This window comes from Leucopleurus acutus (assembly GCF_964270905.1).
Source record: "Leucopleurus acutus genome assembly, chromosome: 20".
Classification (NCBI taxonomy): domain Eukaryota; kingdom Metazoa; phylum Chordata; class Mammalia; order Artiodactyla; family Delphinidae; genus Leucopleurus; species Leucopleurus acutus.
In genome coordinates this window covers 53,002,284-53,055,846 of record NC_139162.1, presented here as the reverse complement: position 1 = coordinate 53,055,846, position 53,563 = coordinate 53,002,284, and the positions used below count along the sequence as shown (strand labels likewise).

The window sequence follows — 53,563 nt, the reverse complement described above, 5'->3', positions numbered from 1 at the left end:
TCAAAAAACGTAGCACAAATCTAATGTCGAAACTGTGAACTACCTCACACACACTCACACACACACACACACACACACACACACACACACACACGTTACCAGCATGGCAGGCATTCTTTTTGGTGCTCCAGTTGTCCCAACTGCCGCCAATGGGAGCCCCTTCAAGCTGGCTACTGTGTCCTTTTGATCTGACCCCATTAGTATTTTGAACACTTTCTTGCCTTTTTGGCACAAAAGATGTCCCATGCTTACTTTGTAATTGCCCTACCCCCAAACCTGGAAGCAGCCACTTTTCCAAGAAGTCTGGTTCGTCTTAGGGGGAACAATATCTAGAAACCAAGACCAGGGTGGTACCTGGTTTATTTCAGCCAAACTTTCAACCACTGATGGATATAGATGGTTTGAGATTGTCCTGTCTGGTAAAGAACTAGAGTGTCATGCTCTGTGTCACTGACTGGTGCAGTTATCTGTTGCTGTACAGTAAATCACACCCAATACGTAGTGACTTAAAGCAGCAAAATCATTATATTATCTCTTCAGGTCTCTGTGAGTCAGGAATGTGGGGAAGAGTCAGCTGGCAGCTCTGGCTCTAGAGTGGATACAGTGAGACTGTGGCCAGAGCTATAACAGAAGGGGAGCTGACGCAGCCGTGGGCTGGCCAGGAATTCTTCCCTCTTCAGGTAGCGTCAGGGCTTCTCTGTGTGGCCTCTCCCTGTGGGATACTTTGAGCTTCCTCCCAGCATGGTGGCCTCAGGGCCGTCAGTGGGCCTTTTAAGCCACCAAAGGCTCAAGAGCCACTTTCCAGCAAGAAAAGCAGAAGCCGCATCTCTTTTATGACCCAGCCTTGGAAGTCAATGGCATCACTTCTGCCACACTCCATTGGTTGAAAAGGTCACAAAAGCCCTCCCAGTATTTTTTTTTTTTTTTTTTTTTTTTGGCAGTACGTGGGCCTCTCACTGTTGTGGCCTCTCCCGTTGCGGAGCACAGGCTCCGGACGCGCAGGCTCAGCGGCCATGGCTCACGGGCCCAGCCGCTCCACGGCATGTGGGATCTTCCCAGACCGGGGCACGAACCCGTGTCCCCTGCATCGGCAGGCGGACTCCCAACCACTGCGCCACCAGGGAAGCCCCATTTGGTTTTTTGAAATGGTAAACGTACCTTCTGAGTCTCCATTACTATGGGGGGGTAGGGTCCCCAGATCACTGCCATCCCTTCTTAGGTAATAAGGATTCTGGCCCATCATAGGCCAGCATAGGCCCCAATCAGTGTTGAAAATGTGGATGAAAAATGGGGATCAGAGCTTAGGATGCTCAGGACTGCTGCTTGAGTTAAGCTTTAGGGCAAAGTTTAGGGAACAGATGGTCACGTGGGGCTTGGTTTTGTGTTTGCGCTAATCCGGGTGTCTTCCTCCCCCTTTCTACTCTCCCTGTGTCTTGCCGCGCTTCTGCCACACCTGTCTCATTTCCTCTGTCAAACAAGCCAAGCCTGTTGCCTTCCCCGGGCCTCTGCTGTCCATACTCCTTCTGCCTGGGGGCTCTTCCCTGCACACCCAGGCAGCTGCCTCCTTCTCTCATTTAGATCTCCGCTCAAAAGCCACTTGCTGTGGGAGGCCTCCGCACCACCTCCAGCCTGCCTCCCTGCCGCCCCTGTCTGCGTTGTGCTCTTTTGTTTCTCTGAAATAGGTTCAGACCGGACCAGGAAGCCTCAGGAGTTGGTAAGGTGCGGAAATTCTTCTCTGCTTCCCTGCTCTGGCCTCTCCGCAGCAAGCCTCTGGAAACTAAGGGGTTAACGCTGGGCACAGCAGGGGCCCCCAGGATCCTGCTCTGCCTGGGCCCAGCAGTGCTCGAGCCCCTGAAAGTCCAGCTGAGGCTGGTTGTAAGGAATCAGTTCATGAAGCACTGGGCATGGCATCCGAGTCTGATCGAAGCAAGCACGTGTGACATGCTGGCCGCTATTACTATTACCGTTTTACCAGCACTGCCACGGACCTTGGGCCTGCGCTATGCTGTGCTCTGGGGTGCACGTATTCACACCTCCAATCTCCTAAACCAGATTTCTGTAGCGCCAAGGTGGGGACCCAGCGCTCCACAACCCACCTGTTGCTCCCAGGCCTTGGTCGCTCTCTTCTTCCTCAGTTTCCCCTCTCTGTAGTTCTTACGTCTCTGCATGAACCAGCCCCCACCCACAGCTGCTTCTTAGGCACCCAAATGTGACCCACTTTCCCTCCCCGCCTCCCAGCCCCTCTTTCCCCAGACTGGCTTCCACTTCGCCCCATTTCTGCCCGTGGGGATGAAGGGGACACACTTGCCCCTCCCAGGGCTCTCAGAAGAAGGGCAGATTGGCACTTTAGCTTTTCTCTCTCCTCCATAGGCAAAGTTAGTAGCTGGACTTTTTGGGGGAACAAAGAAGAGGTGAGATTCCTGCCTGGGAGGAAATTCAGTGCACTGGAAATGGGCTGCCTCTTTTCAGCCCCCTTCTGAGTTTCTTTGCCCCCTAATTCCCCAAGCCCCCCATTCCTGGTGGCTGAGCCTTTAGCGGTAGCAGACAGGGGGGTTGATGGGGCAGAGGGAGAGCAAGGTGACCTCTCCGAGACCCCTGCACCCAAGGTGCAATGCGGGCTTCACAGCTCTCTAGGTATCCCCAGAACCTGGAGGAGGTGAGAGAACTCCGTGGGGGGAGGCTGTAGACCCCGTCCTCTGCCCTCTCCCACCCGCCTCCACCCGACAGGGCCGGGCCAGGGGCTCCTCGCCAGGGCCCAGCCTCTTCTCTAGCTCCTTCAAGATACCCCGTCCAGAGCCTGGACTCTGCATTTGAATTCTGCTCTGGTTCCCCTGAGAGCTCAGCGTCCTTATCTGGGAAATGGGTGCAAGGATCCTTCTGTCCGGCTGCTGAAAGGCGGGGCGGGGGTGGTGGTGATGAAGTGGGCACACGGTGAGGGTTCAAGACATTCCCTCCGCGCTCTCCCTCAGGCTCCTGCAGCCCACCTGTGCCTCCACAGCTCTAGCTCCCGGGGTCCTTTCTCCCCTGCCCTGGATCTCCCCTCTCCCCCCACCCCCCTCTTGGTCTCCCTCCCTTCAGTCCTCTCATCTCTGTCCAGCTTTGTTTCTCCCCATCAGGCCAGCGCCTCCGCCCTGCTTCCTCCCTCTCCCCACGTTCCCCCAAAGCCTCCCCGCCCTTCCTCCCGCCCTCTCCTACCTCTCCCCTCCCTCCTCCCTTCCCCCACTTCCCCGCTCCTGGGCCTTCTCCAGCCCCCTAAACATCTCTCTCCTTCCAGACCCTCTTTCCTGTCCTCTGCCTACTGCCTCCCTCTCCCCATCTCGGCTTCCCCTCCATCCACCAGCTCTGGCCCTGCCTTCCCCTTCCCTCCGCATTCACCCCGCAAATATTTACCAAAGGTGTACTAGGAGTTTCTCCCCCCCCCCCCCCCCCCCCGGCCTCCCATCCTGTCCGGGACGAGCTCGCCTCCCTCTCCCCTTCTGTCCACCCTTCCCCGCTCCTCCCTCGGTGCCTCCCTCTCCTGCTTCCCGCTCGGCCCTCCCTCCCGCTCTTTCCTTCCCTCTTTTCTCTTTCTCTCACTTTCTTCCCCTTCTTTCTCCCACCGCTTCACCCCTCCCCCACCCTCCCCCTCTCGTCCCTCCCCCTTTCCCTCCCTTCCCCATCCTCTCCCTTTGCCTCCCTCCCCTTCCTCCTCTCCTTCTCTCCTCTCCCCCCTCCGTTCCCTCCCGGGCAGCCTCCCCCCTCCCGGCGCCCTCCCTCCCCTCCCTCCCGCTCCCCCTCCATCATCAGTATTCCGCTCCCGTCTCTGCCGCTCTCGGCGGCTCTCGGTCGCTGCCGCACCGTCCGAGGCGGGGGCCGGGGCCGGGGCCGGGGCCTGGGGGGGTGGGGTGGGGGGAGAGCGGCGCCGGCGGCCCGACGAGGGAGGAAGGAAGGAAGGAAGGCTGGAAGGAAGGAAGCGAGGAAAGAAAGAAGGAAAGAAAGGAAGGCAAGAAGGAAGGCGGGCCGGCGGACGAGGGCGCCGGGCCGGGCGGCAGGCGGGCGGGCGAGCGAGGAGGCAGCGCGGCCCCCGAACCCCACCGCTGCCGCTGCGGAAGCCCCCTCCCCATCCAGGACCGGGGAGGGGGGAGGACGCGAGAGACCCGGGCCCGGACGCAGCCCCGCCCCCCGCGCCTCCCCGCAGCGGGCCTCGCACCCCAAATCCCTGTGCCTCATTGGGGGGGTCCTCCCCCCGCGGGCCGGGCATGCTGCCCCCCGGAAGGAGCCCCTTTCCTCGCTGTGAGTAGCCGCCGAAGGGCCCGGGCGGGGGCGGGAGGAGGAACCGCGGGGGGGGAGCATTCTCTAATTAGGGGACCGTGGTCTTAGGCCTCCTCGGGGCTGGGGGGCCGGCGGCAGAGGACAGTGGGCGGGGCCTGATGGAGAGCAGCAGGCGGTGGGGGAGGTGGTCGGGTGGGGGTCCTCCGGGCCAGGCTAGTTCTGTGTTGGGGGCGGGGGTCGCCGCTGCCTAGGGACGGGGTGGGGGGGCGGAATGTGCGTCCGGCGATCGTTGTGTATCCAGCTGTAGGGCTGAGGATGTAGGCTTGCGGGGCGGGGGGGGAGGGGAGGTGGCTCGCTGGGTGTAGGTCTGGGCCCCTCTTTCTGGGGCGGGAGTTCGGGTTCTTCCCCCCCCATTGCCCCTCCCACCTTCCACACCGCCGCTGCTTGGGGTGGGGGGGCACGCCAGTGATGGGGAGGGGGGGAGAGGCGGGCACGGGGTTTCCTTGGTGACCGCGCCTGGCAGGAGCGGTTGCCCTGGCAACCGGGGAGAACCGGGGAGTTTGGGAAGTGAGAATGGGAAAAACGGAGGGGGTGACTGGGGAACGAGACAACCCTCTCCCCAATCGTCAGCCCCTCTCCCTCTGGGGTCCCCCAACCCCCTACTGATGGGCAACCAAACCCCTTGCCCTCCCTCTTCCCAAGACCCCCTTCCTTGACCCCATTCTGCTTCGGGGCCTTCTATCCTTGGCACGTGTCTCTCTGGGACCACTACCTGCCTCCCACCGTCCTTAGCCCTCTCCTCTTGGGGACCTCCCCTCCCCCATTTGCTGCCCTCCCAAGCCTTCCCACCCTCATACCTACTCTTCTAGGACCTTCTAGCTGCACCTCATCTTCCCCTCAGGATCCCCTCATCCCCCATCTCTCCCCCTCTCCCCCCAGACATCCCCCTTGACCCCCTCTCCAGGCGATCGCAACTTGGGCCTCTTTTTCCTCTAGCCCCCAGTCGCCACCTTGATTCCTCTCAGGACCCCTTATCACTTCCCCTCTCTGCTTAGGACCTTCACCTGGGCAGGGGCCGGTGGAGCTTCTCCCTAGCACCCCTAGCCTCTTTCGCTACATCCTGCTCTGTCCGGGACCCCCTTCTGTGACCTCTCTTCACTTAGAGCCCCCCATCCCTGTCTCCTCACCTCATGGGATCCCCCAGTCCCAGACCCCCCAGTCCTAGGGGCCTCCTGTCTGGAACCTCTCCTTCTCTTTCTCGGCTTTTTCCGACTCCCCATCAGTCCTGGGGAGCCCGTGACCCAGGCTCTGTCCAGGGCCCCGCCCACATTTCCAAGCCCCCACCTCCCTGGGCTCTTCCTTCTCTCCGGCCAGGGGCCCAGCCAGTCTCTCTCCTGGACTCTGGGTCCTGATGCCCATGGTGCCCCCTCACCCACCCGGCCCGTCCTGTCTCTCTGCCACTCCCATCCTCTTCCCCCTCTCTCCCCGCCCCCACCCCTGCCGCTCCTCCGGAGCTCCGGCCCCTTCTCCCCGCCCTGCTCCTCGCAGCCTCAGGCCTTGCTTTCTGGAAGAGACTTTCTCAGGGTGAGGAAATCCCCTGGGGAGAGCCCAGATGGGAAAGGGGAGGGGGGAAGGGAGCCACAGGGCTGCCCCTCAGCCCCCTCCCCACGCCCTCCCCAGCTGGAAGCTGCAGTCGAGCCTCCGCAGCGCACCATTGCTATGCACCTCACATCCCAAGTCCCGGCCGCGCAGCCGCCAGACAGGAACTCGGGCTCCAGCGGCAGCTGGGGATAGCCAGAGTCGCTTCCCTCCCGGTCCAGGCAGCAGGCAGCATCCTCTCCCCGCTAGAACCTCCCCCCACCCCGCAGTGGCCAGGATCAGCCCCTCCCTCTTCCTGTCTCCTTGCTGCTTCTAACGTGCACCTCCTTTCCCTCCCCACCTTCCTCCCGCTCTTCCCTGGGTCTCCTCTCATCCTGGCACTTGAGTGTTCAAACACACACTCAGAAAGGAGGGACAGAGAGCGAAGCAGCCGAGAGGTAAGAGGGAGACATTCAGACAAGGCAGGGGAGGGTGGGAGAGGGGGGACCCCACTCCCAAACAGACACACAGTTAGGGCGCACCACCAGGGAGCCAGACCTGCACGGAGTTCCTCAAGTTCCAAAAGAAAGGAAAGTAGGGGAGGGAGGGGAACACACACCATCCTCACACACAGAGCAAGGGACCAGGCAAGGCAGAGACACAGGGAGCCGCAGACTCTGGAGCGTACGGGGAGAGACCCAGGGCGCAGGTGGGAAGGAGCCCGAGGGCACTCCAGCACCCGAGAGGTGCAGGGGGCGACCAGAGGCACAGCGCCCAACTTGCCAGAGAGAGTCAGCCATCACTGGAGGGCAGGAGGTAGCGTGTGAGAAAGACACAGAGGCATGTGTAGGCAGAGGTGCACACGTGCGTGGGCGCACACGCACAAACACACACACACACAGAGTCATTCACTCGCAGCCAGAGACCCAGATGTGGAATCAGAGAGACCCAGTTACAAACTTGGCTTCCGAACCCAGAGTCAGAGAGAAAGACCTGGACACACAGAGACACACGCAGTCCCTCATACACAGAGACACGGAGGGAGAGACAAAGGCAGCACCTCCTGGAGAGACGCCCTGTCAGGGAGGCCCTCACTCCTGGTCACCCTGTGACCTCACACTCACAGAGACTCAAAGAGGTGTCATGGGGACATCGAGAGGCACGGAGGAGGCCTCAGAGCTCTGGAGATGCAGCCCCGCGTGTTGCTGGTACGTTCTCACATCCCAGCGCGAGGGGTCTCCGTGTGTGCTGGACGGACCCCAGCAGCCGCCCTGCATCCCTCCCCGAGTCAGTTGGGAAAGTGCTCGCCGAGTCAGAGGGCTCCGGCAGAATTAAGACGTCAGGTATCAGAGGGCCTTTGACACGTCTCAGGAAAATGGAGCCAGGGCCCAGCACGCACGCAGGCACCGGCACCGAGGCCAGGTGGAGAGAGGCAGGTCTCCAGGCGAGCTGCTGTGGGGCATGGCCAGAGTGGGGGGGCGGGAGGGGAAGCGCTGAGTCCTCAGCTGCTTCCAGCACCCCGGCTCCTCTCCTCCCCACCCCCAGGGCTCACCTGTCTCCTCTGATAGGACAGTGCGCCCTCTCATTATCACACCCTCCGCATCCTTCTTCCCTTCCCCGACCTCTCCGGCTGGGCATCTGTCCTAAGGTGTCACCTGGACCTCGTGTCTCTATCTCTGCACCTCCATCTCCCACCTCTCTCCCCTCGGCTAACCCTTCACCCCGCCTCCCAGCCCAGTGCCTTCCCGTCTTCCCTCCTCTGTCTTCCCTTGCTTTCTTTTCCACTTCTTCCCAGCCGCACTCGCTCCCTGCACTTTCTTCTCCGTTTCTCCGTTGTCGCTCTCCCTCACCTCCAGCCATCTGTTTCTAGCCGCCCCTCTGTCTTCCTTCCTCTTCCTTTTTCCCTGCACTCGCCCTCCCCACAGCCCTGAGCACTTACACTGGTGTCCTGTGGACGGCGAGCGTTATTTCCCCCTACTGCTTTCAAAGTGTTTAATGTGTTGCCAACTTTTTGAAAAAACTTAGCAATTTCGCATGAAAACTCATTCACATCACAAGAAAAAAATGTGTAACTTCGCGTGGTGATTTGTAAGTAGACTTCTTGTGATCGTTTTGCACACATTGAATTATTGTGTGATACACCTAAAGCTAATATAAGGTTATATTCAATTATATCTCAAAACTCCAGCTTCTCAGCTGCTTTTGCATAATTCTCCCCCTGGGGTAGCAGTGCCCTGTGCTCAGGTGCCCCAAGGGCCAACCCTCCCTACTCTGTTCTTACCTGCTTCGTCCATCTTTCTTACCTGCCCAGCACTATAGTCAGCTGAGTTTTCTACCTCTGCTATTTTCTCTTCTGTTCCTCTCCAAGTGGTTCTTCCCACCTCTCCCACCCCATCCCCCGTCACTCTCTCCACACTCCTACCATTGATTTTCTTCCAGAATCGGAGCCCCTTTGCCAGGGGCTCTCTCTGCCTGCCCTTCCTGCCCCATCATTCTTCGGGGCAGTTTTGCCCCAGCTCTGGGCCTCCCTGGAGCCAGGGCCTGCCTCCCTGCCACACCAAGGGCGGGAAGACTCTTAAGACCGCCAGGCTGCAGAGCACACACAAGTGCTGTTGCAGCCCATCCTTGGTTGGCTGACAGCCAGAGTGGGCCCCAGACCCCACCCTTGTCCCCCGTGGGTCAGATTGCAGCCCACAGGCAGGGGTGGGTTTCCCTGTGTGTTGAAGGGAGGGCAGGTACACAGCTGAAAGTTCACCTGGTCCCAGTGCAGGTCTCAGAGGACAAGAGGCTATGTTCCGGGGGACGAGGGGCTTCACTTGGTCTCATCTCCGGGTCAGGGTGCAGATGACAGGGGTCCCCTTTGTGCCATGACAGTGCTCAACCCCACCATCAGTTCCTCCACCATCACCCTTGTGGGGCTGTAGAGAGAATGTCTGTGTTTCCTCTCTGGCAGAGTGTAGGAAGTCTCATCCCTGAGTTTAGGAACCCTCCATCTTTGCTGGGGAGAAACCCCCTTTCCCTTCCCTTCCCAGTCCCTGAGAGTGGGGTGACTCTGCCGGAGAGGGGGTGGCAGGAGAGTAAAAAGAGTGCCAAGATGCCCCCTTGTTGCCTGGAAACCTACATGCAACAGTTGTCATGGCAGGTGGAGGGGAGGGACTGCTTCTGAGGCCTGGGAGATGGGCTGGTAGGGCCCCTGCAGGCAGAAGTCCATCCCAGGGGGCGGCTGGGTCCTCAAGAGGGCTGCGGAGAGTGAGGACGCTGGGTCCTGGTGGGGGTGTTGAGAAGCCTGTGTATGACCCAGATGGCTAGCAGAGAGGGAGCGAGGTAGGGCTGGGGCAGCGACCCAGGCCACTCCCTTCCTGTCTCAGCTGTGTCCCCCTGAACCCCTCAGCCCACACTCCTGTCAGAGTGTTGAGCTTAGGCCCCAGAGCTCTTGTTCAAGCGCTGTGACAAAGGTCAGAAAACAGCGGCAGCCCCAGCTCTCCCAGAGGGGCAGCCCCGGGCGGTAAACGCGGAGATTTGCTGTCCACTTGCCTGGAACCCTCAAACCCAGGGCCGGAGATAATGATGACAAGAGCTGACATTCATTAGCGCTTACCCTGGGCCAGGCTCTGTGCTGGTGATTCCATGTGGATGTGTTCTGTTCTCTCCTCACAGGAGTCCTGGGAGGGAGGCACAATCATCATCCTTATTTGACAAAAGGGGGAACTGATGCGGGAGAGATGAGGTCCCTTACCCGAGATCACCCAGGTAGAAGTGGCAGAGCTGGGACTGCAAACCTGGGCACTGGCCACTCTGCAGATTGCCTCCCCCAGCTGAGATCACTGCTTTCCAAAGGGGGAAACAGAGAGGGCAACATGCTGGCCCATCAGGCCCTCCGAGTGGAAATTAGGATCATTAATAATAACAATAATCAGATTGTTAAGAATAACAGATTCAGAAGATTAGAGTTTAAAAGAGATATCGGAGTTCTGGTAACTCACAGGCTCCTGGCCTCTCGATCTTGTTTATGCCCAGAGGGGAGAGGACATACCCAGGCCCATTCTCACGGCGGACTTTCCTTACCAGGGTGGGGGTGTCCAGTCCAGGTCCAGCTGGGTCTGGGGGGAACAAAGATCTTTCAGGTGATTCTGTGGGTCCCCCCCCAGTGATAAATGGGTGTTTCTGATCCAGCCAGAAACACTGGATTAACATAAGGGGGGGTGGGGGGTGGAGTAAAAAGGAGGAAAATATTTGTTCTTCTGACCCAGTGAGAATAAGAGAGAACTGTTATTAATGATTTATTACTGACAACACTGTCATTGAGGTGCCCAGCACTGGACAGGTAATGACACCAAGCTAGGTGTCGTTACCTTCACAGACAGAGCCTGGGGGGGTCGGAGGGGGACACACTGAGAAAGCGGTGGGTCAGAGTGTAAACCCAGGCCTCCCTGACACCCCTGCTCTTTCCACCTGTCCATCCTTCCTAAAGTGACAGTGTGACACCATCCAGGAGGAGGAGAATAGTCACAGTCTTAGAAGAGCTGTATCGACCTTTCTATGAGCCAGACACTGTGCTCCGCAGCGCCACAGATACGGGGACCACCGACTCCCCACCACCCGAGGAGGTCGATTAGCTCTTTTCCTCATTTTACGGATGAGCAAACTGAGGCCACGAGAGGCGATGTCCCCTTTCCAAGGCCCCATGTCTGATACGAGTGACCATCGAGGTTCTAACCCCGGTCTGCAGCCCCTCCCAACACACCCCTAGACAGGGTGGGGGAGGGGAGGGTTCATTACTCATCTGGAAATGGAACGTGGGAGCGGATTGCACACTCAGGGGACCCTTGACCCCTTGCTCCAGGACCAGCATCCCTGGGAAATGTGGGGTCTTGGCCTGGTCCTGGATCCACCAAATCAGAATCTGCACTTTCAGAAAGCCCCCAGCTCGCCTGGATGTGCGCCGATGTCTGAGGAACACTGATCCCGTCCAAGGAGTTTTCAGCTCTTGGTTACTTTTAGTAGAACCCCCCCCCCCGACCTTTTTTAAAGAGTAGTAGTTCTGCACGCCCTGAGATGGAAAACAGATGGCAGCATTGCCCTTCCAGGGGACAGGGAGGGGAGCAGCAGGGGGGCGGGAGGCCACAGTCAGGCTGGCTCACACTCGGGCCCTCCCCACCTGCAAACTCACCCCCATGCACCCCTGCGAAGCCTTGGCAATAACCGCTGTTTGGAGAACCGCCAGTACCAGGCTAGGTCCTAGCTCTCTCCCTGGGCGGATTCAGTTCAGCGGCGGTGTGAGGCCGCCCCACCTCCCAGAGTCACACAGTAGAGGGGCCCTGGGTGTTCAGCTTCCTTCCGTCTCTTGGTTCCTGCCCGGGTCCGGGCGGTCATGGGTACAACAAGGACTCAGGACCTCACCACGCCTCAGTATGCCCTTCCGTGAAGTGGAACTGCTGTAGTTCCTCCCCTGTGGGCCCCAGGCTGCCTCAGCAGAGGCCTGGCACAGAGCAGGCTTCATACGACAAAGGCAGAGCCAGCCTGGCTTGCGTGCCCTACTCTCAGCTGAGTTTGCTTCTCTCACTTTGATCTCCTTCCAAGTCCTTCCAGAATCCTGGGAGAGCCCTGCGAGGTTGTTGGGCAGAGCCTCCGAGCAGAGGAGCCCAAGCTCTGGGGACTCAGGACTGGTTCCAAGCGGGACGGAGGCTGAACCGGGAGGCACTGGGATGGCCATACCACGCTGTCCGATACAGGAACCACTAGGGCCACAGCCATGTGTGGCCATCGACATTTAGATTAATTTAAAGGGGGACTTCCCTGGCGGTCCAGTGGTTAAGACTCTGAGCTTCCACCGCAGGGGGCGCGGGTTCGATCCCTGGTCGGGGAACTTAAGAATCTGCATGCTGCAGGGCACAGCCAAAAAAAAGAAAATTCTCGATTAATTTAAAGTAAATCAGCAATTCAGCTCCTCACTCACACCACGCGGCAAGTGCTTGATGGCCACATATGCTGGCGGCCACCATACCCAACGGCGCGGATAGCACTTCAGTGGGGGACGGCGACCCACTCAACCACTGAACCGGTTCCACACCGGCTGGCAAACAGCTGCTGTTCTCCCCCCACCCCCTGCCTCCCCAGCCCTGTGTCATATGCTACCTGTTATCAATTCCCATTTCTCAGACGAAGAAATGGGGACGGCGAGCTCTGGTTCCCAGCAGAAAATCGGCAGCTGCCTGGGACCGGAGCGGGTTTGCTCCTGTCCCCGCTCACCAGGCAGACTTCGCGTCCCAGCTCACGTTTGCCAGGCACTTGCTGACCAGACCATCTTCTGGGCCCCCTTTCCCCAGCCCCGGGCAGCGCTGACTGTCACTGATGTCCTGTTTTAAAGGAGGAAATGGGAGCCCAGAGAGGGGGAGGGCCTGGCCCAAGGTAACACAGCCAGCGACCGATGGCAACCAGGCTGCGGGTCCCTCCACCCCCCGTAGCATCTGGGGTGCTGGCATGAGCGGGTTCGCCACCTACAAGCAAAGACTGGACCGCTCCAATCTCCTCTCCCCAACCTTCTTCCCTGCCCTCTCCCCTTTCTTGGCTTTAAGAATGTGACCCCCAAATCTATAAGAAGAACCTGGCCCCTCCCTCTGCCTCATCTCCAAGTTCTGCCACTTTTTGCAAATTGTCAGTATCTTTTCATTCTTTTCCTCCTCGCCACCCCTGTGGCCCCGGCCCCAGACTCATCCTCTCTCCCTGGACCTTTGGCCCAGCTCCTGCCCGGCCTCAGTCTCTCCCAAGAGTCCACTCAGAGGGAACTTTCCAACCCAGAGCTGACCCTGCCCCTCTCCTGTCACAGCCTCCCACCCTCAGCTCCCAGCATCCCCGCCTCTCAGTCCGCTGTGGAGCAGGACGTCTTTGTAACCGAGCTGGACTCTGCAGACCCCCGACCCCCATCTGCCTCTCTGGCCCCCAGGCCTTTACACACAGGGGTCCCTCTGCCTGACGCGCCCTTCTTCACCCGCATGCCTCGCGCTGTTTTGCCATCACTTCCTCCCGCAGACGTTCCAGGGCCTCCACCCTGCGCTCATCCTCTCACTCAGCCTTTGTATGTCTCCCCTCTGGACCACTAACTCCCCAAAGACAAAGGCAGGTCTCCTCTGCCCCTGCGCCCCCGGCGCCGGCAGGGAATCCAGCGGTAGGGGGCGCTCGCTCGCTCCTTCATTCTGCGGGTATCGATGTGGTTCTGTAGGAGCCGGGCGCATCCTAGGCACCTGGGATGCAGCCAGACAGACAAACTCCCTGCCTGGGGAGCTCACCTTCTAGTGGGGAGACAGACGATGTGCAGGACCAGGCGTTATCCATCACATGATGTCGGGCCAGCTGATGAGAGGGTTGTGAAGGAAAGGAAGAGAAGTGTAAGGGACGGGCTGGGGGGCGGGGGGCAAAGAAACCCTCCCGGAGCGGGCACGGAACAGAGTCCAGAATGGAGACAGAGAGAGCAACGCAGACCCAAGGAGGACCGCTCCAGGCAGAGGGAACAGCAAGGGCAAAGGCCCTGAGGTGGGAACGTGCCTGGTGTGTGGGCGGAGACTCGGGGTGGTGGAGTCACCGGTAAATATTTGTTAAATGAACATATGAAAGACCAAATAAATGACCCATCAGTGCTTCTCGGTCGGGAGTTGGGGGAAGACAGGAGAAGACAGCCCCCCTCACCAAGCAAGTCATCTCTCCCCAGCCCACCCCTGCCTCAGGAAGCTTGGGCAGGTCCTGAGCTGAGCCCCCAACTCTGTTTCCTCCGCAGCAGCTATGAGGGGCCTGAGCCACCCTTTTCCCAGGGTGATTCTATCTCAAAAGTTAGCGGACTGTCGATTCTCGGGGCTTGGGGTTGCTTTTATTTTAAAAGCATTCAGGACACGGACCGGCTCAGAGGGACACACGTGTGAAGTTGTTTCATCCATCCCTGAAGCCTGTGCTGCCTGTACCCTGCCCCTCTTCCCCCCACCTTAACAGCTCCCGGCCATGCCCGTATGACAGACATCCAGGGAGAGAAGTGTTCATCTCTCCCTGGCTTTGATGTCTCTCCGCCCTCCTGGCTCCAGGCTCCACTTCCGCCCCAGTCCCTCACAGTTGGGAAGTTCTTCTTTAGATCTAACCTCCATCCCTCTTGCTGCGATGGCAGTCAATTTCCTATCTTTTCTCTCACCTCCTGAACTTCCCCCAGAAAAAACTGAGTACGCCTGACTGGAATGTTCCCTGCCTCTCTTTTCTCCTCACCCCGCCTCTCCTGGGCCCCTGAGTCTCCAATCTGCCATCTGCCTGAATCCTCTCAGGCACGATGCCCGAGCTCTCTCAGGACTTGGGGAGGACGGCGAAGCTGGCGGGGCCTCGGCCCGTCGCCTCGAGTGCCTGGCCCTCCGTGCCTCCGCCTTCCCCTGGATCTGGGCTCGCTTTCTAGGTTCCTCTGTTCCCCCTTAACGCCTCTCTCCCTCTCCCTTGCCACCTCCCAGGGCTCGCGTTGGTCTCTGTCTCTGTTTCTCTCTCGTGCTGTGTCTCTGCCCCTTTCTGCCTTTCACACCTCTTCTCTCTGGGGCCTCTTGCATCTCTGTGTCTGCTTCGGTCCCTTGCACCAGCTGGGGGTGGAGGACCCTCACGTTGAGGCTTCTCCCAGGGCCCTGGGGTGAGAGAGGCAGTGGGGTGACCTGGCCCAGGGCTGGGCCTTGGGTTCCGATCCCAGCTGCCCCGTATCCAGGCTGTGTGACCATCGGCCAGTACCTTCAGCCCTCAGGATCTGCTTCTCCATCTGGAAAATGGACACAGGGACAAAGCCTTCTTCCTAGGGCCGCAGGGAGAAGCCAGCATCTGGAGACGAGGGCACGGCTAAGCATGGCCTTAGGCCCATAGCGAGTGCTCAACAGAGATTCCCATCACTATCGGGGCGGACCGTGGCCAATGAGGGTGGCAGAAGGCAGGTCACAGTTCAACAGGCCCCCAGGAGACCTCCAGGGGACTGTCCCTGCTATCACGACAAGCTAGAGCGTCTCTGGGGCCCCTCGGCTCTGGGGAGGCTGACCAGGGAGGGGCCCCTTCCCAGCTGCGTGTTTAGACTTTGCCTCTCTGCGCCTCAGCTTCCCTGTCTGTGAAGTGGGGGTGAGAGCGGTCCCCTGTCAGAGGGCCAATGGGAGAACTACAGTTCATGCGAGTCAAACTCCCGGGACTCTGCCCTGTTGGTGCCGGGTACACGGTGGACGTTACCATCACTGGCGGTGGGTTATTCAAGGAGTTGGTATGAGTCAGGCATGTGCACAGCCCCTGGCTTTGAGAACATGCTCAGAAGAAGAGGGTTAGCCAGCACCCCTATTAGCCGTGCTGGAGGGCTGTAAGTGGGGCCAGGTGTCCCCTCGGCGCAAAGCCATATCCTGGAATGTAGCCCACACAGGTGGCATCTGAGGTGTGGCTCCCCTCAGGGCCTGCATTTAGTGGGGTGCACGCAGCTGCCCTGGGGACCTACGGTGTAGTACCTGGGACCCTGCCAGCCAGATGGCGGCATGCTGTGGGTGCAGAAATTGAGCTGAAGGCAGTGTGTTTGCAGCGGCGGCGGCGTATGGAGGTGCTGAGTCTGCCAGGCTGGCCTCCTGGGATGGGAGGGGCCTCCTGGGATGGGAGGGGCCTCCTGGGATGGGAGGGGACCCTGGGGTCTGGACGTCTGTGGGATGAGCCCGAGATGTGCAGCTGGGTGAGTGTGTCCTGGGCTGGGTGTGCAGAGAGGGGCATGTGGCCAAGCAGGTGCGTCTCTGTGTGACTATAGGAGAGAAGGCGGGGAAACTGGGGGGGATCTAAATGATGGCGCTGATAACTAATGCCTCCACCCGACGTTCACTGAGCACCTACCCTGTGCCAGGGAACCAAACTGTGCACAAAACAGACGCGGTCCCTGCCCTCGGGGAGCTTACACTCAAGCGTGTGGGCTTCTAAGAGGTCAGAGGGTAACAAATGCGACATAGACAAAGCAGAGATGGTTCTGGTATGGGGTAGGGGTGCTGTGAGATGCAAGGAAGCCTCACTGAAAACACCTGAAGGGCAAAGACCTGAAGGAGGACAGGGACGCCTGAGGATGAGCGGTCCAGGCAGAGGGAAGAGCACGTGCAAAGGCCCTGAGGCAGGACCGTGCGCGCCATTCCAGAAACAGTGAAGAGGCCAGTGTGGCCTGAGGTGGGTGGGTGAGCGGGGCTAGGAGCAGCCCATCCTGGGGAGAGGGGTCTGCTAAACCTCGGTGAAGTCTCTGCCCTTAACACCCCGTGAGACAGGGTGTGAGAGCTGTTTAGTGGAGGAGGGGCAGGATCTGACTTGGATGCTGTCAGGACCCCTCCAGCTGCCTGTGAGAACCGCCTGGGAGGGAGAGCGGAGTCAAAGTGGGGAGACAACTGAGGAGGCAACTGTGATCATCTAGGGGAGATGGTGGCGGGGATGAGAAGTGGTCAGCTCTGCATTTTTTTGTAAAGAGAGAGCCATTTACTGAGCCAGTCCCCGAGTGGCCCCGTGAGATAGATACTATTATTATCCCTGTTGCACAGCATTTTTCTGCAGCTCAGAAAAATGAAGTCACTGGCCTAAGGTCACACAGCAAACCAACAGCAGATCCGGGACTGAAACCCAGGCCCCCTGGCACTCGGTCGATGTGCTCTGTTATCGCTGCTTGTCTTTGGGGGCCTGTGGATGTTGGGTTTGGAGGGTGGGGGTAGCGTTAGTCAGCATGTACACCAGTGTCTGCACACAGTAGGGACGCAGAAAATATTTGTTGGATGGATGGATGGATGGATTAAAACCGATGAACAGAATGAATGGGAGAGGCTGCCCTGCCCATTTTGCAGAAGTGTATCGGGAGGTGGATAGCAGGATACGGCTGAGGTCCAGGGGAGAGGGCTGCATCTGGGGATGGGTTTCTTTGTGGCATGAACAGGGGTTGGCCCTCGGCTGAAGGACTGGGGTGACGGTGACATGGGCCCAGGTTCGCTGGTGTATCAGGGGTGGAGGTTAGAGTGCCTGGTTGTGCGGTGTGGTGGGGGGCTTTGGGGGGGCTCCTAGGGTCCTGGGGGAGTGCCTGCCTGCAGAGGAGCCCGCACTAGGTTGTCTGCACTCGGGCTGGGGGGCAGGTGCACGAGGCAGGGTGGGTCAGCACTGGCCCAGCCTGGTTATGCGGCCGATGAGGTTGTGCCAGGAGGCCAGGCCTGGCACAGCCCAGACACCCACCCCCACCCCCTTCCCTGGGCAGCCCAGCCTTCAACCTTCCTCCCCGACTTCCCCGCCCTTCCCCAGCTGCCCAGAACCAATGGGTTAATTAGATAACAGAGCCTTTGATTAACGGGGGAGGGGGAGGCCTCCAGCACTGAGAAGGGGGGCTGGAGGAGGAGGGAGGAGAGGCGCCCTCCCCGCTCAGGAGGCGAGAAAGGAGGGAGGGGTGGGGAGGGAGGGAGCTGAGGCACAGCTTGGCTCTGCACTGCCGTGTGACTAGAAATTGTAATCGCGGAGAGAGAGAGACAGACAGAGCCCGGCCGAGGGAGACGGAGACAGACAGACGGACAGACAGACAGAGAATCCGAACGAGACGGGCTCCCCGACCTACCTGCGAGAGGGTGATGGGGACGGAGACAGAGTGAGGAGGAGATGGAGAAGGAGTGGGGGGCCTGGTGGTCCCAAGGCTGGCGAGACAGTGAGGGGGGGCCTGAGGGGGGGCGGGGCGCAGAGGCAGAGGGGCAGGGAGAGACCAGGGGGCTGAGGCCGGCGGGGGTGGGGGAGAGTGGAGGTAGAGGGTAAGAGACTGGAGGAGGCGAGCAGGGAGGGCTGGAGACAGTTGCTGCAGTGGCCTAGACGGGCCTGCGGGGGGCGGGGTGGGAAGGGCGACAGGCGAGGAGGGGGGGGCGCGGGGAGACCCCAAAAGCCCCTGCGCCCCCCCCAGCACAACCTCGACGGGAAGCCCTGGAGAACTGGGGAGGCAGAGCCCCCGGCGGCTGGAGGCATGTGGAGGGGGGGACCTGGGGCGCAGGGAGAGGCCCAGCGGAAGCCGAGCCACTGGGGTGAGTGTCGCTCTGTGTGGGGGGAGACAAGGATGGAGATGGCGGAGGGCGACGAGGGAGGGGAGGGAGGCCCAGGCTCTGCAGAAGCCATCCTGGGGGAGGGGGGGCCGTGGTGCGGGCTGGCAGCAAGCGAGATGGGGACCGAGGCGGAGGTAGAGACACAGCGGCGGCGGGTCTGGACCTGCGGTGGGCGCTGCGGGCTCCCACCGCCCGAGCGGCATCCCGGTCTGGGGGTTCCCCGGCCTCGAAGGCTGGCCCCCTTGGGCTGCGCCGGCGCTTGGCTCCGAGGGTGTGGGCTGGCTTATCACCAGTGTCTTGAGGTGGGAACAGGACAGGGACAGAGCTTAGCGCTCCCTGTCACTCAGGGATATGCAAAGACCCCACCGCCCTCACAGACCGCATAGATGGAGGCGCTCACAGTCCCCAGCCCTCCAGGCAGAAAAAGGAGTCTGGAGTGTAGACACAGGACCAACCCTCCCCCTATCCCACCCCCATCTCTCTCTCTCTCTGTCTCTGTGTCTCGGTCTAGCTGTTGCTCTTCCCCTCACACATGCGTTCAGACACACAGACATGCGCACATGTCTTTTTATCTGAGTTAAAATGATGTTGGAAACCGCGGGAGGGAGCGTGTGTGTGTGTGTTTGCGCGTGCGTGTGCGGGGCGGTGGGGAGGCCCGGCGGCCCTGTGTCCGCGGGTCTGGGAGTGCGAGGGCGCGCCCCTGTCACCGCTGCTGCTGTGCGTGTTTGTGCAGACGGCTCCTCTGTCCCCCCGTTCGCCCCACTCGTGGGGAACTCTTGGGTCGGCCGTGTTGGAGCAGAGCTCGCGGGCGTGGGCGCGTTTGTGTGCGCTCGAGGCGGAGACGCTGCGTGGAAGGGTTAGGGTTGGGGAGCCCGAGGGGTAAAGCCAGGACCGCAAACCCCTTCTGTCGCTACCCAGCCAGCTCCGTGCTCCTCAGCGGCCTCATCTGTCAACGGGGCATCCTAACAGCTTCCTCCTGTAGCTCCCAGGAAGCTTAAACAAGCGTGTGCAGGTCTGGCGCAGAGAAGGGGCACACTCGCAATTCCGGAGCCATTATTATTGTTGTTGTTTTCATTGTTACTGTCATGACTAGCCCATCCCCCTCTCCGTCTCTGGTCCTGTGGAAACGCGGGTGGGAGGACCTGACCCCCACGCTGCCCACTCCCCTCCCAGAGCTCAGGCTCAGGCTCTCCGGCCCCCCAGCCCCTTCTCCAGCACCACCCTGCGTGTAGCAGCCGCTGGCACGGACCCACCAGCTGCCATCGCGGCCTCGAGCACCTGCCACCCTCGACCTCCTCCTCCCCTGTTATCGTCTCCGGTGTCCTCCCTCCGCAGCTGCCTCACCTGCCCACACCCGGCCCCTCCCCCCTTGCCTTGTCTGGCACCTTCTCCTTCAAATCCCCCGTCTGAGTCGAACTCAGATCCCTCCAGCCGCTGCCGCCGCTGCCCCTGCTTCAAGGCGCACGGACCACGGGTGATGGCAGGGAGTCTGGCTTGCTGGGAAACTTGGCCTCTACAAACACTCCCTGAAGGGAGAAGTGATGGGGGGGGGGGGCGTCCAGGAGGCTGGTCCCCTCCCAGAAGTGCATGCAGGTGGAGAGGGGACTTGGGTGGCTGCTGGGACGGGAGCCAGATCCTCATTGCGACTTCCCGGCTTGGCTTTTCACCTCCTCTCTGTCACTTATGTCTTGTCTGTCTTGTCTCTCACTCCATCTCGACCTATTTATGTCCCTTTTTGAAATCATGCAAAGAACCAAGTTTTTTATCTGGCCGACGTCTCCACTTGCCGGCCAAGCGCCCCTGGGTGAGCACTTCCTCTCCCCCAGACTCAGTTTTCTGTTCTGCGAAATGGGCATAAAGTCTTCCCAGCACAGAGAGGGTGAGATGAGTGTAGGGTGCACAGGGCCAGCCCTCCTCTCTGCCCCCCTCGCTCTGCCCTGCGGGGCCCTCATCATCAGGGGTGGCCTCTCCCTCCACAGGGGGTCTGCAGGAGTCTTGCCCCCTTGGGTCCTGAGCCTGGGCAGGGAGGTGATGGTGGTGGCAGCAGAGGCAGAGAGCGGCCTGGATGTCGGGGAGGAGCTGGGCCACTCGGGGGGTCCCCGTCCCTCACTGAGCCTCTCCCTCTCTCTCCCTGACAGCCCCCCGGCGCCCAGGCGGAGCATGAACATTGAGGATGGCGCGCGCCCGCGGCTCCCCGTGCCCCCCACTGCCGCCCAGTAGGATGTCCTGGCCCCATGGGGCCCTGCTCTTCCTCTGGCTCTTCTCCCCACCCCTGGGGGCCGGCGGGGGCGGCGTGGCCGTGACATCTGCCGCCGCAGGGGGCTCCCCGCCGGCCACCTCCTGCCCCGCGGCCTGCTCCTGCAGCAACCAGGCCAGCCGGGTGATCTGCACAAGGAGGGAGCTGGCCGAGGTCCCGGCCAGCATCCCCGTCAACACGCGGTACCTGAACCTGCAGGAGAATGGCATCCAGGTGAGCCCGGGGGGGGGCGGGCCGGGGGTGGCCAGTCCCACCTCCCTGAGCTGGCAGAGCCTCCTGGGCGTCCCCTCCAGCTCTTCACGCCCATACCCTGGGCACTTATGAGATGCTGTTTGCATCCTAGTCATTGAGCCGAGGCTGTCCGGGTTTTCTCGGCACAAGGCTCCCTGTGTCTGTACCAGCACACGGGGCCCCAGGGCAGGACCATCTGCCCTCCTCCCACAGCACGGCACAGGTGAGCCCTCAGCCTGGCCCCGGAGCCACAGGTCGTGCTGGGGGCGACCCTTCCCTGAGGCCCCTGTGCCACCTGCACCACCGCACCTGCCGCGTGGCGTTGGCCACGCGTGACGCATGACTCTGCCCCTCAGTTTCTTCATCTGGAAAATGGCGATGATATGATCCCTGCCCCAAGGGGCTGGTGCGAGGGCTGATGGTGTCACACTTGTCAAGGATTTAAAATCGCTCTGGCCCCGGGCGAGCGCTCATATGCTGTGTGGTACGGGGATCACATCCCCACTCGCCGGAGTCGGTGTGAGAGCCCTGTGCCCCCCAGTACCTGGCTGGCACTCGGACGGGGCAGCTGCCATCCTATTATAATTGTCATTAAGATGGGCCGTGGGCTGCCCTGGTGGCGCAGTGGTTGAGAGTCTGCCTGCCGATGCAGGGGACACGGGTTCGTGCCCCGGTCCGGGAAGATCCCACATGCCGCGGAGCGGCTGGGCCCGTGAGCCATGGCCGCTGAGCCTGCGCGTCCGGAGCCTGTGCTCCACAACGGGAGAGGCCACAGCAGTGAGAGGCCCGCGTACCGCAAAAAAAAAAAAAAAAAAAAAAAAAAAGACGAGCCGTAAGTGATGCTTTGGGGGCAGAGCTGTGCTATTTTGAAGCAGGGTCTCCCCCGCTCTGCTTTATTGACGCTGGGGCTGGATCACCCTCAGTGGGGTAGGGGGGCGGGCATCCTGTGCACTGTAGGACGTGGGGCAGCAGCCCCGGCCACTAGAGGCCAGTAGCATCCCGCCCCCCAGTTCCAAATGTGTCTCCAGATGTTGCCAGATATTCCCGGGGGAGGGAGGGAATTTCCCCACCCCCACCCCCGGTTGAGAAACACTGGTGTTTTTTTTTTTTGAGCCTGGGCCACCACAGTGCAAGCGCTAACCGCTGGACCACCAGGGAATTCCCCTGACCTCCATGTCTTTAAAGCTGCAGCCAGCACCCCCTTCCTCCATCCAGTTCCGTCCCCCACGGCCCTCAGCATTTAACACAATGCCCGTTTACTTCTAGACAGAGGCCTGGAGTGTGAGATCAGGGAGAGCGCATGTGGCTGTCAGTTTTACTCACTGATGTGTCCCGAGTGCCTAGACTACGGCCTCCCACGTGTAAGACAACCAAGAGACGCTGAACGGACCAAAGCACTAAGGGGAAGGCCGGAGATGCTGGGGCGCTTGGGGCCCGGAGAGGAAGATGGTGAGGGGAGGTTTGCCTGCGGGACCCCAGGACCCAAGAGAGGCGTATTCAGGCAGAGGGATCATCTGAGCAGCCCCTCAGGGCTGGGAGGGGGACTGGTTATCACAGAAGAGGCTGGACTTCATTCCACAGAGTCCAGGGGGGCTCTGGAGGGCTTCAGGCAGAGGGCACCATCGGGCTTGTGTGGTAGCCCCTGGGAGGATGGGTTGAGTGTATGCCGTTAGGAGGTGGCGGAGCTGTGGCGCCGGTGTCGCTTGGTCGCTGTCACATGTCAGCCAGTGCCCTGCCCTGGACTGGGGCGCAGGCACCTAGTGCAGTGCCGGCCACTGAGCAGCTGTTGGTGGGACTGAATTTTTCCATGAGCCCCCCCAAAGGGAAAACGGCCCAGTTCCTCCAAAGGGATGCTGCTGGTGGTGTGAACTCAGCGGTTGCTCCTCGCAGACGCGATCCCTGATGCTCTAACCTCCCCCCTTCCGGCTCCCATTTCCCGGTTATCCCAGCCTGGTGTGCCATCCTGTTTATTGGTAGACCGCCTCTTCCCTTCTAGAATGTAAGCCACTCAGGGGCAGGGAAGGGCTTTGCCCAGAGCTGGTCCTAGCAGCATCTGTGGACTGTCACATGAATACACAAAGGATGCCTGGAGCACCGGCAACAAGGGGGCAGGTGTATGGTGAGAATGAAGGGAGGGTGTCGCCCCCTAAAGGGAGGCATGGACAGAGCAGCTGAGACTGCAGCTTGATGTGTGCGAGGCTGACTCAAACCACACGCGCAGGAAAGGTAGCCTCTAGGTGGAGGCAGCTGGTGAGGTGGGCCTGGAGCCCAGGGACGCAGTCCTGCAGGGGCAGGGGTGCGGTGATGTGACGCAACTCCAGCTTCAGCGGTCCTTGCCCCACGGCCACCCAGGAAGGGACAGCCTTGCCCTTGGCATTGACCCCCTAAGAGGTCCCCTCTCTGCCCCCACAGAGGGGGGCTCTGGTCCCCAGGCTGTCCAGGACAGTCAGATGGGGGGCCCTGATCCCTTCCTCTTCCCCAGGGTCAGACCAGGATGTGCAGTGGGGGAGGGGAAGTTTAGCTCGGAGCCCTCTTCTCTCCTCTCCTCCTCTATGGGCTGGGATAGGAGAGGCCTGCATGGGGACAGGGGATTGACCAAATGCCTTTAAAACAGTGGTTCTCTGGGAATTCCCTGGTGGTCCGGTGGTAAGGACCCGGTGCTCAGGACCCGGTGCTCTCACTGCCAGGGGCCCGGGTTCAATCCCTGGTCGGGGAAGTAAGATCCCACAAGCTCCTCGGATCTGCCAAAAAAAAAACCCAAAAAAGACACGGATATCAGGGTGGCCTCATGGAGAAGGTGATATCTGAACAAATGTTTGGAGGGGGTGACGGTGGGAGCCTTGTGGGGCATTCCAGGCAGGGGGCAGCAGGTGCAAAGGCCCTGGGGTAGAGCCTGCCTGTGTAGGAGGAAAAGCCACGAGCCTGGCGTGGCTGGAGCGGAGTGAATTATGGGGAGAGGGCAGGGGGTGAGGACAGAGATGGGACAAAGGGGCCTCGGGGTCACGGTGAGGACTTGGGCTCTTCTCTGCATGAGACAGGAGCCAGGGGAGGCTTTGAGCAGAGGACAGACGGGCTCTGACTTGGGTCTCTCTCTGGCCAAGGTGTGGGGACTGTAGGGGCAAGGGCGATGGCAGAGAGGCCTGTTTGGAGGCTGGTGCACAGTTCACAAGAAAGAGAGACTGGCGGCCCCAGGTTGGCCCAGACTGGTTGCAGTGGAGGTGTGGGGAGCAGACAGATTCTGGGTCTGTTTTTTGGTGGTGTTTTTTGTTTGGTTGTTTGGTTGGTTGGTTGGTTTTTTGGCTGCGTTGGGTCTTTGTTGCTGTGCACGGGCTTTCTCTAGTTGCGACAAGGGGTGGCTACTCTTCATTGCGGTGAGCGGGCTTCTCTTGTGGAGCACGGGCTCTAAGCATGCGGGCTTCAGTAGTTGTGGCATGCAGGCTCAGTAGTTGTGGTGCACGGGCTTAGTTGCTCCGCGGCATGTAGGATCTTCCCTGACCATGGCTCGAATCTGTTTCTCCTGCACTGGCAGGCGGATTCTTAACCACTGCAACACGAGGGAAGACCCTGGGTCTGTTTTGAAGGTGGAGACCGCAGGATTTTCCAGCAAAGTGGATATGGGAAAAGGAGAGAGGATGACTCTGTAGGTCTGAGTGGACCCCTTGGTTGGACCTGTCTGCTCATGTGTCTCTCACCCCATCGCCCAGGCCACTGGTCTCCAAACGATGTGACCCACATCCCTGTCAGAATATACATATATGAATTCTATTACTAAAGTCATGCAAATGTCTACAGCATCCATGGATCGTGTATATTATAAAACTTGCACAAATATGGCCACGTTAAAGGATGGGAAGCATGTCTTGAAATCCTAACACTTTCGTTTCTCACCCCTGGGGATTCTTGCAGCCCCCTGCTCTGGAGACCTCCGACCCCACCCCACCCCCAGACTGCACATTCCCTGAGGCCAGGGAATGTCCAGTCTGCAAGTGAACGATTCAAAATGTTCAATGGAATCTTCCTCCCTCGGTGGACACCTCGCAGAGGGCGGGAGGAGTGGGGCCGCCATTAGAGGGGTTTTACCAAATAATTTTTTTTTTTTTTGCGGTACGCGGGCCTCTCACTGTTGTGGCCTCTCCCGTTGCGGGGCACAGGCTCCGGACGCGCAGGCTCAGCGGCCACGGCTCACGGGCCCAGCCGCTCCGCGGCATGTGGGATCTTCCCGGACCGGGGCACGAACCCGTGTCCCCTGCATCGGCAGGCGGACTCTCAACCACCGCGCCACCAGGGAAGCCCCCAAATAACTTTTTAATTATCCAGATAAGAAATGAAAAACCTCAACCCTGGCCCCGCTGCCTAGATACACATAACGACTGTTTACATTTTGTTTTAAAGCCTTCCTGGCTCTTTTCTGTGCCTATGTAAATGTGGGTTTAAATGATTTATTATAGAATGAATACAAACTAATTTAGAAAAACTAGAAAAGCTACCTAAGTAAGAACACAGGGACAAAAGCCAAGCGTAATCCGACAACCACAGGTAACTCCCATTAACATTTGGTGTCTTTTTATTCAGAGACTGCATGCACACCTCCGTGTGCACGACAGGGTTGGGTCTCTAAATGGATATTTTGGGTTTTAAAAAAAAAAGAAAAAATGGAATCACCCCATTTCTTACTGGCTGGCAACTGGCTTTTGGCACCTAGAAGTTCAACCATGAATATCTTTCTCCCTGATTCTGATACTTGTCTATTACGTGGATTTTCATGACTGCATTGGATTCCGATGCGTGAGCGTCCAGTTAATTAACTAGTCCCATCTTATTTCCAGTGTTTTATTTTATTTTATAAATTTGTTTATTTATTTTTGGGTCTTCGTTGCTGCTCACGGGTTTTCTCTAGTTGCGGCGAGCGGGGGCTACTCTTCGTTGCGGTGCACAGGCTTCTCATTGCGGTGGCTTCTCTTGTTGAGGAGCACAGGCTCTAGGGGCGCGGGCTTCAGTAGTTGTGTCACGCGGGCTCAGTAGTTGTGGCTCGCGGGCTCGAGAGCGCAGGCGCACGTTGTGGCACACGGGCTTAGCTGCTCCGTGGCATGTGGGATCTTCCCGGACCAGGGCTCGAACCCGTGTCCCCTGCATTGGCAGGCGGATTCTTAACCACTGCGCCACCCAGTGTTTTCACTGATGTAAACAACACTGCAGTGAACATCCTCAGTTCTTGTTCTTTGTACTATTCTGGATGCTGCCCTTGGGGTAAATTCCTAGAAGAGGGACTGTGGAGTCGGAGGCTGTGACCCCCCCCCCCCACCAAGATGCACATACACGAGGCCCGGCACCAAAGCTCTGTAGAGGTGGCCTGAGTTGTGGAGATTCGAGAGTCCCCCCATGTCCACGGTCACCTGCTTGTCATCTGGCTCCTGCCCAGATGGTCACTTCCATGAGGGCAGGGACTTCGCCCTGCTCCCTGTGTCATCCGCAGCGCCTAGACCAGAGTCCGGCGCACAGTAGGTGATCAGCAGTTATTTGAGAATGGAAGGCCAGCCCCAGGGGACCTGGCAGAGACCGGGGGAGCCTCCGTGAGCGGGAGCAGGGGGTGAATCCTGCAGTGCCCGGCCTGAGAACTGGGGCAGCCCTGAGGTTCCCATCACCTGTTCCCACTCACCCCTGGCCTGCGGTCCAGCGAGGGTGAGGACCACGCAGGGAGCACGGGGACTCCAAGCACACGTGGCCACGGGGACAGGGGCTGAGCCTACAGAGATGCCTTCTAGGCAAAGCCCTGGGGACTCGCCTTCCCTCTGCCCTGTAGCCCTGTTGCCGCTCAAGCCGGGCACCTGCCACCACCGGGCGGGCCCAGGGCCACCTCTGTTTCCCTGTGCACTTGGGTCCACATAGACGCTGTGCCGCCGGGCTGGCCTCAGCCAGCTCCCCCCGCCTCAGGCAGGCAGGGGTCCTCCCTGGGCCCCCTTCCTCGGTCACAGGCCACAGCCTCGCCCCCTTGCCCCTACTCTGCTCCCCTCCCCTCCCCCAGAGCCAACCACCCTCGTGGGTTTACTCTGGATCTTTCTGCCTGTGTGAGTTCTTGCAAAATGCTTAGTGTTGCTTTGTGTGCAGGTGTTTTTAATTTATGTAAATGAAGGTGCGTTCTAGATGGTTTTTTTGTCCGCTGTTTTCACTTGGCCTGGGTTGTGAAGAGCCGTCCACGTCGCCCTGTGTGTGCGTGTGTGTGCTCGGGTGCTTTAACTGCTGCAGAATTTCCTTGATGGGCGTCCCCTCCCCCCCCCCCCCCCCCCGCCCCCGTCCCTGCCCCACCCACCCCCAGGAAGCCTCGAGCTGCACCTACCACAAAGCCTCCTTTAGGAACCCTTGGGGGGCTGCGGCAGGATAATGTGTTTGGAATGTACACCGGGGGCATTGCTGGGTCAGAAGACAGGAAGTACTTAACCTCACAAAGTATGCTGACCCGCCCAGGCCTTTAGGGGGCTGCCCTGGTCCCTCCAGGGGTCTACCACGAGGTCCTGCGGGCAAGGCGCGTGGAGTCACTTGACAAGGAAATAGGCTTCCATCCTAAGAAACAGATCAACCCATCCTGAGATCCTCAGAGGTGCCCAGAGTCGTGGTGAATGCTGGATGGCACTACAGTCAAAACGTAGAAGCCGTCTCAGTTCCTGACGACTGGGGCACCGGTTCAGTGAATCACTGCACATCCTTACGACAGATTCTCATGCAGCGATTCAAAATGGAGTTTCGAAGACAATTGAAGGACACAGGGGAACGCTTAGAAGGTCATGCTGAGCTTTTCAAAGGATGCAAGGAGTATGTCCAATGTGTCTCTAAAATTTAATTTAAAACAAAATTCAGGGACCGCCCAGACACTTTCACAGTGCCTTTTTTTTTTTCCCTTGGCCGCGCCGCCAGGCTTGTGGGATCTTAGCTCCCCGACCAGGGATTGAACCCCGGGCCCATGGCAGTGAACGCACCAAGTCTTGACCACTGGAACGCCAAGGAATTCCCTTAATTTCTTCTTTATGTTTTCTTTATTCCCTAAATTTTCTTCGGTGAGGGCATTTAATACTTTTTGTAATCAGGAAAAATTAAACGTAAAAATAACAAGTACAAAATGTTACACAAGCCGAAGCAAAAGGCCTACACTGGGATTTGCTCACCTTCCCCGGAGGAGGGAGGCGAAACTACAGTTTGTGGAGGATTTGCCCTGACTCGTTTGTTTCCTTGATGGTGGGATTGTTCCCACTTGACGGATGTGGAAACAGAGGCGCAGGTGGCTTGTTCACCTGCTTGTCCAAGGTCCCCCAGAGGGCAGTGACCCCGGGGGCTTGCCCCGGGCCCCGGGAGCCACTGTGGAGAAGCAAGGCCCCGCCAGCCAGGGTTCCGCTTTAGGAAAGTCGATCTGTTGCAAAGAAGAACCCACCGTAGTGCGTGACCAAGGCAGACACCAGAAATGCTTTTCAGTTACATGCTAGTTTGCGATTTTCCGGGTGGCCGATCCCCCCGGCATCAGGAAATACAGGGAGTTTTTGACCAGATGGACTTTTCCCAGCCAGAGCCCTTGAAGGAAGGGAATGGTGGACCGAGGGGTGCGGCACTGTCCTCTCTAGAGGTCAGCAAGGGCAGCCCCACCTGCAGACCCGTGGGACACGCGGGTCACCTGCGCAGGAAGGAGCAGCCAGCCTCCGGGGCCACTCCCAGGCCCCCCAGGACGGGATGCCTAATTCAACCTTTCCGGCTTCCATCCTGACTCTGGTTTCCTCCTTCCTTCCCCTGGAAGCACCCCCAGAACCCTGGATCATCCCGTCGCCCCCTCTGGCACTCAGTTTCCACACCTGTCAAATGGGACTACAGATGCCTTGTCTGTTTCTTCCTGACTTATTTTTATTATCACGTGTAAGACACACATACGAACACGGACGTGAACGTCCAGCTCAAAAGGTCATCAGAAAGAGAAGGGCCACGTCAGTGCCACCAGGGCAAGAAATAGAATATAAAGACGCCTGAAGCCCCTGTGCTCTCCCCTCATTTCCTCCCCCTTCTCCCCAGAGACAACCCTCCCCAGAGTCCTCCAGGCCAAGGGAATCAGGCGCCTACACTCCTGCACGTCCGGCTTCCTCGGCTCAGCACAGCTGCTGAGACGCATCCTTGGTGTTTCCTGTGCTGTGGCTTTCCCCCTTTTCCTTTTGTATCATTGGATCCCATTCTATCTGATGCAGATACCCCAATTCCTGTACGCATTTCTATCGATGGGCATTTAGATCGTCTCCAGTCTGGGGCTCTCACTCTGCCTGGTTTTAGATTTAGTTTTTTCCAGCCGGAGGAGATGTGGGTGGAGCCCCTCCCCCATTTATTCCATGAGAGTGGCCTGCCTGCCTCGGGCTGGGGCAGAAGGTGGGGGGTAGCACCAAGGCTGCCTCAGACTTTGTTGGCGAGCGACTCAGGAAAGGGTGATACACGCTTCCTGCCTCACACCTCACGGGGCAAGTCTGATGCCAGAGAGCTGGTCCGCTTCTTTGAACATCAGACCCTGAGGTGTCCCCTCGGGTACCTACCCTGATGAAGGAAGTGTCCTTCAGGACGCAGCCCCACTCCTCCCCCCTCCAGCCTCCTGCATCCTGGGCATCACACTGGCCCTTTCCTCTCCCTCCTAGCTCAGCACCTTCACGCATGGTGTTTCCTCTTTCTGGAATACTCTTCCAGTTTCCCAATCACCTAGGTAACACCAGCACTTAAGATTGTAAGGAACCATTGGGGTTTGAATCACAACTCCTCAAGAACATTATGGAACTCATCGGGGCCTCAGTTTTGTCATCAGTAAAATGGGGATAACAGTCCTTCCATCTTAGGGCCACCAAGAAATTCCATGTCTTTAACCTTTGGACCAGCATGTAATGAGAACCACTGCATGCCAGGTGGTCTTGGGGGCCCTGGGGACTCAGTGGTCTCAGCAGCTCAGATGAGGGAAGAGGGGCTGGCGAGCGGTCAGCTCCTGAGAGGTCCAGCTAGTGTTGATAGTGAGACCATCATCAGGGTCGGTCACTGTCATCTTTCTTGAGTCAGAGAAATGTCTTGGCCTCAGAGGCACCTTCTCTGAGCCCCCGTTCCAGTCAGGCCCACGGGTCCCTCTGGTGCCCAAATCTGTTGGTCACACTTGTGGTCGCCGCTGGCCCCAGCACTCAGCACAGAGCCTGATGGACTGTAGGTCCCCAGATACAACTGTTAAGTTAATGCATCAGAGAATGGCTTGCCGTCTTGCCGAGCCATGTGGCCTCTGAACCTCACTACAGGCCCAGATCTCACCCCCACTTCTCAGTTGAGCAGACTGAGGGCCTCAGAGGCGGAAAGTGGAAGACGATTCATGCAGACCCAGCACTGCTCCAAGCCCTTCCCACGGTGACCCTGTGAGCAGGGCCTGTTCTTATCCCCACTGTACAGATTAGGAACTGAGGTGCAGGAGTAAGACTCTGGTGCAAGAGGCCACAGTCAGTGGAATTGGGACTTAGCCCAGGCAGGCAGGCTGCAAGACTGGATTTCTTCAGCACCATTCCTTTGATCTGTATTTCTGTTTTTGTGCCAGTACCATACTGTTTTGATTACTATAGCTTTGTAGTATAGTCTGAAGTCAGGGAGTCTGATTCCTCCAGCTCCGATTTTCTTTCTCAGGGTCACTTTGGGTATTCAGGGTCATTTGTGTTCCATACGAATTTTTAAATTTTTTGTTCTAGTTCTGTGAAAAATGCCATTGGTAATTTGATAGGGATTGCATCGAATCTGTAGATTGCCTTGGGTTCTTCAGTGCCATTCCTGATGCTTCCTAATTCGTAGTTACTGGGCTCTCCACCCTGGCAAACTGATGACAGAACTGTAATCGAGTCCTGACTCCATCTCCGGAGTCCCTACTCTGGCCTGACCTTGCCCATCAGGACACTCCCCCAAGCTTCCTCCCGGCCACCTGGCCACAGTCTGTTCCCCAACACTCAGCCAGAGTCATCATGTCATTCCTGGGCTTTAAAATGGCCCATGTTCCCCCAAGAGAAGACCCTTCTTAAACTGGGTGTCCCAGCCGCACCTTACTCAGGAACGCCCCCTGCTGGGCTCAGACACCCTTCCCTCCCTTCGGAAAACACGCTGTCCCTGAATAGATAAAAGTCACTTTCTGTGCTTGCCTACACCGGGCACAGATGTGATCCTCAAGATGCCACCATGAAGTCTCCACCTGGAAACAGGCTCCGACTGAGAGGAAGCTGAGACTCACGCGTCCCTCTCCCTACACTGCCTGTCCCTCCCATGTCTGACCGGCCCTGGCTAGTCCATCACCCAATTCACATACCTGATTCATTTATTAAGCACCTACTGTGTGCCAGGCACTGCTGTAGGCACAGTGAGCAGGACAGATTCACGTCCCTGCCCTGGTGAAGCTGGGAGGAAACAGAGACAGTGCAGGAGGTGCACAGCACAATGCCAGTGGTTTTTTGTTTGTTTGTTTTGTTATTTAGTTATTTATTTTTGGCTGCGTTGCGTCTTCGTTGCTGCGCGTGGGCTTTCTCTAGTTGCAGTGAGCAGGGGCTACTCTTTGTTGAGGTGCGCGGGCTTCTCATTGTGGTGGCTTCTTTTTGTGGAGCCCAGGCTCTAAGTGTGGAGGCTTCCGTAGTTGTGGCGCGCGGGCTCAGTAGTTGTGGCGCGCGGGCCCAGCTGCTCCACAGCATGTGGGATCTTCCCAGACCAGTGCTCGAACCCGTGTCCCCTGCATTGGCAGGCAGGTTCTTAACCGTGGCGCCACCAGGGAAGTCCCAATGCTGGTGTTCTGGGCTGTGCCACACGGCATGTGGGATCTTAGTTCCCCGACCAGGGATCAAACCCGTGCCCCCTGCAGTGGACGCGTGGAGCCCTAACCACTGGACCGCCAGGGAATTCCAATGCCAGTGTGTTTTAGATGGAGATGAGCTGAGTGAAACAGTCAAGGAGGAGAGGGAGGTGCAAGTGGGGGAGGGGCGTGCCTTGAGCCTGAGCCTAACCCCACTCCCCCCCACCCACCATCTGAGGCAAAGCTGGGGTGCACTTAGCGGCTGGCACCCCCCTCTGGTATAGAGCTCACCCCTGCATTGTCTGTACACAGGTTTACATACTCATCTGGGCTCCTGGGTTGGGGGTTGAGGGCAACTTCTCCCCAATTCTAGGAGGCAGATCTTATAAGCCCCGCTGTACAGATGGGGAAGTGGCCCCCGGGGGTCTGAAATTTGCTCCAAGTCATAGAAGCAGTAAAGGGCAGAGTCTGGATCAGGACCCCGGCTGTCTGACCCCAGAGCTTTAACCACCAGGCCGCAGGGCTCAACCTGCAATGACAGCCGGGCAGGGCTGGGGGCCAGGGATGAGACAGGTCTGTCTGAGCACAGTGGTCATTTGGGCAGCTGAGGACCCGTGGGGATCAGGCTCTCTCCTCTCTCGCTCTGGCCAGAGCCCTTCCTGCCTGCTTCCTGTAGCTGAGGTTGGCCGGCCCATGGTGGAGGCCGAGGCTGGTTCCATCTGCCCTCGCCCAGGATGGCCGCTGGGGGTGGGACATGGAGCCTCTAGGATGCCCCCCACCCCTGTTAGAGAGGTTGCCTGACATGGCCTGGAACCTCCTAGCAGGGACAAATTTAGGATTTGGTTTTGGCGGTGAGGGGGTAACGGAGAGGGTGCTGCATTCTGAGTGGCCACCCTGCCCCTGAGCTGGGCTGTGTTGTCGTGGTACATGCTTGTTCTCTCTTAGTCCTCAGGGCCCCTGTCCCCACGTTACAGAGGAGACTGAGGCCCCAGGAGGCCGAGTCTAGGCCTGGGGCAGGGCAGGGGGGCTCAGTGAGCAAAGGCGGGGGCCTACACGGGCCCCATGCTTGGCCGGCTCTGGCCACATCCTGGCGGTCAGGGAAATCCCTACTGAAATGCGATGCACAAGTCCCTGATCTCAGAGAAGGAAGAAATATGAGGCGTTGTCACAAAAACAGCCGGTATGGAAAAAAAAAAAAAAAGGCTTTTAAATTATGAACGTAAAATAATTAACGAGATAAAAAAAAGCCAACAGTAAGCTTACTAAACTTTTGTTATCGGTTCATTACATTCAAAACCCATATAAGCAATTTATCTTAATAGCGTTAAGATGAAAATTTACTTCATCATTTTCCAACCACAGTTAAAGTTTTAATAAGGGATGTCTTGACAGTTTATTTTCTTAAAAATCCCAACAGAACACAACAGGATTTTTTCTAGAATTAGTAGTGTTTACCTACCACCACCAAAGTGGAAAGTCCCCTAAATAATAGGCCAAGTTACAGGATGGAAAGAGAGGGGAGAAGCCCCCGTCAGGTCGGGAGGTGGTCACTGATGGGACCATGTTCCGGTGCCTGACTGGTGTCTGCATCCTTGGCAATCAGCACAGCGCCGGGCGCACAGGTTGGGGAGGGCTTAGCAAACGTGGGCTGAAGGAGGGAGGGGACTTGGTGACTTGGGTAGTTAGGACCCCAGGCCCAGCTCCTCTGCCACATCACAGGATGTCAGCGTCCCATCAGGCCAAAGATGTCGGGCTGGGAGGGCAGGGGGATTTGCCTGCTTCGAGAACCAGTCCCCACCTTGTCTATCCCACTCTGTGTCAGTGAGCAGGCCCTGGGCATCAAAGAGGATTTGAGATCGTCTGGCCTCAGGGGTTTCAAATTGTGCTGTGAAGGGGCCACAGGCCTGCCTCTCCCCCTGCAACCAGGGCAGCTCCCCAGATCCAGATCCCTTTATACCATTACCACTTGAATGCTCATTTGCATAATAATATGTTTAGTGTTTCTCCTCCCCTCTCAAGGTCAGGCTCTGGGAACTTGGCTATGGCCGTCTTGTCCATGCAGGACCCCCAGAACCGGCATGATGCTTGACCCATAGCAGGCACTCAAAGAATATCCGTCAAATGAGCAAATCACCACGTGGGTGATGTTTGAATAATGAACGGGCTCCGCAGCTCAAAAAACACACCAAAACCCACACACAGCCCAACCCTCTTGGTTTAGGTGGGTGCGCACGGTGGAGACCTGGTGTTTAGATTCAGGAGAAGCCGACTCTGAGTCCTAGTTCTGCTACTTTGGAGCTGTGAGACTGAGGGCAAATGACTTTACCTCAGTGAACCTCCATTCCCTCGGCTGTAAACCATCAAATATGAAGAAGGAAGGCAGGGACGTGTGGTTGATAATCTCCATGTGACAGGATTTCCACAAGGATTCAAGGAGATCATGACCTCAGAGTGTTTAGCACAGGGTCCAGTGAATACTAGGCATTTAACACATACTGGATACCCCCTTTTGCCTTATTAGAAACCCGCCCTGCATGGCACTTTGTCAGAGTCAGAGATGGGATCTGCCTTGTATTGTTTGGAAGAAGAGGAGAGGAGTTGCTTGGCTTTGCTCTTTAGGTATGCATGCTAAATCTTAAGGCTAACCACTAAAAGAAGAGAAAATACATAAATCCTAAGATAGTAAATGGGGGAAATAGAATAAGAAACTCGATCTTTGCAAAAGGTCATAGGAAAGGGGAATGAATAGGCTGCAAAAAAAAAAAAATCAGGACAAATAGAAAGCATGAAAAAACATAGGAAGAATAATTCCAAATAGATTAGTCATTACAATAAATGTAAACAGACTAAACTTCCTGTCAAAAGACAGAGATTTTCAGACTGAATTAAAAACAAAATCCAGGGCTTCCCTGGTGGCGCAGTGGTTGAGAGTCCACCTGCCGATGCAGGGGACACGGGTTCGTGCCCCGGTCTGGGAAGATCCCACATGCCACGGAGCGGCTGGGCCCGTGAGCCATGGCCGCTGAGCCTGCGCATCCAGAGCCTGTGCTCCACAACGGGAGAGGCCACAGCAGTGAGAGGCCCGCATACCACAAAAAAAAAAAAAAAAAAAAAAAATCCAAGAGACATACCTAAAACATAAAGACAGAAAGGATGAAAGCAAAAATGATGGCAAACACTAACCTAAAGAAAGCTGGTGTGTCTTTAGTAATATCAGACACATGGACTTTAAGGCAAAAAGAAGAATAAGTTGGAAACAGTACCAAAAACAGAACACTGGTGCTCTTTCAGCTCCCAAGTTCTGTCACTGAGGATTTCAACATTTTGGGTGCTGTCACCCAGGCCGAAAGCCGTGCAGGCACATTGACTCACACAGTGGGTACTCTCCAAATATGAGCCTTGTCCATTCGGAAGTCTGCCATGAACTAGGCCTTGACCTGAGTGCAGGGAATGCAGAAATGACTCAGATGGAGTCTCTACTCATGAAAACTCACAGCCTAGACAAGGAGACAGATGCACTGAACCAGTGTGAGAAGGGTCTGATGAGAGAATGCCTGTGATCTGTCGGTGAACAGGAGGCCAAAGAGAGCCTCCCGGCAGAAAGCGATTGGAACATCCCAGAGAACTAGGGGGAAGATGGCATTCCAGGCAGAGGGCACAGCCTGTGCAAAGGCAGAGAGGCTGAGCAGAGCCTGGGGAGCGCATAGAACCCCATACATCTCCCTGTGGCTGGAGTCGAGGAGAGGCCAGTGGGGCAGGTCCTGCAGAGCCGCTGACACCAGGCTGAGGGTCATAGGGAGCCATGGGAGGGCTGTGAGCAGGGATTTGGTAGGGTCCGAACTGCATCTTAGACAATTCTGACAGCTGATGTAGAGGCAAGCGGCTGGGGAAGAAACTGGAAGCCCAGAGGCAGGACAGTTGGTAATGATCATTATCAGCTGCATCAACAATTTAAAAATATGTATTACTGCCTGCTTGCCATGTCCCAAGCATTCATTATCTTGTCCAAGCCTCACAATAACCCTGCAGGACCTGTGAGGAAAGTGGGCTCAGAGACGTTAGGACACTCAGCCAGGTTCACACAGCTGGTCAACAGCAAAGCCGAGATTCAGACCCAGCCCTGACTCCACCCCCCACCCACTAGGCTACTCCCCAGTCACCCTGCAGAGAGGAGGAGGGAGAAAAGACTGGAATCCTGTTAAAAATAAAGGGACTCACTATTTTAAGCAATCCTACAGCACATCCTCAATAAAACCAGACTTCCCTTCTCAGCAACACCCCCGTCCTGCTTATTCCCAAGTGCATCATTCAAGTGGCTGGCGGGGGGACCCCACCCGCTGTGGGAGTGCCCCTGCATCTCCCTTCACACACCCCCTTCTCATGGCAACTGGGACAAAGCACGTGGAGCAGCCGCAGCCTCGGGCTCTGCCAGGACGCACCTTATGGACATGGTGTAGTTTCAGTTGCTTTGTCCAGAGGATCAGGGAGACCTGGGCTGGACTCCCAGCTGCGGGCTTCCCACTTCCCCCGGGGAAGCTGAGCAGCCCTGCTGAGTCGCTTGACCTCACTGAGCCTCAGCTCCTGATCTCGGAAACGGGGCACGATGCCGGCCTGTGTGCTGCCCGGGTTCAAACCCCTCATCGAGTAACCTCGCTGAGTGGTTCCTTCTGTGAAAGTGAGCTAACGACACCCGCCCTGCAGGGCCGGTGGGGACAAGCTGAGCTGACGGATGGGGACACCCAGCCCAGAGCCTGGCATTCATCACTGTAGCCCAGATGCCACCTGCAAGTGCCAAGCCTTGTGCTGAGCGAATCTCACCGATTACCTCGCATCCTCGAAACGGCTCTGCAGGGCTGACATTACAATGCCCTTCCACAGAGAATGGTCCTCCTCCATTTGCCCCTTCAGAACTCCTTTATCCCCGTTCAATAAATAAGCGATGGGCTTCCCTGGCGGCGCAGTGGTTGAGAGTCCGCCTGCCGATGCAGGGGACGCGGGTTCGTGCCCCGGTCCGGGAAGATCCCACATGCCGCGGAGCAACTAAGCCCTTGCACCACAACTACTGAGCCTGCGCGTCCGGAGCCTGTGCTCCGCGGCAGGAGAGGCCACAACAGTGAGAGGCCCGCGTACCGCAAAAATTAAATAAAAAAATAAGCATGGATGGATGAGTGTGAGACATTTGGGCTGGGTCCAAGGGAGTGAGCAGGGGTTTTCGAGGTGGATGAAAAGGGAAGGGAATTCTGAGCAGAGGAAAGAGTGTATGCAAAGGGGGAGTGCCTGTGAGATAGCTCCAAGAAGTTGATGCTGGCTGAAATGTAGCCAGAGTGAGGGCTGCAAGTGAGGGGAGCCTACAGGCCAGGCCAAGCGGGGCTTCCAAGGCAGGCTGAATTTCCTTGGAGGGCACTGGGGAGCCACGGAGGGCTCTAGAGGAAAGCAGAGGCAGGGCCAGCTCTGGGTGTGGCAAGGCCCTGGAGATGAACTTGACGGGAGAGACTGGAGGCCAGGCAGTTTGAGGCCTGAGCTGGACCATGGGGACAGAGAAGATGAGACATTCAAAAGGATTAGAACCGGCAGGCTTGCTGGCTGACCAACCCTAACAAGGGGAGGCCGTGGACGATGCAGGGGGCTCTAGGCTGCAGGCCCGCTTTCCACTGGGAAGGCAGGCTGGAGGGGCCGCGCTGAGAACAGGGACCCCGGGAGGAGCGGGGGCAGGGTGGGGCATGCAGATGGGTTTGCTGGGAACTGGGGAGCCCCCGGAACTACATGTGACTCAGACCAGGCAAGGGGGCGACTCCAACACCTGGGCCAGCAATCCCTTTGTTCTCAATTTGTCCGTCCAAACCCTCAAGTCTGACCTTCAGACTTCATTCTCTCCCTAGCGATTAGTAATGCCTGGATCCTCTTATTATTATTACCACTATTATTATTATTAGAAACAGCAACTAGAGGCCTGCTTGGTGCTTTGCCAGGGTTTCCCGGGGCAGTGATAAAAGGCAGCCTGTGAGAAGGATTCTCAGGTTATTATATTTGGGAAACTCAAGAGTCGAGCAAAGCAAAGGGGCCTGTTTGATCAGGAAAGCTTTTCGTTGTGCTGTTTAGAACCTCACGGGATGGACAGGCAGCAAGAGAACACGGTGGGAGGCGAGCGGCTGGGCTCTTCCCGGGGTCCCTCAGAGGAGGAAACCAAGGCTCCAGCGGCCCACGCAGCAGAGCTGCGGCTCCAGGGCCCGAGGGCTGTCAGGCCAAGGCTCTCCGGCGCCCCCTTCTTCTCACCGCACACAGGCACGGCCGCATGGGCCACACGGCCGGCCGGCTGCAGAGACCCCAGGCCAGCCCTCGTGATCCTCGTCCAGTTCTAAAGATTAGCCCGTGTTCGCTGCCAGAAATGAGAGGAGGCGGAAGCATGTTAAGGAAAATAAAAAACTGACCTTGTCAGGGCTTCCCTGGTGGCTCAGTAGTTGAGAGTCCGTCTGCCGATGCAGCGGACACGGGTTCATGCCCCGGTCCGGGTGGATCCCACGTGCCGCGGAGCGGCTGGGCCCGTGAGCCATGGCCGCTGAGCCTGCGCGTCCGGAGCCTGTGCTCCGCAGCGGGAGAGGCCACAACAGTGAGAGGCCCGCATACCGCAAAAAAACAAAAACAAACAACAACAACAAAAAAAAACTGACCTTGGCAATTCCATCTCAACATCAGGAAGGAGGTGTAGCCCCGGGGAGGGATTCTAGGTGGCCACGGAAGTCAGGTTTAAGAAGCATACCCATCATATGGGAAAACGCTCACAATATACTGTTATTGAGGGGAAATGCAGGACCTGCTGCCGAGGGCGTGGACTGTGAAACACACATCGGACCCCCGAAGACTTAGTGTGAAAAGAGAGTAAAATATCTCATTTGTAAGTTTCCCTCTTGGTTACATGTTGAAATCATAATATTTTGGATCTATTGGGCTAATCAATTATTAAAATTGGTTTCATCTGTCTTGGTTTTTTTTTAATGTAGCCTCTAGGAAATTTAAAATTAAACAGGTAGCTGGTGTCGTATTTCTGTTGGATCGCGCTGGCAGAAATGGTGGCTGTTATTGTCTTATGATGATAACTGTACCAGGAATATTATTTTCCTTATGCTGGGTGCCTCCCAGGTAGAGTCTTTTCTTAAAGTTTTTACAGTGTTTTTCTACTTAAAAATAATTTTGGGGACTTCCCTGGTGGTCCAGTGGTTAAAGCTCTGCACTTCCACTTCAGGGGCACGGGTTCGACCCCTGGTCAGGGAACTAGGATCCCACATACCGCGCAGCACGGCCAAAAAAAAAAGTAATTTTTGTTCATTAAAGAAAAAAATAACTTGAGTTAAAATTGCCCCTAATCCTCATCCGCTGGAGTTCACCACTAAGAAGTGGTTAGGGCATTTCCTTGCAGTCTTTTCTCGGTGCATAGACGCAGATACCTAATTCCTCAGCTGCTTTTTTTAGTTCTACAAAGTGACAAGCACACAGTATGCTACCTAGAGTTCACCATTATCCCCTTAATATTATAATGCAAGTGTTTCCATGGCGTTAACGAGGCTTCAGAAACGCTATCTGATGGCTGCATGGTCTTCTGTGCCTCAGTGTACCTGGCTCAGTGATCAGTGGGGTGAATGTGGTAAGATTCTGCCTTCCGTGCCCAGCCCAACACTGCCCCTTCTGTGGTGCATCAGCCTCAGCCCTGAGAGGTGGCAGCCAAGTTCAGGGATTAAGAGCCGCGACTCTGGAGCCAGACAAGCTCGGTCCAATCCCAGATCTGCCATCCCCTCCTGTGCATCCCCGGGCAAGTCACTGCACCTCTCTGTGCCTCCATCTCCTCCCGCTTAGATGGAGATAATTCTTAATCCCTCATGTGAAACCCTTGAGGCTAGTTGAGTTTGGGCCCCTGACATTAGAAAGGTATTAATATACAGCATAGGTTTTTACAGCACCCCCAGTTGATCTTATACCCCTTATCAAATCTGGGTATGTTTCTAGCGTGGAATCTTTGAATAGTCACATGAGTGGGATCAATAAAAGCTTTAAACAGCTTCACGTGAGTTCTGATCAGGTTTGGTGCCAAAGTTATGAGAAATGTGGCTTTCAGAGCTCTGTGCATTTCAGAGTTGTGTGTATTGAAGAAGCACCTATCTCACAGGGCAGTTTGGAGGATTGAGTTGTCGGCTGTAAAGCACTTAGAACAGCGTCTGGTACCCAGGAAGTGCCCGATGCATCTTAGCTGCTGGTATAACTATTTTTAATCTTTTTTTTTTTTGGGCCATGCCACACAGCTTGTGGGATTTTAGTCCCCCAACCAGGGATCGAACCCAGGCCCTCCACAGGGAGTGCGCAGAGTCCTAACTACTGGACGGCCAGGGAGTTCCCTATTTTTAATCTTTTTGATTGAGGTGTAATTTACGTAGAATAAAATGCCTCTCATGTGATGGGTACAGTTTGGGGAGTTTGGTTTTCTTTTTTTTTTTTTTTTTTTTTTTTTTGTGGTACGCGGGCCTCTCACCGTTGTGGCCTCTCCCGTTGCGGAGCACAGGCTCCGGACGCGCAGGCTCAGCGGCCATGGCTCACGGGCCCAGCCGCTCCGCGGCACGCGGGATCCTCCCGGACCCGGGCACGAACCCGTGTCCCCTGCATCGGCAGGCGGACTCCCAACCACTGCGCCACCAGGGAAGCCCCTGGTTTTCTTTTTAATATTTATTTATTTGGCCCCATCAGGTCTTAGTTGCGGCACGCGGGCTCTTCGTCGCGGCACGCGGGCTTCTCTCTAGCTGTAATGCGCCGCGGGCTTAGTTGGCGCACGGGCTTATTTGCCCCACGGCATGTGGGATCTTATTTCCCCTACCAGCGATCGAATCCACATCCCCTGCATTGGAAGGTGGATTCTTAACCACTGGGCCGCCAGGGAAGTCCCCAGTCTGGGGAGTTTTGACAGTTACACTCACCCTTGTAGGCACCACCCCAACACGCGCGCGCGCGCGCGCGCTTGTGGAATGGACAGGGCCCTACGGCATGTGCTCCTTGGCACCTGCCTGCTTTTGCTCAAGCTGACGCCCGTGAGATCCATCCAAGTCATTGTGTGGCAAGTTCATTCCTTGTCATTGCTGAGCCATAGTGTCCCATCCTACAGACACAGAGCGTGGGCCCTTCACCTGCTGCCGGACGCTGGGTCATTTCCGGCTTCGGCTGTAATGAACACCGATGCTGCAAGCACGCGTCACAGGCCTTTGGATGGATATCTGCTGTCATTTCTCTTGGGGAAATACTCGGGCGTAGAATGGCCGGGTCCTGTGTAACTAACTCTCTGTTTAACTTTATAAGAAACCATCAAACTGCTTTCCACAGTGAGCTCATGGTCTTACAGCAAAGGTGGAGAGACGGGGAGGCTCGGCACCCTCACCAGCACTCAAAACTCTGTGATCCAGACATAAAGAACAGACGCGTGGTTGCCAAGGGGGAGGGGGGAGGGGGGAGGGTTGGAGTGGGAGTTTGGGATTAGCAGATGCAAAGTATTATATATAGAATGGATAAACAACAAGGTCTTACCGTATAGCACAGAGAACTATATTCAATATCCTGTGATAAACCATCATGGAAAAGAATGTGAAAAAGAATGTGTATATATATTCTTTTTCATATATGAATATGTACATATATTTTCATATATGTACAACTGAATCACTTTGCTTTACATTAGAAATGAACATTAAATCAACTATACTTTAGGGACTCCCCTGGCGGTCCAGTGGTTAGGAGTCCGTGCTTCCACCGCAGGGGATTCGGGTTCGATCCCTGGTTGGGGAACTAAGATCCTGCAAGCCACAGGGCGCAGCCAATAAATAAATAAATAAATAAACTATACTTTAATAAAATAAAAATTTTAAAAAACCCTCTGTGGTCGACTCCGTTAGTATCAGTATCACTGATGGTGTCGCCCCTTCCCGACCCCAGGTGATCCGGACGGACACATTCAAACACCTGCGGCACCTGGAGATCCTGCAGCTGAGTAAGAACCTGGTGCGCAAGATCGAGGTGGGCGCCTTCAACGGGCTGCCCAGCCTCAACACCCTGGAGCTGTTCGACAACCGGCTGACGACAGTGCCCACGCAGGCCTTCGAGTACCTGTCCAAGCTGCGGGAGCTCTGGCTGCGGAACAACCCCATCGAGAGCATCCCGTCGTACGCCTTCAACCGCGTGCCCTCGCTGCGCCGCCTCGACCTGGGCGAGCTCAAGCGGCTGGAGTACATCTCCGAGGCGGCCTTCGAGGGCCTGGTGAACCTGCGCTACCTCAACCTGGGCATGTGCAACCTCAAGGACATCCCCAACCTGACGGCGCTGGTGCGCCTGGAGGAGCTGGAGCTGTCGGGCAACCGGCTGGACCTGATCCGCCCGGGCTCCTTCCAGGGCCTGACCAGCCTGCGCAAGCTGTGGCTGATGCACGCCCAGGTGGCCACCATCGAGCGCAACGCCTTCGACGACCTCAAGTCGCTGGAGGAGCTCAACCTGTCCCACAACAACCTGATGTCGCTGCCCCACGACCTCTTCACGCCCCTGCACCGCCTCGAGCGCGTCCACCTGAACCACAACCCCTGGCACTGCAACTGCGACGTGCTCTGGCTGAGCTGGTGGCTCAAGGAGACGGTGCCCAGCAACACGACGTGCTGCGCGCGCTGCCACGCGCCCGCCGGCCTCAAGGGGCGCTACATCGGCGAGCTGGACCAGTCGCACTTCACCTGCTACGCGCCCGTCATCGTGGAGCCGCCCACGGACCTCAACGTCACCGAGGGCATGGCCGCCGAGCTCAAGTGCCGCACGGGCACGTCCATGACCTCCGTCAACTGGCTGACGCCCAACGGCACCCTCATGACCCACGGCTCCTACCGCGTGCGCATCTCTGTCCTGCACGACGGCACGCTCAACTTCACCAACGTCACCGTGCAGGACACGGGCCAGTACACCTGCATGGTGACGAACTCGGCCGGCAACACAACCGCCTCGGCCACGCTCAACGTCTCGGCCGTGGACCCCGTGGCGGCTGGAGGCGCCGGGGGCGGCGGGGGCGGCCCCGGGGTCGGGGGCGGCGGCGGGGGCAGCGGCGGCTACACCTACTTCACCACGGTGACGGTGGAGACCCTGGAAACGCAGCCCGGGGAGGAGGCCCTGCAGCCGCGGGGGACCGAGAAGGAGCCGCCGGGGCCCACGACGGACGGCGTCTGGGGCGGGGGCCGGCCGGGGGAGGCGGCCGGCCCGGCCTCGTCGTCCACCACGGCGCCCGCCCCGCGCTCCTCGCGCCCCACGGAGAAGGCGTTCACGGTGCCCATAACGGACGTGACGGAGAACGCCCTCAAGGACCTGGACGACGTCATGAAGACCACCAAGATCATCATCGGCTGCTTCGTGGCCATCACGTTCATGGCCGCCGTGATGCTCGTGGCCTTCTACAAGCTGCGCAAGCAGCACCAGCTCCACAAGCACCACGGGCCCACGCGCACAGTGGAGATCATCAACGTGGAGGACGAGCTGCCCGCCGCCTCCGCCGTGTCCGTGGCCGCCGCCGCCGCTGTGGCCGGCGGGGGCGGCGTGGGCGGGGACAGCCACCTGGCCCTGCCCGCCCTGGAGCGCGACCACATCAACCACCACCACTACGTGGCGGCCGCCTTCAAGGCGCACTACAGCAGCAACCCCAGTGGCGGGAGCTGCGGGGGCAAGGGTCCGCCCGGCCTCAACTCCATCCACGAACCTCTGCTCTTCAAGAGCGGCTCCAAGGAGAACGTGCAAGAGACGCAGATCTGAAGCCTCCGGCCTGCCGGGCAGGGGGGCACCCCCGGGGCGGGGGCCGGACCGGGACCCTGCCCCCAGCCCCAGCCCCGCACAGGGGAGGTCGGGGCAGGCAGCTCGGAGCCCCACCCGCGTCCGCACCCCAGGGCATCTCGCCCCAGCGAGGACAGTGCGGGGCTCCGGGAATGGAACCCCCGGGGTTCCGGCCTCGCCCCCCTCCCCGGTCGCGGGAGGGGACGCAGGACGGGAGTGGCCGGAACCCTCTGCTTTTCCTCCTCGCTCTTCCGACCAACTGCTCCCGGCCCTCCGCCTTCCGGGGGAGAGAGGAGCTTTTTTCAGGGGTGTCCTCTCCCCTCACGCCCAACAGCCCTCCTTTTACGATTCAGTTTTTGCAGTTTGACGCCTGTCCCCACCCCACCCCCAGCCCCGCCCTCTAAACTGAAGAGACAGCCACGTGGTCAGAGCCTCCCGAGCCCCTGGCCCTGCCCTGGGGGAGTCCATTCCCGGCCCCTGGTCCCCATTGGCCGGGGGCGGGGCGGCCTCAGCCCGCCCCCCCACCGTTGCCCCCAGCCCTCTCCTGCCCCACAGACTCTTTTGATACTGAAGGGAGGTTTGCGTCAACGACTACCTGCTCTGTAATTACTTTAAAAAAAAAAAAACACGGAAAAAGTAAAAAAAAAAAAATTTTTTTTTTTTTTTTGGTTATGAAAGCATGGAGGAGAGAGAAAAGAAAGGGAACATGGGTGGGCAGTAGAATGAGAAGATGGAAAACTCCAGGCCCCATCTGGAAGGTCAGTGGGAGAGCCGGCACCTCTGAGTGGTCTTAGGCCCCTACCCTTTCACCTCCGAGGCCCTAGAGAGGGGCTTGGTCACCCAGCATGCCTGGCATTTGTGTTTATTCTGCCTGCACCCCTTTTGAGGCATGTACTAGGGTCCTCTCCCCCAACCTCCCACCTCACAGCAGAAACCTAGGGGGCCTGGGGCTTCCCTGGTAGCGCGGTGGTTGAGGGTTCGCCTGCCGATGCAGGGGACACGGGTTCGTGCCCCGGTCCGGGAAGATCCCACGTGCCGCGGAGCGGCTGGGCCTGTGAGCCATGGCCGCTGGGCCTGCGCGTCCGGAGCCTGTGCTCCGCAGCGGGAGAGGCCACAGCAGTGAGAGGCCGCATACCGCAAAAAAAAAGAAAAAAGAAAAGAAACCTAGGGGGCCTATCTCCTGGGGCTGCCCTTACAAGGTACCACAGACTGGGTGGCTCAGAACGACAGAAATTTAGTGTCTCAGTTCTAGAGTCCAAGGTCAAGGTGTGGGCAGGGCCGCGCTCCCTCTAGAACCTGTAGGGGAGGGTCCTTCTCTGCCTCTTCCGGCTTCTGGTTGCCTCAGATGTACCTTGACTGGTGGCAGTGCCACCCCAGTCTCCACAGGGCGTTCTCCCTTGTCTCCACAGCACCTTCCCTCTGTGCATGTGTGTCTCTGTGTCCAAATTTCCCCTCTTTATAAGTCATATTGGATTGGGAACCACCCTACTCCAGTACAACCTCATCCTGGTCATCTGCAAAGACCCTATTTCCAAATAAGGTCACATGCACAGGTCGTGGAGGTGAGGACGCAATTCATCCCATCTCAGAGCCAAACCAGAGGGGTCCCATTCAAGACACTGCCGCGCGGAGAAGGCGGGTCACGTTGAAGGGGGGGCAAGGAGTGAGCTGGGGGAGGGGTGCGCCAGCCGGGGCCAGCGGAGCGGGAGGGGCTGCACTTTTGTTAACTCAGCGGCAGGAGGCAGAGCCCAGGCCCAGGAAGTGGAGGGGGGGCTACGCTGCAGCTCAGGAGGGCAGCTCGCACGCAGAGCCCTCGGAGAGACAAAAGCCAGCGAGTGGGAGCAAATGCCAGCAGATGCCAGCGATCGGCTAGGCCACTGGGCAGGTGCTGGTACGGCTGGGCCAGCCCAAGGTACCAGCGTTGCCGCCTCCAGAGGGCCAGGTCCCCGCCCCAGGGCCGCCGTTTCGTGCTGTCTAGACAGACAGAGGCCAGTGGAAGCAGGATGAGGCACTGCTCTGGGCAGACACAGCTGCGGGCACACAGGGCTGGGCCCCCGGGACCAGCTCTCGTCTCAGCCCCATTCTCCCCTCGGCCCAGACTGGCCCGCGTACAGGGCAGGCCTGGCGCATGCGCAGGACGGCCAGGCCCTGTGGAGTCCACGACTGAAGGTGGAGCGGGCAGGAAGCCCCCACGACCCCACCGGGGCCCTGTGTCCTCTGAGAGGGCCTGGACCGGGTCCATGCGCCTGGCCCTGCGCCTCCTCCCTGCCTGTTTCTGCCCCACAGCATCTTATCTCCCCCCACCGCCCCCATCTGGAGCTCTTAAAGCACATTCTTGCCTTATCACCCGTGGCAGCTGCCTCTGCTGCGACGTGTCTGGGGTCCCTGGCCCTATCTGTCTGGCTTGTCTGCTTGGGACTCTCCTCTAGTGCGACGCCTGGCTCCCCCTCGCTCCCGCTTTCATGCTCTCTTTCTCTCTCGTCCTCTTTCAGGGCCCCCAGATCCTGGTTGCCATGGTATCACTGCAGCGAGTACCAGGTGGTGGTGGGGGGCAGGGAGCCGACACTGCCGCAGTCTCCGCCATTTCCGATGCCAGGCACCCGCGAGGCACCGTGGCTGGGGCTCATTGGGGGGGGGGGGCACTCGGCGCCTCCACAGGCCTCGCAGGCTTCTCCTTGGCCATGGGAGGTGGGGAGAGCGGAGGGATGGGCATGGGAGTGAGAATATAAGGGGGGCGAAAGAGGGGTGGCTGGTGGCATCGTGGCCGGGGGAGGGGAGGATAAAAGGTGAGAAGTCAAGGTGAACAGAAGGATGATCAGGCTGGAGGGAGGGAGGTTCGAGGAGGGGCCGGGGGAAGGGACCCCTCCATGGGAGCTGGTGGGGTTGGGGGCCCACTGAGGCTAGGATGAGCCGAACTCCAGCTCCTGCAGTCTTGTGGGGAGAGGGTCATGACCAGGCCAGGCCTCCCTCGGACCTTGGGGGAGATGAGGGCCTGGCTGGAGACAGACTGGCAGCCAGCCCAGAGGAGTCAGGGGCGGCAGCTGGAGGGATGGAGATGCGGGAAAAGGTGGAGAGACAGCGATGGGAGTGAGAGAGATCTGAGATGGAGACAGAACCAAGGGAGGAAAACACTGGAGGAGGAATGCTGACAAACACGGGTGCCAAGGCACGGGGAGGGGGGGCGGGGGGGGAGCGGCTGCAGGGTGAGGATTGGAAACACAGGAGCAAGGGGACAGACAGAGCCCAGAGTCCCGCGTCACCATCTCCTCTCTCTTGCTCCCAACCCTCTCTACCCCAACCCAAGCAGGATGCAGTTTCCATGACAACCTGGCCGGCCAGAAAGGGGGGCAGGGGACTGCAGAGGAAATTTTCCACATCAGCAGGAAGAGGATGTGATGCAGAGAAGGAATGGGCTGGATACATGGGGGGGGGGCGCCACACAGGGCCCTGGAACCCCAAAACATCTCGCCCACTGCCTCCCGGGATTCTCATCCTGCCCCCAGGTGGCACCCCCCACACCCCCACCTCTGGGCCATAGCGGGGGAGGGGGAGGGTTCCAGAGAAGCTCAAGGGTCAAATGTCCAAAGTTCAGCCGCTGCCCAAACCTCGTGTGTGGGGTGAGGTGGGGGGATGGGAGGCAGCAAGAAGCTGCGGAGCTCAGACCGCAGGCCGCCAAATCCGCGGGCATGCCTCTCAACACGGTCCCGAGGAAGGTGGGGGTACTGGGCTACGGCCGCCTCGGTGAGTCCTTGACTGTCTGGGGCTTCTTCCCCAGGCCCCTTTCTAGAGCCTCAGAAGCCCCTGTCCTCCACAAACATACTTCTCTTCTGTGTCTTTATCTCTGGCTTGGCTGCTTCTGGCTAAGTGTCTTCCACTCCTCACCGCGGGGCTCCAGCCCCCTCAGGATCTCCGTCCTCCCCTTTCCGAGTCTCTGCCCCCCACCTAAGTTTTTGTGTCCCCCGACTCTGGGTCAATGTACTCCCCCCCTCACCTCTGTCATTCCCTCTCCGGGCCTCTGTCCCCCTCTCTCCAGGTCTCTGTGCCCCTCTCTCTGAGTCTCTTTCCCTCTCCCCAGGACAGTCCCTGGTCTCCCACTTGCTGACTCAGGGACCAGAACTGGGCCTAGAACTTGTTTTTGTCTGGAATCGTGACCCAGGACGAATGGCGGGGAGTGTGCCCCCTACCCTTCAGCTCCAGAACCTTGCTGCCCTCGGGGAGAGGTCAGTGACCTCGCTGTGAGAGAATGGGACTCTCTGAAGCTCCTGTTCTGGCCTCCCTTAGGTGCTGTGTGCTCTCACGTGATTCCCTTACCCTCTCTGGACCTTGGTTCGCCCAAATGTGAAATAGGACCAGCCTCTGTCTTATTTCCCTTCCCAGGCCAGGGCGAAGAGTGACAGGCCTCCATAGACTCTGGGAATCTGGGGAGGGGAGGTCTAATACCTCTTCAAGGTCCTCGCTGCCTCTCTCCCCTCTCCCAGGCACCCTGACCTTGTGGTGGAAGTGGCCCATCCCCAAATAATCCACGAATCTGGGGCAGAAATCCTGCGCTATGCCAATCTCCTGGTGAGCTCTGTGTCTTCTGCCTTGGCATCACCCCGCCCTAAAGTGGGATCCATCTCTTGACCTCAGCCCCTCCCTACCTTCATCTGCCCCAGGTGGGATCCCCCTCAGCCCTGGCTGACCAGGCCACAGAGCGGCAGCTCCTGGAGGCCTCGCATTGCTGGGGCCACGCTGTGTTCGTGGCCCGGGGGGCCCTCTGGGGCACTGAGGACATCGCCAGATTGGACGAAGCCGGGGGCCTCCAGGTGAGGGCCTGCTGGGCTCTCTGGGAACCGGAGGGGGCCAACAGAGACCCCCAGTCCCCCCGACTCTGGCTCTCACTTCCAGAGCCTCCGTGTCACCATGGCCACACACCCTGATGGCTTCCGGCTTGAGGGACCCCTGGCTACGGCGCACAGCACTGGGCCTCGCACTGTGCTCTATGAAGGCCCTGTCCGCGGGCTCTGCCCCCTTGCCCCCCGAAACTCCAACACCATGGCTGCTGCTGCCCTGGCCGCCCCCAGCCTGGGCTTCGACCGTGTGATCGGGGTGCTTGTGGCCGATTGCAGGTGAGCGAAGCTGAGCGGGGGTCTGGGCTGGGGCCAGGCCAGCCGGACTGACCACCCTGCTTGCCCCAGCCTCAAGGACATGCATGTGGTGGATGTGGAGCTGAGCGGACCCCCGGGCCCCAAAGGCCGAAGCTTTGCTGTGCACACCCACAGAGAGAACCCCAGCGAGCCAGGCGCTGTCACCGGTTCTGCCACCATCACCACCTTCTGGCGCAGCCTCCTGGGTGCGGCCACGCTCCTCCCCGGCGCTCCTCTCCCCAAGCCCTGGGCTCTTGTGCTCTGCAGAGCTTGGGTCTCGGGCTCTCTGAGTCTGCAGTTCTGATTCTGTCTCTATCGATTCATCTTTATTCCTGAGTCTCCTTAACCTTCTACTACACGACGCTGAATCTTTATAGATCTCTATCTCTGTCCAAGTCTCCTCTCTCTGAGCCTCTGTGTCCCCCTCTCTCTGGGCCTCTAGCATGTGAGTCTCTGTCTACCCCCCAGGTCTCCGTCCCTCTACCTCTGGAATTTGGTCCCTCTCTCTGGGTCTCAGTCCCTCCCTCTAGGTCTCCACCTTGGTCTCTCCCTTCTTCCAAGTGTCTGTCACTCCTTATCTCTCTGTCTCAGCCTTTCATTCCCCGTATCTCCTCCGCAGGCTGCTGCCACCTGCCCTCCAAGCCGGGGATCCATCTCTGCTAAGAAGCCTCCTCCTTCCCAAGAGGACATCCTCATCTCATTATTTACCTCCCACCGCCACCGTCCCGCTGCTGCCTCAGTATCCCCAGACCTCCCTCCTGTCTCAGTAAATATTGGAGACTCTTCTCCCTGCATAGTCTGGTGTCTGATCACTTGTTTCCCTTCTGTGACGTCACGCTTTGTCTTCACACTAGGCATGATGTCATCACAGGGAGCGGGCATACAGAGTATCAACACCCTGGAAGCTATCGCGAGAGCCTAGTCACTACATTTCCCATAATCCTTCGAGTAGCAGGGGGCGTGGAAGTGTGCGAAGGAGAGGGTCGCCTCAGGGCACATTTCCGGGACTCACCGCGGGGGCCGACGGAAGTTGTAGTCCCGCGTTCTCGGGGGCGACAGCGAACTTCCGGGCCACGCCGCCCGGGCGTTCCGTGCGGAGCAAGAGCTCTCGCGAGGGTCGCCGGGAGTCGTAGTCCGGATCGCGGGGGCCGCCGGGAGCTGTAGTTCGCCCCTCCTGCCCAGTCACCGCGGTGCTGCCCGCCCTGTTCTCGGAGGCCAGAGCTGCCGGCCAGGGGGATGCGGGAGCCCCCGGTTCGGGGGAACAGAGAGGCAGGCGGGGTGAGGGTCGTTGCCAGGCAACGGGCTAGCGCCACGGTTGGGGTACGGGTTGGGGAGAGGGCTCTGTTACTCGGTGTCCGGGGAGGGGGCCCTGTTGCCAGGTGACAGGAGGAGAGAACTCTGTTGGTTAGTGACAGGGGAGGGGAGTCTTCTGTTGCTAGGCGACCAGAAGAGACCCTGTTACCTAGAGACAGGGGAGGAGCCTTCCTCTATTGCTTCCTCTAAGTAACCTGAGGAGAGACTGGTTACCTAGTGGGGGGGGGGGGTCCTCTGCTGCTGGGTAACCAGAGAGGAAGCCTGTTACCTAGGGACAGGGGAGGGGGGTTCTCTGTTGCTAGGTGACCACCATAGGGGACCCTTTCACTTAGGGATGTGGCGGGGGTGGTCCTCTGTTGCTAAGTGAGCAGAAGAGAGAGCTTTTTTCCTAGAAATAGGGGATGGAGGTACTCTGTTGCCAGGAGAGCGCCAGGAAAGCAGTCAGTGGCCCGGTGGCCGCTCAGGCTGCCTGAGCCCCCACTCAATGACGGTGCCCCCAGGGCCTGCTGGCAGGTTCGGCTTCCTGATCCCAGGCCCCTGAGTACCTTTTCCCCCACCCTCACCCCCAAGCAGGAGCCGAGGACGGCATGTCCCAGGCCCCAGGAGCTCAGCCAAGCCCGCCCTCCGTTTACCACGAACGGCAACGCCTGGAGCTCTGTGCCGTCCACGCCCTCAACAACGTCCTGCAGCAGCAGCTCTTCAGCCAGGAGGCTGCCGATGAGATCTGCAAGAGGTGACCATCACCCGCCCCAACCCCTGGAGAAGCAGGGCTCACAGAGGTGGGGCAACCCACCTGGGTCTCAGAGCAAGGCAGGGGCAGAGCCCCGGGGCTTTCTGCTGCCCCATCCCCTGCCTGGGCTGGACTCTGGGACTCAGAGATTGAGAGTGCCTCCTGCGCCTGTTCACCCCTCTCTCCTCAGCCCCAGAACAGGCCACATCCTTTTATGTGGGCCCTCATCCCCCACTCTCCTCTGGCCTCCCAGCTTCCGGTTTATCTCGTTCAGTCCAGGCTACATAGAGCTCCCGCGATGACCCTGCCCCTCCCCTGCTCTCAGTGCTCCCATGGCTCCCCAGCACCCCGGCAGAAGTCCCAAGCTCTGCAGTCTGATAACCAAAACCCTGTGCGCTGTGATCCCCACCCGTCTCTGTCGCTTCATATCTCACTGCTCCCCTCCAAGCAAACTCCTCTCCAGTCCCCGAAGGAGCCCCGCCACGGTGCCTCTGGGCCTTTGCACAGGCTATTCTTTCTGCCAGGCACAGCTTTCTCCTCTCGGCAGCCTGGAATGTTCCTCCTCACTACTCAAGATTTCAAACATCACTCCTTTGTTATCTCTCTGCCAGATGCCCTCCTCTCTGTCCCCACAGCTCTGGCCCCATCATCTCCTAGACCCTTTGTCCCCATCTCTTGCTCACAGCCCTCCCGTGCCCGTGCCCCTGCCCCGGCATCCTCAGGCAAAGTCCCAGCCCCTCAGACTGATTATTTTAGAATGTATTCATCTCCTTTGTCATTCAAAACAGGGATCAATCAACTCTTCCATGGCAAGGCCATGCTGGAGACCCAGAGATGAGTCCGCTATGAGCCCTGCGCTGAGGGAAGCCAGGGAAACAGATACACAGAAAAAGAATACACAGCTTTCCCCTCTCCGACCCCTCCCCCTGCCCTGCCCACCAAAGGCCCAGAGACAGAACAAAGGTGCCATTGTCCGGAGGAGGCAGAGCCCAGAGAGACAAGTGGTGGTGGGGTGGGCCTCCTGGGCTTGGGGACAGCTGGACGAAAGGCGGGTTAGCAGCACAGGAGATGTGGTTGGGGACAGGTGGCTGCAACGGGTGGGATGGGCCTGAAGCCAGGAGGCCAGCAGGGGACAGGTCTGCAAGGCCAGGCTGAAGGGCTGGGGCTCTCTCCTGGGGTGACGGGGGTGCCAGGAAGGGCTGGGAGCAGGGGCAGGGCCGAGGCAATGCTGGGTGTAGAAAGAGCCCCCAGGAGGGGGAGGATTGGAAGCTGGGGGAGGGACAGGGCACACATCCTTGAGGCCAGGGCACAGAGGGTACGGGGACAGGAGCAGGGCTTGGGGCTGAGTCACAGGGATTGAAGAGAGGGAAGAGTCCCAAGGCTGGGTGACTCACGGACCCTGGGACTCTTTGGCTTTGTGGGGGAGGGGGAGGCCTTTCCAGGGAACCCCCAACTCAGGAGGCCCTGACCACCTCCCAACCAGGTTGGCCCCAGACTCCCGGCTGAACCCCCATCGCAGCCTCCTGGGCACCGGCAACTATGACGTCAACGTGATCATGGCCGCCCTGCAGGGGCAGGGCCTGGCCGCCGTGTGGTGGGATAGAAGGAGGTGCGACCGAAAGCACTGTGTCCTGTGTGCTGAGCTTGGCACAGTGGGTGCGGTGTGATGGTGGTCAGTGTGGGACAAAGCAGGAGGAGGGGATGGGTGGAAGGTTTGCATGGGTGGGTCATGGACGGCTGGCAGACCGAGGGTCAATGGGATAGGTTGATGGTAGCTGGGTGAGTAAATGCATGGTGAGCGGGCGGCTGGATGTGCTGGGGAGGTGGTTGGGTGATGGGATGATGTGAATGGTTGGGTGGCTGAGTGGTTGAGTGAATAAAGGATGAACAGTTGGTAGGCAGTGGTTACCAGATAGGCGGTCGGGTAGACGAACGGATCAATGGCTGGATGCGTGGATGGAAAGGATGAATGAAGAGTTGGGTGGACGGTGGAGAAGCCGCTGGGCTGCTGGCTGGCTGCTGGCTGATTGAATCAGTCGGTGGATGTGACGGGGTGAAGCGTTGATGGGCTGGATGGTGGGTGATTGTTAGATGGCTGGGAGGCCTGGATGGGTGAGTGGGTGGGCAGGTGCTGTATAATGGATGGATAATGGGTAGAATCAGCAGTAGATGCGTCAGGAGCGGATGGGGAGTGGGGTGGGTGGTGGAGTTGTTGGGCGCTTGGATGGATGGAGGTAGGTGCATAAGGGACGGGTAATGGATGGACAGGCAGATCGTGGATGGTGAAGAGGGAGTTGCCGGGTGGGGGGTGGCTGACTGGGAGGTCTGGGTGGGGAGGGGGAGCAGGTGAGTAGAAGGAAGCAAGGGGTGGGTCGGTGGAAGAGAGTCCCTGGGTGGCTCGCGCAGCCACCGCTGCCACCAGCCTAGGCCCCCCACACCCGGTAACGCCGGGCTGGCGGGTGCCTGCGGAGGCCGGGCCCTGACCGTGGCATCCCTGCCCTGCCATGCAGGCCCCTGTCCCAGCTGGCGCTGCCCCGGGTGCTGGGGCTGATCCTGAACCTGCCCTCGCCCGTGTCCCTGGGGCTGCTCTCCCTGCCGCTGCGCCGGCGGCACTGGGTGGCCCTGCGCCAGGTGGACGGCATCTACTACAACCTGGACTCCAAGCTGCGGGCGCCCGAGGTCCTGGGCAACGAGGATGGTGTCAGGTGAGGAGAGGGGGTGACTCCAGGGCTGGGCGCCAGACGCCCCTCCCCGGGGGGCACCCCCAGGCCTCAGTCTCCCTGTTTCTCCGCCCAGGGCCTTCCTGGCAGCCGCGCTGGCTCAGGGCCTGTGCGAGGTGCTGCTGGTGGTGACCAAGGAGGTGGAGGAGAAGGGCTCCTGGCTGCGGACAGACTGACCCCGAGAAGGAGGGGACCACGGCCGCCCGCGGGCGTGGCCCCCGCGCATCCACATCCGGTTCCCAGCACCGGGGGAAGGGCCAGGCCCCGCACCTCCTGGACCCAGCGGAGGTCCCAGCCCCTTCCTCGCATCCCCCCCCCACATGCCACTGCTGCCTCAATAAACCAGATGGATGATTTGCTCCCAGCCTGGCCTGAGTCTCACTGGGGGCCCCTTTCCTTCAGTTACGCTGGTTTATCAGAGAGACCCAGGCAGGCCTGGCCAGGATCCGAGCTCTCTGCCACCTCCCGGCTTGGTCACTCATCTCTCGGGCCTCAGTTTCCTCATGGGGGTGGGCCCAGGGGAAAACAATGCAAATGCCTGCCCTCTCGAGGCACCTGGGAGAGACCAGGAGTGAACAGAGAGACGCAGTCCAGGGTGTTTAGGGAGATAAGCCCCAAGGAGAAGGAGAGGGTTTACTTCTTGACTCCCAACTCATCTACCAACTGCAGT

General features: G+C 58.6%; 3 protein-coding genes across 4 annotated transcripts; all 3 read left to right on the top strand.

The window, feature by feature from the left end:
* Positions 1 to 20,061: 20,061 nt before the first annotated feature.
* LRRC4B (leucine rich repeat containing 4B) lies at positions 20,062 to 42,985 on the top strand (the record flags this gene model as incomplete). The annotated part of the gene is made up of 2 exons (XM_082863477.1): positions 20,062 to 20,358; positions 41,144 to 42,985. The coding sequence occupies 2 exons, from the start codon at positions 20,062 to 20,064 to the stop codon at positions 42,983 to 42,985; spliced, it is 2,139 nt and encodes a 712-aa protein (XP_082719603.1).
* A 3,648-nt stretch (positions 42,986 to 46,633) lies between these two features.
* ASPDH (aspartate dehydrogenase domain containing) lies at positions 46,634 to 48,916 on the top strand. Its single transcript, XM_082863491.1, has 7 exons — positions 46,634 to 46,744; positions 47,079 to 47,223; positions 47,482 to 47,566; positions 47,659 to 47,808; positions 47,891 to 48,111; positions 48,181 to 48,335; positions 48,749 to 48,916. The coding sequence occupies exons 1-7, from the start codon at positions 46,690 to 46,692 to the stop codon at positions 48,790 to 48,792; spliced, it is 855 nt and encodes a 284-aa protein (XP_082719617.1). The 5' UTR covers positions 46,634 to 46,689; the 3' UTR covers positions 48,793 to 48,916.
* A 390-nt stretch (positions 48,917 to 49,306) lies between these two features.
* On the top strand, positions 49,307 to 53,233 carry JOSD2 (Josephin domain containing 2). Of its 2 annotated transcripts, XM_082863504.1 has the most exons (5): positions 49,307 to 49,407; positions 50,017 to 50,176; positions 51,657 to 51,782; positions 52,684 to 52,878; positions 52,970 to 53,233. In XM_082863504.1, the coding sequence occupies exons 2-5, from the start codon at positions 50,031 to 50,033 to the stop codon at positions 53,067 to 53,069; spliced, it is 567 nt and encodes a 188-aa protein (XP_082719630.1). In that variant the 5' UTR covers positions 49,307 to 49,407; positions 50,017 to 50,030; the 3' UTR covers positions 53,070 to 53,233. The 2 variants fall into 2 exon arrangements, with proteins under 2 accessions (XP_082719630.1, XP_082719631.1); XM_082863505.1 differs by lacking the exon at positions 51,657 to 51,782.
* The last annotated feature ends 330 nt before the right edge of the window (positions 53,234 to 53,563 follow it).

What these genes read in the sequence shown, in the direction of transcription:
- ASPDH (XM_082863491.1), top strand. Translation starts at nt 46,690, where the DNA reads ATGCCTCTCAACACGGTCCCGAGGAAGGTGGGGGTACTGGGCTACGGC. An exon ending in CTTGCTGCCCTCGGGGAGAG is followed by an intron (nt 47,224 to 47,481) that starts GTCAGTGACCTC and finishes CCCCTCTCCCAG; the next exon opens with GCACCCTGACCTTGTGGTGG. An exon ending in ACGAAGCCGGGGGCCTCCAG is followed by an intron (nt 47,809 to 47,890) that starts GTGAGGGCCTGC and finishes TCTCACTTCCAG; the next exon opens with AGCCTCCGTGTCACCATGGC.
- JOSD2 (XM_082863504.1), top strand. Translation starts at nt 50,031, where the DNA reads ATGTCCCAGGCCCCAGGAGCTCAGCCAAGCCCGCCCTCCGTTTACCAC. An exon ending in GTGTGGTGGGATAGAAGGAG is followed by an intron (nt 51,783 to 52,683) that starts GTGCGACCGAAA and finishes CCTGCCATGCAG; the next exon opens with GCCCCTGTCCCAGCTGGCGC. An exon ending in GGCAACGAGGATGGTGTCAG is followed by an intron (nt 52,879 to 52,969) that starts GTGAGGAGAGGG and finishes TTCTCCGCCCAG; the next exon opens with GGCCTTCCTGGCAGCCGCGC.